The 61,947-nt window shown below is 39.2% G+C and overlaps 2 protein-coding genes and 1 long non-coding RNA gene across 5 annotated transcripts; 1 reads left to right on the top strand and 2 right to left on the bottom strand.

Moving 5' to 3' along the window:
- Positions 1 to 7,923: 7,923 nt before the first annotated feature.
- Positions 7,924 to 55,639, bottom strand: Cul2 (cullin 2). 3 transcript variants are annotated; one of them, XR_003656215.1, is made up of 19 exons: positions 55,470 to 55,638; positions 54,402 to 54,485; positions 52,536 to 52,660; positions 51,766 to 51,861; positions 50,684 to 50,777; positions 39,878 to 39,952; positions 37,601 to 37,762; positions 33,033 to 33,186; positions 30,842 to 31,011; positions 28,933 to 29,073; positions 24,079 to 24,186; positions 22,870 to 23,034; positions 21,500 to 21,574; positions 18,360 to 18,524; positions 15,505 to 15,714; positions 14,120 to 14,363; positions 12,493 to 12,605; positions 8,718 to 8,935; positions 7,924 to 8,622 (listed from the first exon to the last, which is right to left on the bottom strand). XR_003656215.1 is itself a non-coding variant. In XM_028309623.1 (19 exons), exons 2-19 carry the CDS (start codon positions 54,462 to 54,464, stop codon positions 8,774 to 8,776), a joined length of 2,322 nt encoding a protein of 773 aa, XP_028165424.1. In that variant the 5' UTR covers positions 54,465 to 54,485; positions 55,470 to 55,639; the 3' UTR covers positions 7,924 to 8,773. The 3 variants fall into 3 exon arrangements, 2 of the variants coding, with proteins under 2 accessions (XP_028165424.1, XP_028165411.1); XM_028309623.1 differs by adding an exon at positions 13,640 to 13,802 and having other exon boundaries at positions 7,924 to 8,935; positions 14,283 to 14,363; positions 55,470 to 55,639; XM_028309610.1 differs by having other exon boundaries at positions 7,924 to 8,935.
- Positions 24,792 to 26,936, top strand: LOC114356443 (uncharacterized). Its single transcript, XR_003656216.1, has 2 exons — positions 24,792 to 25,382; positions 25,669 to 26,936. It is a non-coding gene; the product is annotated as an uncharacterized LOC114356443 (long non-coding RNA).
- A 703-nt stretch (positions 55,640 to 56,342) lies between the features above and the next one.
- LOC114356465 (extensin-like) lies at positions 56,343 to 57,284 on the bottom strand. Its single transcript, XM_028309679.1, has 2 exons — positions 57,243 to 57,284; positions 56,343 to 56,903 (listed from the first exon to the last, which is right to left on the bottom strand). The coding sequence occupies exons 1-2, from the start codon at positions 57,282 to 57,284 to the stop codon at positions 56,343 to 56,345; spliced, it is 603 nt and encodes a 200-aa protein (XP_028165480.1).
- Between the last annotated feature and the right edge of the window lie 4,663 nt (positions 57,285 to 61,947).

Genomic DNA, 61,947 nt, shown 5'->3' with positions numbered 1-61,947 from the left:
TGTGTGCGGGTGAAGGTAGCATTCGGATCAAGACGACCGCGACGCGGCGTCTTTCCATTCTATACATAGCCAGAACGCAAGGGTGTGAAACTAATCGAGTATAGTTTGGATATGACTTTTTTTACTAAGCTCCTCCAAACTATACACGACCAGTACGCATACGCTGCGTACTGCTCGCGTATACTTTGTAGTGACTTAGGTCAATTATCTTCCTCCAAAATATACATCGCCAGTACGTATACGGACTAATCATGTATGTATTGTAATAAGTGCGTGATTACAATTTATACGCGAGTAGCTGCATGCTAGTCATTTTGACTTATTGACCTCTCTTTCTATTACATACTAGCTTTCCGCCCGCGGCTTCGCTCGCGTGGAATTTTGTCTGTTACAGAAAAACAATATCGCGCGCGTATTTGCTCACCGTTTAGACCTACCCTGGACTAGACCGCGACCGGCGACCGCGACCCACTGCTTTATATGAATTAATAGGAAGTGCTGACGGATGCAAGCGACCGAGTCGCGCGACGTGTGGGCGTGGCCTGCCGGCTACTTGCGTCGCGCGACTCGGTCGCTCACAAGGCAGTGCCGTGGCGCGACAGATGCAAAATGGCCGTGTTTTCTTCGCACGAAGACGAAATTTTAATAGAATTAGTAAGTAAAAACGCACCTGTATTCGATACGAGACTTCAAGCTTATAAAGATAATACTGTGAGAGACAATATTTGGGAAAAAATTGGAAAAGCATTAAATAAAACAAGTAAGTTCAAATGATACATATTTTTATTAGAAAAGGTACTTATTTTTATTGTTTACAGATAGGTACTATTTTACTTTAACTGCAAACATACTGAGTTTCGTATGGGTCGCACGACTCGTGTCGCGAAGATTCGTAAGTAGCTGTCGCCCTGCGACCTGCGACCGGTCGCCGGTCGCGGTCTCGGGTCGCGGTCTCTCGTCGCGGTCGTCTTGATCCGAATGCTATCTTTAGTGGGAGGGAGAGTCGTATTCCAACGAGGTGAGCAGATAGCTCGATCGGCTTGACTCGATTAAGCTGGTTAACGCCAGACCTATGTAATTTTATAAAAGCTGAAAGTTTGTCAGCGTATGCTCCCAATATAGGTTAGAATGTTGGTGGATCATTAGGTTTGGGTCATCGTGGCTTTGGCAGCTATCCTAAAAAAACTGTCTGGCAAGGAGTTGGAACTGTCAAATCGTTGCCAAAGCCACGATGATGACCCAAACTTCATGATTCACCAACATTCTCTCCTATATTGGCTCGTGGTGAAAGTTATTCTTGTGCAATGAAGACGTAAATTTCAATTTTATTCTGTGAAAAGGGCGAATGATATTATTACTGTTTTTCTCTATTTTGAGATGAATACGTTTGCCACGAGAATTTTCCTTCACGCCATGCTGCAAGTCTATTGAACAGTGGACGTCCTATACATGTAAAAAAAGCTGGAATTTGTTTACAAGAAGTAATGCCACAGTTTGGAGCTCATGAATACTGGAGTGGTTTTATGATATTTACAACAATGGAAGTTAAAATCCAAAGTTTGTTTTTCATGCATAACAAGGCAGGTATTTGACCGCAATCGCACCTGGTGTTAAGTGAGATGCTGTCTAGGATGTTACATATCTGCCCTGTAAGTGCTTATTCACTCTCGCCTTGAAGTTTTGTACAAAATTTTACAATTGTATTTGACGTTTTAACCGTCGTTGCCGCTATAAGGTTTAATACGTTTTTTTGTGAAAAATAGTCGCAAACAATTTTAGTAAAACCTATGGTTTCTATGAAATTAATAAACCAGTAGTAAAATACTCAATTTAGTCAATCAACTGCCTCATTATTAGATTATTATATTACCGTGTGTTGTTGTAATTCATGAAACTGCTTTAGTCACCGTATCAAATGCAGATCACACGAACAAGCCATGTTCAAATTAAAATAATATTTTTAATAGAAAGATATTTTACCTGCGAGTCTCTGACATTGCATTTAGGAAATGAAATAAGTTTTTATAACATTAAATTGTCAGACAATAGTATAGTAATAAATTAAATTAAAAAGTCAACTTACGGCCTTTTACATCTAGACACGCGGTAGCGTGTCAAGCCAAGTTCAAGTAACAGAACTGGCGAGCATTAGTCTACGAATCCAAAGTACACTGGTTTTTCAACCTTCCAAAAAAAATTCTCCAATGAATATTTAAGCCTTATGTCTAAAAGAATAAAGTTTAAAGTTCACTGATGAATTATTTGTATTTTAGAATGGTTGATGTTCTGCCATAATGAATCTTGTTTATGTGATCTGTCGTAGAATCTCAGTGCAAAATCAGAATCAGTTTAGTCAAAGTAGTCAAATCTAGTCACTACAAAAGTTAGGTCCCCTTCTTTAAAAGAAATAGCGACTTTATCACCCAGTGGTAAGGTGCTACTTGCTATGCACAGAAATGTTTACTATGCATATGCGTGTGAATTTGAACTGTATTGCGGCGCGTTAGAGTTGCCTTTACTCTGCGCGTGCGACTTTTTAGCTAAGAAGTGGACTCACAAATAGCTGTAAGCAAAAAACTGTGGTATTTTTTTCATAGCAACAAATCCCAGTGTTTTTTAATTAATTTGTAATTCAGAATTAATATTATGGATTTGAAATCTTGTTATTTGTAGTTGTTCAAAATGTTACATATTTTTAACTTGCTTTTATTATTCTTTATCTCTTTAGAATAAGTTTGTTTCAAATATCAAAATGAATTGTTAATTTAGTTTAATAATAGCTGAGCGGTTTAAAATTAACGGCTTGTTCTGACATGTGATCTGTCATTGTCAGTGTCACTGCAGTTGACAGTTAGAATGTGTGTTGCCATTGTGAAGCAACAAAAATTAATAGAAACTGAAAAATAACAAGCTGTCAATTTTGTCCCGCGAATACAATTTAAAGTTCTGTTCTAAGATTATAATAGACCGTTTTCACTGTCCGAGAGAACAAGAAATGCAAGTGGAGTTCTTAGAATCGTTTTTTAGTTCTGAATGAAGTGATAAGTTAAAAGAATGATGCATAATGAAATTAGTTACTTAAAGTATAAGTGTACCAGAATCTCATGGCAAACAAAAATATTGGAAAAGTGTGTTTTTCATATGGCCATTGTCTATGGCTCTATTGTCATCTGTCAAAGTAAATCAAGAGATCTGTCAGTAGTAAATGAATTGGGAACTCTAGCACAAGCAGTTAGTTAGTTAGTTAGTTTTGCAGGGCAATCGATTACCGCACTTAGCCTCATGATAGGGCCATTGTGCGCGATTTGAGGTTTNTTGTTCTATGGCTTGTTGACTATAATCCTAGACTAACAGCGCGCGCACAAAGTTGCCCGTTCAGAAGTTATGAGGTTCCGAAAAATGAAAAGTAAAGTAAGTAAAATTGACTTTTCTTTAGATAAGACGACAAGAGAAAGGTTAATTACATTACTAAAGTATATAATTTTCATGTTTTAGTTGAATCTTTAAAGATTTATACCCAAAAAAAGATACTTTTACTTACTTTAATTTTCATTTTTTGGAACCTCATAACTTCTGAACGGGCATCTTTGGGCGCGCGCTGTTAGTGCAGGATTATAGTCAACAAGCCATAGAACAAGGCTCAATGTGACTCGCCCAGTTCAATTTGTGGTCAAAGGTGATGCCCAGATACTTCACTTGTGTTGAGAGGGAGAGTTTTGTTTTAAAGAGTTCTGGTAGCTGGAGCTCTGGTAGTTTCCTTTTGTTAGTGAAAAGGATTAGTTCAGTTTTGTTTGGGTTTACTGACAACTGGTGGTCGCTGCACCAGTTTTCAACAATGTTCAGGGCTGAACGCATTATTTCACATAGCACGTTTTCAGCCCCTCCGTTTAACAGTACGGTGATGTCATCTGCATATCCAATGGCCGTGTACCCTCTGTCATTTAGTTTCCTTAACAGACTGTCCACTACCATGTTCCATAGTAGTGGNAATCTATTCGTGCAAAAATCTTATAAATTAACATAGCCGTTTTGGAGGAGTAGGGAATTTAAGTAAAAAATCGATGTCCCGTATTTATTTTTTTAATCCAAAACAAAGAGACGTAGCGAAAATTCAAACGTCACAAATATAGTCCTTGAACTGTTGTATAACATATATTTTTTTCAACTATTTCTGTCCAGCAGTAAAAGAGGAGTAGGCTTTACAAAATGCCCATTTGGCGCGGATTGAGGACACTAATCGCCTTAAAGAAAGATTCTTTTTTGTGAGCGGAAAACATTAGCTTATAATTTGTATAATATACCGCAGTTACCTCAGAAGTAGACACGGTCCATTATAGTCGAAAAACCAAACAAAATTATGTATTTACAGTCAGTTGCACATTTGTGTTCAATATTGAACTTTATCAATTTGTAAAGTACGGTCGCCGAGCACGTAGAATTTCCTCCAATGACCCTCGCGACTATGCTGCAGTTAGAGTGCGAGCGCGACAGCAATATAATTACGCGCGAGCGATAACGATGTGTAGCTTGGGGGTCATTGGACGAAATTCTACGCGCTCGGCGACCGGACTTTAATAAAGATCACCTTGTCATATTCCTGTACACCTGACTGTACTAGTTTCGAATGTGTACCTTTCTTCTTTTATTTTTATCAGTCGGTGTTTTAATTTCAATTCAAATTTTTTAATTGAACTGCAAACAATAACTTAAAATGTTGCCATCGTAAAATAAATGTACACTGTGTACAATTTGGAATAAAATACCGACTTGACACTATTATTTGCTGATTATTGTATTGTATTTTATTTTATTAATTGATTTCGTCGTTAGGGTTGTGGGGACGGACCGCGGTGTTGCCTGTTTTTGTAATTTTAAAAACAGATGTCAACAGCGCGCGATGTCAACATTTACGTTAAGAATTTAAACTGTTTTAAATTCTGTAACCAAAGTTTTTTAATTATTAAATGATTGTATTATTATAATGTTTTTAAATTGTAAAAAACAGTCGAAAGACTAATGCCCGATTTTACCATCAATCCCTAATTTTTAATTAACCCCTCTGAGAACAAAATTCCTGTTGTATGTTACCTTAAGGATCACTTAAAAATGGGGAAAACGAGCATACATGACCTAATGATGACTATGTTAGGACTACAGTTAAAGTATGAAATAAAACAACAATAAACGGCGTCCGTACAATGTTTAATAATAATTAAATTACTTTATATTATGTATAAGTAATATTAGTTCTCGAACAGTCGGTCCAGGTAGAGTCTAAACCTAAACTTTTCCCTTTAGAATAAAAGGTACACGCAATTTGAACGCTAGTTTAAAGTGACGATTAGTAAATAAAAAATAAATATCCAAGACATTTTCTGTGCCATCTAGTTTCTAAACTACAGCAAGAGTGTTTTGCTATACACAATAAACAAAAACATTTCAACATTCAACAAAATTGCCTTCAAAAATGTTGAATGTTGATAATTGTTTTTGTTGATTGTATAGGGCAAACTGGAGACCCAGCTTATGTCAAACATTTATTATGAGTTTTCGGTACTAAACGTACTTTTTGAACTTTTTTTAAATACATAATATAGGATAATACCTCTGCCATATACACACTAATATTTGTATTGTCCGGGAATCGAATCCACGACCTAGTTTAGTATGAAAATGTCATTTAAAACTAGTGTTCAACACTCGTTTAACTTTTATTATAAAGAATAATCTACAATATACAACAGTATCCTTGTGTCGCGTACAAACTAAATACATAAAAACATAATTCATAAAAAATATTGCTACTTTCACTGCGCTCCGGGTTTCTACTATTCGTCGTTTATTTTCAAAGCTGGCAACACTATGGCTTGCTTGAAATTACATACAAAACTCAACGAATATTTTTAAAATATGGTACTTATTAGCACATGTAAAGATATATAAAACCTATTTATGCATTTCTAAAGCCTGTGGTTTTTAGATAGGCTCGCGTGACGTCACATCATGGTTGGCCTGCCATACAAATCTCATACAAAAATGTACATTTCATTGAAATACTAATCTCATTCGTTTGGGCCTGTCTCTAATAAAGATCGTTTCATCCACGAAGAATCGCCCCACCATTCTCCCGCTAATGTGTGAGTGTTATCGGTACACGCTAAATGCTCCATGAGTGCACACGCACACTACAGTAATGCCTTACGGATTGCTCGGACCACACTCCCCGCACCCCGCGCGACCGAGACCTAACATTGCTGGGGCGCGGCCGAGTGGATGAAACGATTTATAATAATAATTATACATTATAAATACTGTATATGATCTACCTATTATTACAAAGGTACTGACTGCATTCCAAGATAGACAATTTGATACCTTATTTCGTTGCGGTAGGTATTACTGTGCAACAAAAATGTATACTTTGTATTGACTGTTCGTAGTTCGCAATACACGTTATCGATTCTGTCTCGTCGTGTCATGAATGATCAGTGAAAGAGACAAAATGATGTAAAACAATATTGTTTTTATTTTATTATCAAAGGGAAGTTACACGTCACTAGCTAGTAAAAGGAAGACAACAAAATAGGGATGCACAAAAACAATACAAACTACTTATACTATCTATGCGATCTACACACAAAATTCCACCCTGTATAACTCACTGTCTCGCTCACACTTAAATGACTTTGACAAAGTTCAAATGAAAAAGAAACCAGCCCCCCTAGACAAAACGCACTTTTTGATCGAATCGAAAATCGAATCCGTCAAAACTCTATACAAAAAAGGGGCTTTTCGACCACTTTTCGACTGGTTTGCGATTATAATTTGCACTTTGTCTAGACCCACAGAGCGATTTAAAAACGCACAACGCCATCTATTGACAGAATCAGAAAGCTTTATGCAAGTAAAAAAAAGCATTTGGCTATTTGACAGTTGTGAAAATAGCAAGAAAGAGGAAGAAAAACAATTTATTTGAAAATATACAATTAAATGTTTAAGATAAAATTTATAACCTACAATGTTTTTATAAAATATTATTGGTAAAACCATTCGCGATTTCTTATCTGCGATTCACAAAAAAAAATACACAGGCGGCCATCATAGATCAGTGTGACGTCACATTAAAATAGACACGCAATACACAAGAACTATCGCTGTATCATTCTTTAATAGCATATTTTCAAGATTAGTGAAATGAGGGTTTTCGCGATTGAAAAATGCGCCAGATGGCAATACGTAGACGCGAGGTCCAAATGCTGCATGATTGGTTATTTTTGACATGACATTGACAGATATGTCAAAATCCACCAATCATGCAGCATTTGGACCTCCCGTCTACGTATTGCCATCTGGCGGATTTTTCAATCGCGAAAACCCTCATTACGTAGTGATTTTAGCTATATCTAGCTATATTTGTATTTTTATTTTACCGGAGCGTAGTCCCCTCTTTCATATGAGGATGATTTCCTCACGCAAGTGTGCCATCCCCAGATCGCAAACGTGTGTGTGTCGCCACCATCAATCCCTAATTTTTAAGTGACCCCTATGGTAACACATATCAGGAATTTAGTTTTTTTTTATGCATAACAAGGCAGGTATTTGACCACAATGTTAAGTGGGATGCAGTCTAGGATGGTTTTCATAGGGGTCACTTAAAAATTAGGGATTGATGGTGAAAACGAGCGTAAATGACATAGCCCTGTGTGTGAGTTCTTGTGCCAGGTAAGTATATATCAAGGGTGACAAAATCGAACCCTGGACACACCCTTACGTTGTCTAATGCCCGTTTTCACTATCAATCCCTAACTTTTAAGTGACCCCTATGAAAACTAAATTCCTGTTGTGTTAATAGGGGGTTAGAAATTAGGGATTGATGTGAAAACGGGCGTAAATGACATAGCTTTGTGTGTGATCTTGCGCTAGGTAAGTATGTGTCTTTCTAAGGGAAGCTATGCCCTTATATGCACAGGTGAGGTCATAAAGGTCATGCCCACAACTAGCTGGCGTGAGTGGCCACGCCCACTTTGATATAAAGTGGCGCTTTCGACAAGGTCACGAACGTAACAGATAGATGATGTAACAGTAAGATGGTTTAGGCTAGTTTCCTAAAATATTTTTTTAGTCCGACAATTTTAATATAAAAAATATTGGACACGTTAATTGTCAATCAAACAAATAATTAAAAAGTCATGGTGCGGTGAAGTTCCGCGCGACGTCACAAAGTGCTGCTCTTTTAAGCACTCATTGACGTCACTGGTCTCTTCTGCATATAAATTTATTTGATTTGATTTCTATTGAACTTTGCCGGGCTTTTTTTTCATTAGTCTAAAAAAGTGAAAAATACGTGTCCAGTATTTTTTGATAAGTTAACTGACGGTCTAATTAAAACTTGCTTTTTTACCCAGGAAACATCCCTATTGTGGGAATGACCAAACTAGAGTCAGCGCTATGAGGGCGTATCAACATTAAGAGGATGTCACACTTACGCTAAGGCAAAGTGGGAGTTCTAGACAGTGTGTTTGGCCACACCCACGTCAGCTGGTCATGATCATGGCCACCCTCACAGCACAGATCATATGCACTCACGCGAGGTACGAGTAAGCGTGGCCACATCCACGCCAGTTGGTCATGGTCATGGCCACCCTCACAGCACATAGATCATAATATGTGCTCACACTCACCCAAAGAAAGACTAAGCGTGGCCACACCCACGCCAACTGGTCATGGTCATGGTCATGGCCACGCTCACAGCACTGGCCATAAGCGACTCCACTCACGCGAGGTACGAGTACGTGTCCAGCGCTCCAGGCGCCCGCTCGAGGTACTGCTTGTCGATGAGCGCCTCGATGCACTTCTTGATCATGCCGACAGATGGCGCGAACGACCCGCGCGCTTGGGAAACCACTTCTTGGATCAGTTCTGTGTGTCGGAGGACCTGGAAATGTAAAATTGATTTGACATTTATAAAACTCATATCCTGATACACCGAGCAGTCTAAAGATGTGTCGTTATGGGTTTTTGAAATAACTAAACGCGACGGTTTTCGAATCACGAATAACGTTTTCAAAACTAGTTTTTTTTAAACGAAGTTATTTCCACAACTCTCAAGCAAGCGTGATAATTATAACGTTAGGTGTTTGGTTAGCTGCAAGGCATTTAGGAACTTATGGCCTTCAAAATAAGACTCAAATTCAATTGAATATCTAACGTACGACGAACATTATACCTATTTCATCCACACTTATGTTAACGTCCTATGGCTTTCTCACTCGCACACGCACTCGTTTCGTTACGATCCTTATTAATTGGACACCATACATTACTCGCTTTACTCCTTTAGGTTACAAAAAATATGTTTAATAATCGTCAATGTACGACTTTGTCATCAAATCTGTCATAACGAAGCGGGAAACACGTTATTTTTTATGTCAACCAAATATCTACCTTATGTTGTTTGCTTAAGAGTGAATTCAGTTTAGCTTTAGAGCGTTGTGGAAACAATCGTGTTGAATAACGAAGAGATTCTAACGTTGTATGACGTTAAGAAAAAAACTAGTTTAGGCGTTTCCGTAGTAACTGTCCTGATTAATTTTAATTATCATTATTTTGACTGGTTCTGTAATGTTGACCGTTTGTTTTATGTATGTATGTGTATTCATGTGGCAGCAAAATAAACGTTATTCTATTCTATTCTATTTTAACAGTGTTTGGATAGTTGGCAGTTGGCACCAATAACTTTTTTAATTTATGCTATCACATTAGGTTATTGACCTGTAAAGATAGTTTAAGTTGGTGAAAATAAATAAATAAATATTAGAAAAAAAACTTTAAAGGATGATTTCTGTAAAACTGTTAAAACTCCTTTATTTGTGCGAGTAGGCTTTCAAAAAGCACTTCGGAGGAGATGAAGCTTATCGCGACTTTCATTAGGTCGTCGGTCCACCGAGTTAATAGCAATGTTGCAAATCTTGAGAATATAAACTGCGGTATATCTTTAAGCGAACCTTCTTACAAGCTCTTAATAATTTCAACATCGCCCAATATCGCCCGCAACATTGCCCAATATCAGAGTAAATACAAATGAGGTGGTCATCTTCATAGAAACGCACCGAGCGCGGTTTATATGTGAGCGCGCCAACACGTATGCGGCGCGCACGCATACACTGAGAAAATGTATTTTTTTTTCTTTATTAGGAAAACATACAGCTTATATTATGATACATGATATGTAGCGGGGATTAGCGGGGAGTTGCGCCAAATTTTGTCAGTGTGTGCGTGCGCGCCGCATACGTATTGTCGCGCGCTCACATACATACAAACCGCGCTCACATTATAGGGTTATCTTCTTTTTATCGTGTCGACAACAAACCTACACAGTGTCAGCCCAAAACGTGCCAGAACTCCGCTACAAGAGTGGCGTTAGGATTATAATGCCCGTTTTCAAATCAATCCCTATTTTTAAGTGACCCCTATGGTACCACATAATAAGAATTTTGTTTATTTGAAGGTCACTTAAAAATTAGGCATTGATGGTGAAAACGGGCATAAGGGTCATATCTACTAGGGTTTTTTCAGGAAGTTTAGATTTTCTTTATGCGCATGTAAGGGGGCATGAAATTTTTTTGGTTCGGGAAGGTTCGGTAAAATAAAAGCTGGGAGACCCCTGCTATATAAGATCACCTCCAAAAGACAGACGATATTTTAATAGGACATCTAATTATATTAGAAAAATTGGACCCTAGCATTAAAAAAAAAATAGGCTAGTTTTTGTTTTTACTTTTCCTAACAAACTAAATGTAATATTTTTATTTTTAAACCCTCTGTCGTTTTCACATTATTTACATAAGCTGCTGGACGTGACGTCCTTGTACAGTCGCGGAATGAAAAGGTTCGTCACCTTAGTGTCGGTTTTCGCTTGCACTAGGTACTGTAAGAGTCAAACCTGCCAACATAACCGTGCAAGAAACAGTGCTGCTAACATTGAAATAAATATGACGTTTGCTAACGAATAAGGTTTTGCATGTTTATTTTTCTATCACATCAGTAGGTACAATGTTCAAAATGTAGTTTTTTTTATTTAATAGATAATGGCAGGTTAAACCAACAAGAAGGTTTTAGTTTATCAATCATAATAATCTTCTTGACAACTTACACTTTGATCTGAATAATTTTGAACTTTACTGACGAACAGTTAAAGATTATTTTCTCTAACTCGAGATTATTCTGTAACATAGTTTCAAAAGGTATTATGTGCTCGCGATTCGTTGAAGGAATCAATTTGAAAACTGACGAACCTTTTCATTCCGTGACTGTACACGGATGCACTGTCTGTCACGATCGATGCCATGCCTCCGGACCGCACTGAGCACTTCGGGTTCACTCGACATAACATCAAAAAATCTCGAAAACTAGCATTCTAAAAATATGGTTGTATTATCTAAAACTAATTAGTTTAAGATGTTTTATTTGTCCCTTAAATATCGTCTGTCTTTTGGAGGTGACCTTCATCAACAGCCCTTTACAGTCCACTGCTGGACTATGAGCCTCCTCCACTATAGTGGAGGGTTTTGCCATAATCCCCACGCTTGGCAGGCGGGTTGGAGATCGCAGTTTAAAAGATTGATGTTTTTCAGAGAGCGCTGCTGCCCGTTCTCTGTTTGATGTGTAGTCCCTAAGTCGCCTCTTACGACACCCGCGGGAAGAGTAGGGGTTGGTGACAAATGTACCATCAAAAACAATACTTGTCAAAAAAACCAAGTCTCGCAACTCAGTTGTTCTTCGCACTAAATAATTTAATTTACACGTGTTTTCATGCGATGGCCAAGTCAATATATTTATGTAAAACGTTAAAGATTTCCTGGCCTGGACTTGGTATTACATGGATCTCACAACTTTTTACCGTAGAACAACTGAGTTGCGAGACTTGGTTTTTTTGACAAGTATTGTTTTTGATGGGATCTCATTTCTTTTTGTATTTTGTAGACAGCAGTTATGTATCTAGAAAACTGGACCGAAATTGAAAAATTTTACTCGACTTGGCGGTTGCACTACCGTGCCCCCAAATATTTTAGTTTTTCCTTGATTCATACACCAAACACTACTTATATTCCAAATTTGAAGCTTCTAGGTCTGCTAGAAGTGCCTTAGAGTTTTGATGATCGGTGAGTCAGTGAGTCGGTCAGTGAGTCAGTCAGTGAGTGACAAAATTAAGTAACTTTGACCCGTTATAATTCTTAAACTACTGGTTCAAATTGAATGAAATTTTAAATATACCGTGTCTTTACAATGCCTGCATAGCTAATGAAAATTCAGCCTTCTAGTTTTATCCACAACGAAGTTACAGGCGGTCGAAAATGGCCTGAATTGCTTCGAGAAAAGGATGGTACGGCTGTGCCGCTTTTTAGCTCGACTTGGTGGGGGCACTACCGTGCCCCCAGATTCTACTCTGCCGTCACCACACGGCTTTTAGACTAATAAAAGAATGAAACCTACCTTCCTCTGCTTCATGATGCGCACGAGGGCAGCTTGTAGATACATCTTGCGGTCGTCGTCGCAGTGCGCCGCTTCCGTCGCTTCGGCCGCGCCAGTCGCCGCCGGCAGACCGCCTGGGAGGATTGAGCTTTATTGTATTGTGTTAAGGTTTATAATTGGCTGCAGAGTGTGGTCAACGGGATTGTCTTGTCTTAAGGCCTATTCAGACCTAAGCGGTATTCGCTACCGTCTGCGGCAGAGAAAACCCAGTGGGTATGCGGTAATAATACTGTTCAGACCTAAGCGGTATTAGGTACAGCGGCAGCGAATATCGCTCAGGTTTGAATAGGCCTTAAAGGTGTAAAGTAATTGTTTTGAATTGGGCTTAATTGGATATTTTATGATAGGGAAATAAACGATTTTATTTTAAGTTCGTTACATAAAATGAACTTCGAACAAGATAGCGCCTTCTATGAGTGCAAATTGAAACTAACTTTCAACATAATGATTAGGCAAGTTAGCTGCTGTAAATCTGACTAGTTAATTTAGCACCATCTTTGAGTGAAAATTGGAACTAACTTGTAGCACTATGTTTTGTTAGTTAGGCGCGTTTAGCGCCATCTATGAGAGAACTTTAGAACTTACTGTAGCACATAAAATAAGTGAAAATTGAAACTTACCTTGATGATTAGGCGCATTGGCAGCTGTAAGTCTGACTTTCGTCCTTTTGCAAGAGAAGTTTAGATTCAAACTGAGGGTAGCAGATTCATCGTCAGCTTCAATATCCCCTGATGACGTCAGCAGGCCAGCATCTAATACTGGCCTCACGTGTCTGGCCCACGCCTCGCTGGCCAGTTGGTCTAACCTAACTAACTGTACTGTATCTGGATGTTAGGCTTTAATTCGTTTTACGCCACCTATGAGCGCAAATTGGAACTAATTTCTAGCGCTGTACCTTGTTGGTGTACTGCAATGAGTCTGTAGCGCCATCTATGAGTGTCCATTGAAACTATCTACTAGCGCTGTGCCTTGCTAGTTGGGCGCGTTCAACGCCATCTATGAGCGAAAATTTGAACTAACTTATAACACCCTACCTTGATGGTTGGCTGCTATGGGCCTGACTGCTCCATTTAGCGCCATCTATGACCGAGAATCGAAACTTTCTTACCTTGATGATTAGGCGCATTGGCAGCTGTCAGCCTGACTTTCGTCCTTTTGCACGAGAAATTCAAATTTAGACTGAGGGTAGCAGATTCATCATCAGCTTCGATATCCCCTGATGACGTCAGCAGGCCAGCATCTAATACAGGCCTCACGTGTCTGGCCCACGCCTCGCCGGCCAGTTGGTCTAACCTAACTAACTGTACTGTATCTGGATGTTAGGCTTTAATTCGTTTTACGCCACCTATGAGCGAAAATTGGAACTAACTTCTAGCGCTGTACCTTGTTAGTGTGCTGCAATGAGTTTGTAGCGCCGTCTATGAGTGTCCATTGAAACTATTTTCTAACACCGTACTTTGCTGGATAGGTGCGTTCAGCGCCATCTATGAGCGCAAACTTAAACTAACTTCTAGCACTCTACTTTGCTGTTTAAGGGCGTTTAGCGCCATCTATGATGGAAAATTTGAACTAACTTCTAACACCTTACCTTGATGATTAGGCGCATTGGCAGCCGTAAGTCTGACTTTCGTCCTTTTGCAAGAGAAGTTTAGATTCAAACTGAGGGTAGCAGATTCATCGTCAGCCTCTATATCCCCTGATGACGTCAGCAGACCAGCGTCCAGTACCGGCCTCACGTGTCTGGCCCACGCCTCGCCTTCTAATTGTAGGGACTCGCGTAGTTCACGAGCGGATAACGTGTCTGCTGTTTCGAAGGAGAGTAATAGCGCGCACTGTGGACAAACATAGCTTTGTTAATGTCGTTGAAAAATGAGTAATTTTTGATATTTTAATATCCTAAATAAATCAATATCCTTGGACATCTTACACTGCGCCGCTAGCCCCAAACTAAGCAAAACTTGTGCTATGAGTACTAGACAACTGATATAAACATACTTAAATACTTTTTTTTTGTAAACACATACATGAAATTATACATAGACTTAATATACACAGAAAACACTTGGACCCGTCACAGAAATTAATATTCAACATTTCAATTTCTGCCCGGCCGGGAATCGAACCCGGGACCTCTCGGCATAGTAGTACGTCCTGAACAAACACACCAAACGGCCGACTGTGGATAAACATAGCCTTGTTAATGTCGTAGAAAAATTAGTGATTTTTGATATTTAGACACGTGTCAAGATTTGTACAAGTTTGTAAAGAATTATGACAGGGCCGCGAGGTATTTTGGATCGGAGCCGCTGGTTTATATGAGACGGAGCCGCTAGTTAATATGAGACGAAGTCGAGTTCAATGTGTAAAATGCTTTATGAGACGGAGCCGCGAGTTATTATGAGACGGAGCAACGTGTTCTCACCTGAGGTGTAGTAGCGCTGACGTGGTACACCCTTTGCGTGTATCGTGTCCTCAGTTCACCAGTACACAGGTGGTGTAGCCAGGCTAGACGGCGGCCGCTGAAGGACGCTCTGTAGAAGGCTTCGAAGAGTCTCGCCGGCTTCTTCAGTGTTAAACTTTCTTATTCAGGGACGGAGCGAGTTATTCGACGGAGCCGCGAGTTATTATACGGAGCCGCAAGTTATTATGAGACGGAGCCGCGAGTTATTATGAGACGGAGCCGCGAGTTATAAGACGTAGCTTCGAGTTATTAGATGGAGCCGCGAGTTATTATGAGACGGAGCCGCGAGTTATTTTGAAACGGAGCCGCGATGTTAGACGGAGCCGCGAGTTATTATGAGACGGAGCCGCGAGTTATTCTGAAACGGAGCCGCGATGTTAGACGGAGCCGCGAGTTATTAAGAGACGGAGCCGCGAGTTATTAAACGGAGCCGCGAATTATTAAACGGAACCGCGAGTTATTATGAGACGGAGCCACCAAAATTTGAGACGGAGCCGCATGTCTTTTCTCACCTGTGGCGTAGTAGCGCTGACATGGTACACTCTTTGCGTGTATCGTGTCCTCAGTTCACCAGTGCACAGGTGGTGTAGCCAGGCGAGGCGGCGGCCGCTGAAGGAGGCTCTGTAGAAGGCTTCGAAGAGTCTCGCCGGTTTCTCCAGTTGAGCCGGCGGCGCTAGCGGCGCCATAGCACCGCCTAACGGCCATGCGCCGGCTTGCAGTACCTGGGAACAAGTAAATTAAAATTCATAAAAAGAACTATTTTTATCGACATAACTTTAAAAAAAAAACCGACTTCAAATGCGTGAACACAAATAATACCTATTCAACAAAAAAATAATCGTTCAAATTGGTTCATAATCGGCGGAGATATTGCGTATAAAAAAGTTCATCCCTAATTTTCCACCCTTGGGGGTTGTTTTTTTTATTATTAAAGAAGAACGGTCATCTGTGACCCAGGCCCGACAGAAACGAGACATACCTCAGTTTTTTTGTCATGTCTTAATTAGTTAAATTATATATTTTTTATATTCGAAATCTATGTATAACACCAAATTATTACCCTTTGTTTTTGTTCAGGCGTCATACAAAAACTAATACTAAATGCCTATTTATCACCAAAATTGGTAAATGTATGATAGCTGCTATGGAATGTATCAATCAAGGTGACCTGGAGATACAGCCGGATTATACAGTGTGGAAACGAGAAGTTACAAAATCCAAAAATTCAATGTTACCAGTTTCCATAATCTGTAACCTATTTATTGGTACCATTTGAAAGAGCTCGTGAAGCACTTTCAGAATCAGTAACTTGTTTTTCGATATCTTGTATAGTTTAGAAATAATCGAGTGAGATCACTTATCGTTCCATATGTATAACCACCCTGTATAATCCGGCTGTATCTCCAGGTCACCTAGATACATTCCATAGCAGCTGTAATAGACATTTAGGTACATAACATTTACCAATTTGTATTAGTTTTTGTATAACGCCTGAACAAAAACAAAGGGTAATATTTTGGTGTTATACATAGATTTCGAATATAAAAAATATATAATTTAACTAATTAAGACGTAACAAAAAAACTGAGGTATGTCTCGTTTCTGTCGGGTCTGGGTTTTTTTTGTATGGGGCGTGACCGTTCTTCTTTAAATGGGACCACCCTTGAGGTATTACCTATACGCCGAAAAAAGATTTTTTCAAATCGGTTCATAATTGGCGGAGTTATCGCGTAACAAACATAGAAAAAAAAAAACGCGTCGAATTGAGAACCTCCTCCTTTTTTTGAAGTCGGTTGAAAAAAGAGGTACTACACTAATGCAGCAGCATTAATCAACTGCTGAAAGAAAAGGAAACAGCGCTATCTATCGACCGCTATCAGAACTAACTTGAACAGCTACATCTGTTAGTTGAGATCTGAACTAGAAGGTACAATCGGCTGTAAGAACCCTATTTGTTTAAAGAAGTAGTACTAAACTAATGGCCAGTTTTCTGTCTATCAGAAACTGCTAGAAATTGGTTGAAACTTAATGATAGCGCCATCTATTGGCCACTTTTGGAACTATGAAACAGCGCCATCTGTTGGTTGTTGTAGGAACTAAATAAGACAACGCCATCTATCAACCGCATTCTAAACTAAATAAAACTGCGCCATCTATTGGCCGTCTTCGGAACTAGCTGCTAAAAGAATCTCACCTGTATGAAGAAACCGGTGTTTGTAGAAAGGTTGTGGCAGAGACCACACACACACACTTTTGGAACTATGAGACAGCGCCATCTGTTGGTCTTGGTCGCTACATTCAGAACTAAATAAGATAGCGCCATCTATTGGCAGCTTTTGGAACTATGAGAGAGCGCTCCATGTGTTGGTTGCTGTAAGAACTAAATGATACAACGCCATCTATCAGCTGTTTTCTAAACTAAATGAGACAGCGCGATCTGTAGGCCGTTTATGGAACTAAATAAGATCACGCCATCTGCTGCAGTCAGAATTAAGTCTTTATGGGGAGTTAGCGCCATCTATTAGCCACTTTCAGAACTAGCTGTTATAAGAATTTGACCTGTATGAAGAAGCCGGTGCTCGTGGATAGATACAGCTTGTTGGTGAACTCGGTATCACTAGTTAGCGTCATCTATTGGTAGAGCTCGAAACTGAATGTCATAAACAAAGTGCCATCTATTGGCCGCCTTCAGAACTAGCTGCGTAATAAGCTCACCTGTATGTAGAAAGAAAGAAGCCGGTGCTAGTCGATATATGCAGCTTGTTGGTGAACTTTGTATCACTGGTTAGCGCCATCTAATAGCATAACTTGATACTAAACGAAACAACGCCATCTATTGGCAGCTTTTGAAACTAAGTGGATCAGCGACATCTATTGACCACTTTTGGAACTATGAAATAGCGCCATCTGTCGGCCACTTTCAGAACTTACTTGTATGAAGAAGCCGGTGTTAGTAGATAAGTTGTGGTCTCTCAGATGCTGCTGGAACTTGGCATTCAAGTCTGCTGAGACCGCGACGTCGGTGAACATGCGGTGCAGCTTGTTTGTAAACTATATCACTAGTTAGCGCCATCTATTGACAAAGTTTGAAACTAAACGACACAGCGCCATCTATTGGTCACCTTCAGAACTAGCTGCGTAAGAAACTCACCTGTATGTAGAAAGAAAGAAGCCGGTGCTAGTGGACAGATGCAGCTTGTTGGTGAACTTTGTATCACTGGTTAGCGCCATCTAATGGCATAGCTCGAAACTAAACGAAACAACGCCATCTATTGGCCGCTTTTGAAACTAAGTGGATCAGCGCCATCTATTGACCACTTTTGGAACTATGAAATAGCGCCATCTGTCGGTCACTTTCAGAACTAACCTGTATGAAGAAGCCGGTGTTTGTAGAAAGGTTGTGGTCTCTAAGATGCTGCTGGAACTTGGCATTCAAGTCTGCTGAAACCGCGACGTCGGTGAACATGCGGTGAAGCTTGTTTGTGAACTCGTAACCGCACGCAGCCTTCAGACGGTTGATCATGGCCTCCTCCTGTGAAGGGTTACCAGTTTGGTAAATATTGCTCCCTTTAAACCTTATTGAATGAGGTTTTTCGCGAATGAAAAATCCGCCAGATGGCAATACGTATACGCGAGGTCCAAATGCTGCATGATTGGTTATTTTTGACATGACATTGACAGATATGTCAAAATCCACCAATCACGCAGCAGTCAGACCCCACATTCACGTCCCGCCATCTAGCGGATCTTTCATTCACGAAAACCCTCATTGTGATAAGGTCGGAAACTAATGGGCATTTTAGTGCAGGCTCATAAAAATGAGCAAAGATGTAGTATTACAAAATAGCCATCAAATTATTTCAAGAAGTCCGCGCGATGACACATTTACCTCTTTACTTAAACTGGAGGAAAATATCATTATGTTGATGACAGTCACCATTTCAGCCACAGGACGTCCACTGCTGAACATAGGCCTCCTCCAATGATTTCCATGTTGGCCAGTTGGTAGCGGCCTGCATCCAGCGTCTTTTTACTACTTTTATGACTCACTCATCACGAAATCTCAGAAACTACAAGTGCTAGGAGTCTAAAATTTTGCATGGGGGTTCCTTTTAGAACGTAGGTGCTCACTAAGACGGGATTTTACATAATTAACTTTTTTTTAAAATAAAACCGACTTCAAATGCGTGAACACATTATAAAAAAAAATAAAACCGACTCCAAAAAACCTACATTAAAAAGTAGAAAAATAATTACTAATAACCTACTTATTTATTAGGACGAATTAATATTTATGTAGGTATGGTATTGATACTTTTGGAGTCGGTGCAGGCAAACTTTACATGTTTCATAATCTTGGCACCGACTCCAGAAGTATCAATCATGGTATACCTACATAAATATTAATTCGTCCTAATAAATAAGTAGGTTATTAGTAATTATTTTTCTACTTTTTAATGTAGGTTTTTTGGAGTCGGTTTTATTTTTTTTTATAAAATTTTACTTATTTCTTGCTTTTTAGTTAACTAATTATTACCTTGATGTTACCACTGAAGGTAGGCAGTACATTGAGACCATACTCTTCATGTCTAGTGTAAAATAATATTCCCTACAAAATACAGGTTACCATATAGGAAACCTAAAAAGACCTTAAACCGTCAGCCCACCTTAAAAACATGAAAGAATACAACTGTTGGTCTATTTGTACTTATAATATTTAAAGAATTATCCTCCAACTCCTAAGCATTAAGGAGTTTTACCTTCTATCATCAGCTCATCAATATGAGATGATGATTTCCAGGAGCAAATATATGAATAACTTAAGAAAAAGTTTGAAAAACGATATACGTGCCTATAAAATTTGAGGGTTGCTCTCGATTTCCCTAGGATCCCATCATCAGATCCTGACTTGGTGACAATGGGACCACCTCAGAAGTGTACCCTATCAAACAAAAAAAGAATTTTGAAAATCGGTTCATAATTGGCGGAGTTATCGCGTAACAAACATAGAAAAAAAAAAAAAAAAAAACATACGGGTCGAATTGAGAACCTCCTCCTTTTTTTGAAGTCGGTTGAAAAAAAAACTAAATATTAAAAATATTGCGTATAAAAAAGTTCATCCCCAATTTTCCACCCTTGGGGGTGAAATATTTTCTTCAAATTCGCATGAAACCACCCTTTTGATAATACCTATTCAACAAAAAAATAATCGTCCAAATTGGTTTATAATCGGCGGAGATATTGCGTATAAAAAAGTTCATCCCCAATTTTCCACCCTTGGGGGTTGTTTTTTTTATTATTAAATTTAAATGGGACCACCCTTGAGGTATTACCTATACGCCGAAAAAAGATTTGTTCAAATCGGTTCATAATTGGCGGAGTTATCGCGTAACAAACATAGGGAAAAAAAAACATACGGGTTGAATTGAGAACCTCCTCCTTTTTTTGAAGTCGGTTGAAAATTCAACCCCTAAGGGGGTAAAACGGGATCCACGCGTATCAATAGTTTTTTACCTGTTCCATAGACGCCGACAGCTGGTGTATGAGCCTTCTGGCCAGAGCTCGCGCGTAGTATTTTTGGAAGACATCCTGAAAATTGATAACATATTATGTTAGAAATTTTATATTTCGTTACAAATTGTTTAGTTTTCCCAATTTGATGGTTTTCAGCTTTTTTTAATGGTTTCTAAATAAGAATCTCTGAATTTTAATGAATAATTAAAAAATCAATTACATTTTTGGATTCCTTTAAATAGGTTAGTTTAGTATGGATATTACCGAAGTGTGGATAGCAAGAAAGTTTGTTCAGTGTGGAAGTATGAATAAAAATGGATAGGGATTCATATAATAATTAAAATAAATAAATAAATAAATAAATTATAGCTTCATGAAAACCCATAAAAATTAGGATAGCTTTAAAGTATGGATAGTTCAGTTAGTATGAAGTAGATATTACGGAACTATGGATACATTGTCTTCAGAGGGCCTAGTGTGAGTTCACATCAAACGCGCTCACAAATAATTAACTTTTTAAAAAAATAAAACCGACTTCAAATGCGTGAACACAAAAAAAAAAACTAAAAATTAAAAATATTGCGTATAAAAAAGTTCAACTCCAATTTTCCACCCTTGGGGGTGAAATATTTTCTTCAAATTCGCATGAAACCACCCTTTTGATAATACCTATTCAACAAAAAAATAATCGTTCAAATTGATTTATAATCGGCGGAGATATTGCGTATAAAAAAGTTCATCCCCAATTTTCCACCCTTGGGGGTTGTTTTTTTTATTATTAAATTTAAATGGGACCACCCTTGAGGTATTACCTATACGCCGAAAAAAGATTTGTTCAAATCGGTTCATAATTGGCGGAGTTATCGCGTAACAAACATAGGGAAAAAAAAACATACGGGTTGAATTGAGAACCTCCTCCTTTTTTTGAAGTCGGTTGAAAATTCAACCCCTAAGGGGGTAAAACGGGATCCACGCGTATCAATAGTTTTTTACCTGTTCCATAGACGCCGACAGCTGGTGTATGAGCCTTCTGGCCAGAGCTCGCGCGTAGTATTTTTGGAAGACATCCTGAAAATTGATAACATATTATGTTAGAAATTTTATATTTCGTTACAAATTGTTTAGTTTTCCCAATTTGATGGTTTTCAGCTTTTTTTAATGGTTTCTAAATAAGAATCTCTGAATTTTAATGAATAATTAAAAAATCAATTACATTTTTGGATTCCTTTAAATAGGTTAGTTTAGTATGGATATTACCGAAGTGTGGATAGCAAGAAAGTTTGTTCAGTGTGGAAGTATGAATAAAAATGGATAGGGATTCATATAATAATTAAAATAAATAAATAAATAAATAAATTATAGCTTCATGAAAACCCATAAAAATTAGGATAGCTTTAAAGTATGGATAGTTCAGTTAGTATGAAGTAGATATTACGGAACTATGGATACATTGTCTTCAGAGGGCCTAGTGTGAGTTCACATCAAACGCGCTCACAAATAATTAACTTTTTAAAAAAATAAAACCGACTTCAAATGCGTGAACACAAAAAAAAAAACTAAAAATTAAAAATATTGCGTATAAAAAAGTTCAACTCCAATTTTCCACCCTTGGGGGTGAAATATTTTCTTCAAATTCGCATGAAACCACCCTTTTGATAATACCTATTCAACAAAAAAATAATCGTTCAAATTGATTTATAATCGGCGGAGATATTGCGTATAAAAAGTTCATCCCCAATTTTCCACCCTTGGGGGTTGTTTTTTCTATTATTAAATTTAAATGGGACCACCCTTGAGGTATTACCTATACGCCAAAAAAAGATTTGTTTAAATCGGTTCATAATTGGCGGAGTTATCGCGTAACAAACATAGAAAAAAAAAAAAACATACGGGTCGAATTGATAACCTCCTCCTTTTTTGAAGTCGGTTGAAAATTACATTAAATGTATGACGTAATGTATGACAAATGTGTGGGGTCCCATTGCGATGGACATCGCTGTGCGACTGGGTGGCACTGTTTAGTTTATTCATTCATTCATTGTATGTTTTATGTCACCTCTGTCTTATTTGCTTTTTTTTTCATTTTACCTCTTTTGTCTTTTGTGATGTCCATGGCAATAAATGTTTCTTTCTTTCTTTCTATTGTACAGCGCCCCTGGCGGAAACGTTCAAGAACTAAAATTTTCATACATTTTTTAACGCACTCACTGGTGAGGATTTTTGATGTAAACTCACATTCGGACCACAGGCTACCACTGACCTTTTTTAATTATGAATAACTTGAAAAAATCGAACTGCCTAAGGCGACTTGAGAGACTTGAAGAGACTCTTAACGCTAAAAATTAAATAACTATACCACTGACCTTATCATCGACGTACTTGAACACCACAATGGCGGCTGCCAGCCGGTCGTCGGCGTCGTCGGCTCCGCGGCGCCGCAGCAGGCAGTCGCAGTACCGCGCCAGCAGCTCGGGAGCGCGCGCCGCTTGCTCCGGGCCCGAGCGAGCGTTCACCACTGCGCTGCACGCCTGGCGAATGCACGCGCGATTAGTCGGAGCGACTTGCGATTAGTCGCATCAACTATCCAACAGTTGTACCAAATTCGGATATGTCGCATCGACTTGCGACTAGTCGCAACGGATAACGATTAGTCGCATCAACTATCCAATAGTCATGCCACATTGCGATTTGTCGCATTGGCTTGCGATTAGTCGCATTCACTTGCGATTAGTCGTACTGCCTTGCGATTAGTCGCATCTACTATGAAATAGTAGCACTAAGAATCATCGTACGGGCTTTCAAATAGTCAGTAGTCGCACCAGATTGCGATTGGTCGCACCGACTTCGACTTGCTATTTCGCATTGACTTGATTAGTCACATCAAATTTTTTATACTAACACTACGTACGAGAGTACGGAAGAGGTTATGTGAGCAGGCCTCCCACTAGGTGGACAGACGATCTGGTGAAAATGCGAGGGGCAGGGCCGGTCTTTGTGGAAATCCTTGGAGGAGGCCTTTGTCCAGCAGTGGACGTCTTTCGGCTGAAGCGAACGAACACTACATAACCGGGCCAGATGGCGACTAGTCATATCGCATTGAATTCAGAAAAGTGGGAATATAATTCCCAAGTACCTTTAATCTTATTCTACTGTCTTAGGGACCCAAACAATGACAAAATGTTACCTTGCTATACAGGATGTCCTAAAAAGTAGTGTCAAGCCGAAGCCCAGAAGGTAACCCAAATCACCGTGACTTGATAGTTTTCGAGTTATGATTTTTTTTTACAACGTACAAGATTTTAGTTTACATCCGTTTTATGGATGTAAATACTTCTGAATCAGCTAGGCCTAGTATTCATCTAATAATAATTAAAAAATCAGGCATGTAACTTGACTATTCGCACCACAGTGACCAAAAAAGTGCCTAAGCACAGAAATATAAAACAATCATAACTCGAAAACTATCAAAAATCGCGGAAAATCGGGGTGATTTAGCCCTAGTGATGCTCAATCTCTGAGCTTCGGCTTGACACTACTTTTTGGGACGCCCTGTATAATCGTTTAAGCCTTACCTTATCTAAAGCACCGACGAAGGCTTGTGCTCCACCGAACACGTCTGCGAATAGCGAGCTGTATCTGCCGTGTAGCTCCAGCATCGCGTTCACGAAGTGCGTGTGTGCCTGAAATAAAACATTATTATGAACAGGCGAACACATCTTTAGTCTTTACTACAACTGAAGTCTTGCTGACGTTTGACACTATGGTTGAGGATTCCGGGATTCCTTTCCATCAGGTGGGATGCAGACCAAAAACTTTCACGTTGTGGATAAAAAGTGCATACAGCAATCAACGTTATCTCCTGCGCATAAGATCTCACTTCGTCCTGATTGTGGCTTGTTCAACAACTCGTAGTCATCTACTTTTTCTGACGTCACGATAGCGACTATTGCAAGCGACTATGAACCTTGAAATCTTCTAAAGTTCATGCAACAGTCAACCCTATCTCCTGCGTAATAAGGTCTCACCTCGTCCTTATTATGGCTTGTTCTACAACTCATGACTCATGACTCTTTACACTACTGTCAATGTCATGTTAGCGATCATCACAAATCACAAGCGACTATCGCCCGTATTCACAAATGATACTTGCTTAGGTGAAGCAGCAAATCGAATGCACAGCGTTGAATAAAGCTCTGTGATTGGTGTGTCACCCTGTGTGTCCCTGTCCTGAAGTGCATGCAAGAATCAACCCTATCTCCTGCATAATAAGTAGGCCTAAGATGCGCGCATCGACAATGACATGATATGATAAGACAATTTTCGATCACGTAGATAATTTTATCATTTTCCCTAACATGGAACCATCGATAGAAAAGTCTATCGACCGCTATCGCGTGATAACCGAATTGTTGCCATATTAAGAAAAAATTGCGTTATTATGTTGGCCAACCTTGAAATATTTTAGCTCATTCGTTCAATCTCGTTCATTTCTGCTACTAATTCGGCTAAAAACACATATCTTAAAGCAGTGAGAACGTCATTAAAAAAAAGTTATGTCAATTTTGTTGACATTACATGACTGCTTGATTGTATTTGTGTGTTTTTAAAATTGTATTTTTATGTTTCCAGTCTTATTTTTAATATTTCTAAAGTACGGAAAATATCAAACGAAGAGATAACCAAGTTAATGAAAAACAATGAAGAATTCCTAATCATACCGACAGTATTAAAGAATGAAGTCTTCAAAATTAACAGAATAACCGAACTCCACTACCTACCCCATAATGCGAGGTTTACAGTAATTATTCAACTTACATGAAGCAGTCAGAAAGTTTATTGAGATTTGAGAAATAAAGTTACACTCATAAGTAGCAAAGTAAGTACCTAAAGTCTAAAATATTAGCTATACTCCGCAGATCTTGATTTTCATAAGTAACAGCACCGGAGAAAAGGAAAAATATCTTTATTCCTACAAATAAGCTTTCACCTTCTTTCCTATATTTATTTCACATAGTTCTTTCACCGTGTAATAATACTGTGATCAATATTTTGTATGTAAACTTAAAATACAAATAGGATTAAGTAAATGTTTCTATTTATGAACTGTTTATGTAATTGTAATATTTATAATTGTGTTTAAATAATATTCTTTCTTTTTTCAGACAGTGGATGAAGAAGTGTGGGATTATGAGTGATTATTTCATTCTAAAGCAGACATAATCAAGTCTTGCTCACTATCATGAAAATTTACAATAACAATCAGCAAGAAAAACTTCAAGGGTACTGGCTAGGCTAACCAATTCATGGAATTCTGTTTGTATTTGAAATTATAAATAGCTATTGTAAAACAAAAGTTTTCCAAATAAAGATTTTGTAAATAATGGTTGAATTATTTTGAAATTACACTGCAATAATGAATTTATTGCCTGCGTCCAGCGCCTTTCTGCTACCATTATGATGTCGTCGGTCCACCTTGTGGGTGGACGTCCCACGCTGCGTATTCCGGTACCCGGCCTCCACCCCAGAACCTTGCTGCCCCATCGGGCAACATGGAAAGCATTGGGGGAGGCCTAAGTTCAGCAGTGGACGTCCTATGGCTGAGATGATGATGAATTTATTATAATGGAATAAATTGTACAAGATTATCATCCTGTCACATTAAAGCCCTTAAAAAAGACCACATGGAGGAATTAGATTGATAGTAATGTGGAATGTATGTATGGTATCACCATCAAGTTATAAAATTAGTAAAATTCATTTATTCTCATTGTTATTATAGCAAGTTTGATTACACATCCCACCCAATGCTAATTTCTGACAATGACCTTGCCACTGTTTGATGTAGACACAAGAAGCTCGGTCACCACATTCCGCCCCATTTTCAATAATTTTACAAGATTATGTACAGATGACAGTAGGTACTTAAATCAAGCTAAACACTGTGGGGTATCTCACGACATTTGCAACTTAATATGTATTGTCTGATGTACTGTTGACTGCCTACCTAAGTAGGTAAGTAATGGTTATTTTACAAGGTAGGTAATGTAATAATTAATATGTGGGTGGGACTGTGGGAGCACTAAGATTTTGCAGCTAGCGATTATAAACTGTCGCAAGATTCGCCTCACACTGATAAACTCTTGAACTAGAACTCAATCTCCACCTAGAAGTAAAAGTATCACAAAGGTGCTAGATTCCTTTCTTTGATTTTACTAGCCTCAAATTAGTCGTAAAATGTCATTTACCATTATAAATGATAAATAAATAGAGTTAAAGTAGCTTGCAAAAAAGTTAATCTCCTATCGTCTTGCTATCGTGGGCAAGGATCGAGGACGATAAAAACACCACATCCTATCCTATCGTGATGTCAAAATATGATATAGTTAGCGCTTCATGTTAGGGCTTGCCAGGTTTATCACAAAAAAAAAAACAAATCTATCACTATCACATTTTGACAGATGACATGATAATTTTCGGGGTGCCATGTTAGCGCCGGTAGATAAAACGATATAGTGACGTCAAAATCGATATAACGCCGCGATAGCAGTTTATCACGGCGCGCATCTTAGCCCTGAAGGTCTCACCTCGTCCTTGTTATGGCTGGCTTCTAACAGCGCGTGTCCGTCTCTGTACACTTCTGCTAACGTCAAGACTATTGCATTTGATTATGAACCTTATTTTCCTCTTGTGGACAAGCAATTATAAACTCTATCCCCTTAGACATAAGGTCTCACCTCATCCTTATTATGACTGGCCTCCAACAGCGCGTGTCCATCGCGCGTGACTTGAGCCAGCGCCGCGTCCACGAGCGGTCTTAACGTGCGACATGACGGCTTGAATGCAAGCGACTATGAGCCCTATCTCCTTAGACATAAGGTTTCACCTCGTCCTTATTATGACTGGCTTCCAACAGCGCGTGTCCATCCCTGTACACTTCTGCTAACGTCAAGACTATTGCATTTGATTATGAACCTTATTTTCCTCCTATGGATAAGCAATTATACACTCTATCCTCTTAGACATAAGGGGTCATCCATAAAGTACGTCACACGTAAAGAGGGGGGGAGGGGGTTGACAAAGTGTGACATGGTGTGACAAGGGGTGGGAGGGGTCCTAAGTTTTGTGACATCACATTTCAATTGTTTCAAATATTTGATATAATGTTGATTTCATTAAAAAAAAAGTACTTAATTTAAATTAAAATAAAACTAATTTCGGAACTGCTGTTAATTTAATAATTTTTCGATGTGAAATTGCAAAACATGTGACGTCACACTAGGGAGGGGGGGGGTCTCAGAAATGTGACCACCTGTGACAAGGACGGAGGGGGGGTAAAAAAATCATGAAATTCGTGTGACGTACTTTATGGATGGCCCCTAAGGTCTCACCTCATCCTTGTTATGACTGGCCTCTAGTAACGCGTGTCTATCGCGCGTGACGTTGGCGCCAAGCGATATGACGGCTTGAATGCAAGCGATTATGAGCTTTATACCGTTGATATAAGGTCTCACCTCATCCTTATTGTGACTGGTTAACAGCTGACGGTCGTCTAAAGCCTGGTCCGTGAGCACGTAGAATCCCGTCCAATGACCCCAAGCTACCCATCCTTACAACATAGCAACATAATTACGTGCGAGCGACAAGGATGGGCAGCTTGGGGTCATTGGACGGGATTCTACGTGCTCACGGACCAGGCTTTACACTTTTGCTAACCTTGAAATTTTCTGAAACGCATGCAACAATCAACCCTATCTCCTACGTAATAAGGTCTTACCTCATCTTTATTATGATTGGCTTCTAACAGCGCGTGTCCATCACGAGTGACTTGAGCCAGCGCCGCGTCCACAAGCGGTCTTAATTACTCTGAATGCAAGCGAATATGAGCCCTATCTCCTGCGTAATAAGGTCTGACCTCATCCTTATTGTGGCTTGTTCTATAGCTCTTCGTTTCTACACTTTTGCTGATGTCACGATAGCAACCATCTTGAAATCTCCTAAAGTTCATGCAAGAATCAACCCTATCTCCTGCGTAATAAGGTCTCACCTCGTCTTTATTGTGGCTAGAGCGTCCTCAACCGTGCACAAGATACAATGACCCTTAAGTCTTCAAAGTTCATGAAGCAATCAACGTTATTTCTTGCACGTAAGGTCCCAACTCTTCATCAACACTTTTCTGTGGCGGCTCTAAAGCGACCATTGCAAGCGACTATGAACCTTTTTCTCCTATGGACAAGCAATTTTAAACTCGATCCTCTAAGATATAAGGTCTCACCTCGTTCTGATTGTGTCTTGTACAACAAATCGTAGTCGTCTACACTTTTGTTGAAGTCACGATACCAACCATCGCCATTTAAGCGACTATGAACCTTGAAATTTCCTAAAGTTCATGCAAGAATCAACCCTATACCATTGACATAAGGTCTCACCTCATCTTTATTATGACTGGCTTCCAGTAACGCGTGTCCGTCGCGCGTGACTTGAGCCAGCGCCGCGTCCACGAGCGGCCTTAACGCGTTGGCGCCGAGCGGACGGATGAGTGCGTACATACGCTTGAGGTCGAGGCATCTCTGCAAGAAGAATATAACGTTCAGATTCTATTCGGAATTATTGTTGTTATGGGGTTTAATTAATAAAGCGCCATGATTATCTTCATCTTGATTGTTTATTGCAATCTTACACATGCACAATATAATTATTACAACGGAGCACATCAAAACAAAACTTTTCAGTCGGCCATTTTTCCACAGAGAGACCATAGACATCGAGCTAGCTTTTTTTAAACTCTAAACCATAAATAAATGTCTAGTATTGTCATTACTCAACAGGAATAAATGTTCAGTAATAAAAAATGTACGAAATCCGGCTCGAAGGACCATAACCGGAGTAAAAAGTAGAGTAAATAAAGTGAGATTTTTTCCCCGGTAGACTGGTGTTTAGTTTTGTCCATTAATGTCTATGTCTGTATACCCCAGTGCGTTATTATCGCGCCAACCTCCTGCTCGAATGACTATAACATTATTATTATCGTAACGTAAGTGCTTAGATCAGGACTTCCCAACCGAGGGGGTAGAGAAATATCAGGGCGGGCGTAATAGGTACGTTTGCATTTCCGAAAAAAAAAAAACTATTTAACGCGTAGGTAAATTACCTGTTCCAAATAGCTATTCAATCGCAAATTCGCAACACGTTATTATTCTTGAAATTTAAAGGGGCGTTTTTCGATTAGCCCGCATCCGCATTATATGCGCATTAGTAGGGCATAAAATATTTATTTTTGGTTCGGGGAGGCTCGGCGAAATAAAGGTTGGGAAACCCTGATTTGGATGCAAGTCGCACGAGCCTAGTGTCCGAGTAAGACAAGCCTAGTGTCCGAGTAAAACAAGCCTTGTGTCCGAGTAAGAAAGAGGCTAGTGTCCGAGTAAGAAAGAGGCTAATGTCCGAGTAAGAGACTAGTGTCCGAGTAAGAAAGAACCTAGTGTTCGAGTGGGAACAAGCCTAGTGTCCGAGTGAGAACAAGCCTAGCGTCCATTAGTGTACTCGTCCATTAGTGTCCTTGTCCGTTAGTGTCGCCAGCCTCGCACTGTATCCAGCCATCCTGTTTGTGGAACACGTAGGGCGTGTGACGTCACCTGTGCGCGTGTGGGCGCGTCCTGGCAGGCAAGTGCGCGGCGACCGCACAGCGCTCGTAGCAGCCGCGCACTGCGTCGGCTGACGACGAGTGTGGCTCGGAGCGATCCGGTCAGTGTCCGAGTGATAACGAGGCAAGTGTCCGAGTAAGAAAGAGACTAGTGTCCGAGTAAGGAAGAGACTAGTGTCCGAGTAAGAACCTAGTGTCCGAGCAAGAAAGATACTAGTGTCCGAGCAAGAAAGATACTAGTGTCCGAGTAAGAGAGGCTAGTGTCCGAGTAAGAAAGAGGCTAGTGTCCGAGTAAGAAAGAGCCTAGTGTCCGAGTGAGAACAAGCGTAGTGTCCGAGTAAGAGCCTAGTTTCCGAATGAGAGAGCCTAGTGTCCGAGTAAGAAAGAGGCTAGTGTCCGAGTAAGAGCCTAGTGTCCGAGTAAGACAAGCCTAGTGTCCGAGTAAGAACAAGTCTGATGTCCGAGTAAGAAAGAGCCTAGTGTCCGAGTAAGGAAGAGACTAGTGTCCGAGTAAGAGCCTAGTGTCCGAGTAAGACAAGTCTAGTGCCCGCGGTCGGTCACAAGTCTAGTGGCCGCGGTCACAAGCCTAGTGTCTGAGTAAAAACAAGCCTAGCGTCCATTAGTGTCCTTGTCCGTTAGTGTATCCGGTCATCCTGTTTGTGTAAGACATAGGGCCTCTTCGGCCCGCGTGACGTCACCTGTGCGCGTGTGGGCGCGTCCTGGCAGGCCTCCCTCAGCAGCCGTTCGGTGTGAGCATGTAAAGCCGGTAAGTGCGCGGCGACCGCACAGCGCTCGTAGCAGCCGCGCACTGCTTCGGCCGACGACGAGTGCAGGAAGCGGCTGCCTAACTCCACTTCGCGCTCCAGACCTGCAAGAGATGGTAATCATTAGGGGACATCAAAACCAAAAAAATCTAATCAAAAATCCAAAATATTTCATTCAATTTAGACCACTGGTGGCACTTATGAACGTCAAAATATCCCAACTAATCCCAACTAATATTATAAATGCGAAAGTAACTCTGTCTGTCTGTCTGTCTGTCTGTCTGTCTGTCTGTCTGTCTGTCTGTCTGTCTGTTACGCTTTCCCGCTTAAACCTCGCAACCGATTTTGATGAAATTTGGCATAGAGATAGTTTGAGTCCCGGGAAAGAACATAGGATAGTTTTTATCCCGGTTTTTGAAACAGGGACGCGCGCGATAAAGTTTTTCTGTGACAGACAAAATTCCACGCGGGCGAAGCCGCGGGCGGAAAGCTAGTAGTAAATAAAAAAAAGGTAGCCCTTATGGGGCACTTTACATGTCTCCTTATCTTTTGGGCCCTACCAGCGCTTCGAGACAAACATATGGCAAGTGCTGAGAAGAAACGCCAGAACAAACTCAGTCACTACTAGTTGCCAGTAATTATCTACATCCATTTATCACGTGAGACGGTTAAAGGGGGGAGGGGATCGAATAAAATCACACAAAATGTCATCAAAAGGGGAGGATTGAAAATTGCCAAAATTGTCTCACGTAAATGGATGTCCCCTTAGCGATTATGACGACGAAACGTACATCGGAAACAGCCTTCTTTATCTAATCAATTCGTGTGCAAATTAGCTTCAAGGCCTGTCCAATAAAGTTTAGGTACTTATGTTATGATCAGTGTCCAATCCTATCCAGTGTCTAATGGAGAAGTTTCGTGATGTTGAAAAATTATATTTCACTGAATGGGATGAAAATATAGACAACTAAAAATACGGTGAAGTTTTTTTAAATCTGTCAAGAAATGGCTCAAATTCAAATAATTTATTTGTGAAACACAGGTAAGGAGTATGATGTACAAACAAAAGATGAACCGTGCGTGATTATCAGCCTTGTCACTTGTATTGCCTTGGATGAGAAATTAATTATTTAAATTACCTACATATTTTCACGTGGAACTCAAACAGGCGAAACCGTGACTCGTTCTAGTTTCAACCACAATGCTTACCACCCCTGGCGCGTTGTCGAGAAACTTTATGTCAGTCTTCTTCTTTTTGCATATGGCCAGGTCTGGGATATGTCAAAAAAAGGTAACAAAATTTTACTAAAAATTTCACAGTTAAAAGTCATAAACATGTGTTCACAAACGTCAGTTTCTTAAGTGCTATGCGAAGTCGAACGCACAGCGTTGAAGAGAGCTCTGTGATGATGTGAGAGTTTGTGTGTTCTTCGCCACTCAAGTATTGTCTATGAATGAATCGGTATTTGTATTTTGTGCGTCTACGGCCTACGCGCACTGTGTGTTAACCGCGTGTCCATTGGTGGCAGCAACGCGTGCAAGCTGAGAGTCTAATAGTGTCCGCTAGCGTCCGCTCCCGTCTAGCAGTGTCCGCTTACCTTTTAACACGCGCTGCATGTAGTGCGAGATGTCGTGTAGTGTCCAGTCCCGTCCAGTAGTGTCCGCTCACCTTCAAACATACGCTGCATATAGTGCGAGATGTCGTGGTCGTGTAGTAACTTGGCGGCGGCGCGCGCGAGCTTGGTCCAGTAGTGTCCGGTCCCGTCCAGTAGCGTCCGCTCACCTTCAAACATACGCTGCATGTAGTATGAGGTATCGTGGTCGTGTAGTAGCTCAACGGCGGGGCGCGTGAGCTCGGTCCAGTAGTGTCCGCTCCCGTCCAGTAGTGTCCGCTCACCTTCAAGCACGCGCTGCATGTAGTTCGAGATGTCGTGGTCGTGTAGTAACTCGGCGGCGGCGCGCGCGAGCTCGGTCCAGTAGTGTCCGCTCCCGTCCGGTAGTGTCCGCTCACCTTCAAGCACGCGCTGCATGTAGTGCGAGATGTCGTGGTCGTGTAGTAGCTCGGCGGCGGCGCGCGCGAACTCGGTCCAGTAGTGTCCGGTCCCGTCCGGTAGTGTCCGCTCACCTTCAAGCACGCGCTGCATGTAGTGCGAGATGTCGTGGTCGTGTAGTAGCTCGGCGGCGGCGCGCGCGTGCTGTGCGCCCGCGGCGGCCAAGTACGGCTCTAGTACTAGAGCTTGGTAAAGGGCTAGAGGTGCACGCAGGCGGAAGGATTGCACCTGGAAAGATACAGAAATATAAGTGAGAAAACTCATTAAAAACTCATTTATTTCTGTAAATAGGCTTAAAAAAGCACTTTTACACGTCCCAGTATTAACCCTACCACTGCTTCAGGACAATAAATGGGCCAGTGCTGAGAAGCAGCGCAAGAAACTCAGTCACTATTGTCAGCCTCTTTTTCAAAGGTCAAAATGTCGAAAAACATCAAAATGCAGGCGGGTAAATAGAGCTTGGGAGAAGGTTTAAAAGTTCAGGCAAATCAATACAATGGCGTGTTCGACGTCATGCAGCAACGTCCGACGAAAAAAACTGACTCGCCGAAGCCAGACTTGTTCCCCTACTCCTCACTAAGCCAGAAGCTAGGTATGACTTGCCCCCCAAGTTAAACGCTAGGTATGACTTGCCCTCCTTAGACCAGAAGTTAGGTATGACTAGCCTGTGTATGACTAGCATCCTCCTAGGCCAGCGGTTCCCAAACTTATTTTCACTTTGAGAATAAATTCTTTTTAGCGCCCCCATTTTGTAGTCGAGTGTCGAGTGCTCAGTTGGTATCTAAGAGTCCTTCTAGTAAATGACGCCAACCAAGCCGCTACACAACGTCCCGATTTTTTTTCTGGGTCTCTTACCGCCCCCCTTTAAGCCTGCAGCGCCCACAAGGGGGCGTTATCGCCCACTTTGGGAAAGACTGTCCTAGGCCATAATCTGAGTATGGCTTATCCCCCCCCACCTGGTCAGAAGATATGCAAAACATCCTGTTTTTTTGTCCGTCTGTTCTTGTCGCTCTCAAATTCGGATTTAACGCCATCTATGAGTGAAAATCAAAACTAAAATTACACTTTTTGGTGCCAAATAGCAAATACTTACGTGTACGGTAGACAGTATCGCCTGCCTTAATACGTCAGCATGTCAGATATGCAAAACATCTTGGTTTTGTGTCCGTCTCAAGTTCGGATAATACGCCATCTATAAGTGAAAATTGGAACTAAAATTACGCTTTTTGGTGCCAAATAACAAATACTCACGTGTACGGTAGACAATATTGCCTGCCTTAGCACGTCAGCGTGTCAGATATGCAAAACATCTTGGTTTTGTGTCCGTCTTAAGTTCGTATAACACGCCATCTATGAGTGAAAATTGGAACTAAAATTACGCTTTTTGGTGCCAAATAGCAAATACTTACGTGTACGGTGGACAGTATCGCCTGCCTTAGCACGTCAGCGTGTCAGATATGCAAAACATCTTGGTTTTGTGTCCGTCTCAAATTCGGATAACACGCCATCTATGAGTGAAATCTGGAACTAACTTTAACCAGGCACGGCAGTGCTTTGAACAGTAACTACTCACATGTACGGTAGACAGTATCGCCTGTCGTAATACGTCAGCGTGTCGCGGGTCGGGCGTGCGTTCACGCGCGTCATTGAGTGCCGACACGATGCGTGACGTCAGCGCGCCGCGTAGAGGCTGGACCAGCACGCGCTCCCACGTCACTAGGCCTAGCTCGCCCACCAAATACGTGAACGGTAGCTTACTCGGTTCGAAAGAACTAAGTCAAACGATCTGACCTAACAAACCTGACTTGCTACCCAAGGCGAGACGCTGGGTATGACTGCCCCCCCCCCCAAGCTACAAGCTTGACTTGCTCCTCCCCCCCTAGGCCAAAAGCTATGTATGACGTGCCCCCTCCCTAGGCTAGAAGCTGGGTATGACTTGCCCCCTCCCTAGACTAGAAGCTGGGTATGACCTGTCCCTCTCCCTAAGATTCTCTGAAGCCAGGAAAAAAACATGGGAACAAGTACGGATATAACGCCATCTATGAGTGAAGTCTGGAACCACAGAATAAGTAATAGTACAGGTACAGAAGGATTATACCTTGATTTTTTAGAATCCAGCAGAGATGTAAACAAACACTTTCATACACAATTACACCATAATCACTTACGTGTTCATAATATCATACACATTATTTAACAAGCCCATGAAACCAACTTTATTTTCACGTTTATACAAGTTTGAAATCAATCTTTGAAACAAATTATTTTAGCAAAAGGTAGTGTTTATACTGAGCTCTTTGCTTTTTGCATCGCTGCGGCACACATCACTCTGACGCAGGGAACTATTTGAAACGCTAGTCATCTTTATCTTATGTTGTTTTGTCACTTTTGTTATGTTGCAACTGTTGAAATTATTAATAACCTGTGTAACAAAATACCAGTGGTGTCACCTAGTGTGTTTCTTGACTAACTAAGTTTCTTTCGATATTGAATTGAATTTCAATATCAACTATACATAATGTGTGTGTTAAAAGCATTAAAAAAAGTGTGTGTTACAACAAATAAACAATTTATCTATCTATCTCACGCCTCTTCCTGATTGGTAGGGAGAGGTCATTTCCAACCGCCGCTCGTTCGCTTAGGCTGGGCACTGTCGGAGCGTGTCAGTCTGCTGCGGTGACTCACGTGCCAAGACTGCAGTGTTAACTGACAACCATCTACAGGCTCTCGGCCTATACGGTGGAGGAATGGCCCGAAGAACCATTGGCCCGGTAGAACCTGGGTCGCCCTATGTGTGAGGCGATCATGCCGTCTCCCACTCACTCCTCTAATACAGGTAGAACTGCCTCTATGGTGCGACGTAAAATTTGGCTGACGGCCACGCGTACCCTTCAGCACTCTAGGGCCTAGAACCTAGATCCTCAAGCCTCTACCTTTTGGTTTCCACCTCTCGTGGTGCACGTACACGTACATTTCCCCTTGGGACCACTAATGGTATGGTCACCACTATGGTCACCTCGCAACTGGCGTCTATTCTCGGTTGTCGACACTAGCTTTGTCGCCACTGAGGATAAATGGCATAAATAATATCGATTGTCACCAGTGGCGACACATACTTTCCCAGTTGTAGCTACAGGCTTTCTCACAACTTATGACAAATTTGTTATTGTTATTTTGATGTTTTATTAAATAAAATGCATATATTTAATTCTTTGTGATTTATTTTGTACCACTAAGAATATTCACGTTTATTCCATTTCCAGATAGTTCAAATTCATAGATATAATTTTGATCAAGATTAAAAATCAAACAAATAAAAGGCGATTAGATTTCTATAGAAAATATTCTCGATTCTAAAAAATATCGATTAGGTTTATAAGGAGCGCCGCACTAAATAGAACTGTCATAATCACCATCTTACGATGAATGGACTATAGTAGGTTAGGTTCCTATACTATCCTAAGAATTATTGATTACCTACATGGCCAACATACCTTTCAGCATCTTTGGGAAGCGAAAAAAAAAGATAAATCCGGTAGATTACTGTTCGAATTTAAACACCCGAACGCCGCACAATATTTCTTTCTCTTTATGTCCATTTTTAAATAATACTTCGATCATAGAATTATAATCATACTACAACGCACGCCAGCGTCCTGACGAGCGCGCGCGTGACACTCGACTGATATAATACCCGCCGGCGGGGCGCTTCTCTGTAGGTAATTATCGGATGTACCGCGCGGAGTGAGCCAGGCCTGCTGGAACTAACATCAACAAGACGAGGCAGTGCTTAATTTAAACACTAAATACNCGACTGATATAATACCCGCCGGCGGGGCGCTTCTCTGTAGGTAATTATCGGATGTACCGCGCGGAGTGAGCCAGGCCTGCTGGAACTAACATCAACAAGACGAGGCAGTGCTTAATTTAAACACTAAATACTCACATGTACGGTAGACAGCATGGTATCATCTTTTTTCCCGTCTCAAGCATAAATAATAACGCCATCTATGAGTGAAAATTGAAACTAAAATTACGCTTTTTGGTGCCAAATAGCAAATACTTACATGTACGGTAGACAATATCGCCTGTCGTAATACGTCAGCGTGTCGCGGGTCGGGCGTACGTTCACGCGCGTCATTCAGCGCCGACACGATGCGTGACGTCACCAGGCATGGGCTTACCCAGGGGAGGGGGCAGGAACTAATAATCTGACCCCCTACTAGGCCAGTAGCTAGATACGGCCTGTCTGAACACCTAGGTAGGTAGTAGCCTAAAGCCCGTATTCGCAAACGATGCTTGCTTAAGTGAAGCATCAAAACGCACGCATAGCGTTGAATAGAGCTCTGTGATTGGTTTGTGTGTTATTGGTTCACCCTGTGCGTCCACGCGCACTGTGAGACCTCATAGTAGTGTTCGTGAATACGGGCGTAAGAATCTGACTTACCTCAATATCTGGGGCAGAAGCTGGGTACACTAGCTCTGAACCTATAGACTTTTAACTCATAATAAACCATCTCGTTTTTTCTATTTATATATAAAAAAACATGGAAACAAGTAAGGATATAACGCCATCTATGAGTGAAATCTGGAACTAACAAGGCGTGGCAGTGCTTTAATGCTTTAAACAGCAAATACTCACGTGTACGGTAGACAGTATCGCCTGTCGCAATACGTCAGCGTGTCGCGGGTCGGGCGTACGTTCACGCGCGTCATTGAGTGCCGACACGATGCGTGACGTCAGCGCGCCGCGTAGAGGCTGGACCAGCACGCGCTCCCACGTCACTAGGCCCAATTCGCCCACCTGTGGGCAAGGATTTTTTATTTGACAGGGCAAACGGATCACCTGATGGTAAATTGAGTTGAAGAAGTAGTAAAACAGAATCTAATATTATATTAGATTCTGTTTTACTTCTTAATTTGTAACCGTATTCTGGTAAATAAATGATTTATTACTATAATAATAATAAATCATTTATTTGCCAGAATACGGTTACAAATGGTTATAAAAAGAGAAGTTTCTAACATATTCTATCGTACATACGATGTGCAAATATTACAAAAAATACGGTTATGTTTTTAATTAATATTAAAAAGTAGTATCATTATTAATTGAATATCATGCAAATGTCAGAAAATGATTATCTATCAATGAGGGCTATCGTTTTTATATTAACAGTTGGCACCCCTGGCGATTGACAGGACCTTACTCTACAGTGGCGCCATCTTGATGAGTACAAATGCGATAGTCCTCCTACCACTTTAGCGCTCACAAGTTGGCGCCATTGTCTTCGCTACTAGCAAGTGACAGGACCTCACTCTACAGTGGCGCTATCTGGTGAGCGCTAAAACGATAGCCCTCATTGGTATAATGATGAATCCAAATGCGACTCGAATTCGTCGTTCGGATCTAGAAAGCTAAGAGAAATCAGATGATGAATATTAGATCTAATGCGTAAACTATCGTACAAATAACTCTAGGACTATTTCCAGACAATATTCATTCACCGATTCTGATCGAATGCATGGACCCATTTTATGGAATTACTAACTTTTGCCCGCGGCTTCACCCGCGTGCAATGTTTGTCACAGATCGTCATAAATTGTAGCCTAATGTTATTCTGGGTTATAAACAATAATACTGTAAAGTTTAATCAAAATCCGTTCAGTAGTTTTTGCGTGAAAGAGTAACGACATCCACACAAACTTTCGCATTTATAATATTAGTAGGATTCTTCTGACAAATGTAATTATTTTCGCGATTTTCACCACTTCTATCGTCTCCTATACAGGGCGATTCTTAATTTTACAGCTCTTTAATGTAAAATATTTTTAACAGTATGTTAGTGTGCCTACAATAAAGCCACGATAGCCGATGCCGAACGGTGAATCGGCAAATGACTCGTGATCCGGGGAACGCGGGTTCGGTCGACTATTTGTGGTGAGCTCACTCGTGACACAAGCATATTTAGCTTAGTACGAAGGGCTAACGGGAGTATTAGTAATTTGAGAAATAACAAATCTATACAGGGTGTTAGGTAAATGGGTATATGAGCCGACACTAGCCCATGTTAACATGGTCATATAAATGGTATGGTGAAGTCAGAAATTTGATATTATCATTTTATTTTTATAATTTTCGTATAAAATAAATTTTATTAAATCCGATTTGTATGAAAATTAAAATAATTAAAATGAAGATATCAATTTTCTAACTTTACCATACCATTTATATGACCATATTAACATGGGCTAGTGTCGGCTCATATACCCATTTACCTAACACCCTGTATAAATAAAAATGAATTGATGTTCGTTAGTCTGATTAAAACTCGAGAACGGCTGGGCCGATTGAGCTTATTTTGGTTTCAAAATGTTTGTCGTAGTCCAGGGTAGGTCTAAACGGTGAGCAAATACGCGCGCGATATTGTTTTTCTGTGACAGACAAAATTCCACGCGGGCGAAGCCGCGGGCGGAAAGCTAGTTATTTAATAAATTACCACAAACTGTTGTAGAACTACCCATTCATAAATTCAAAGCACATAGTAAAAGTAGTAATGAAAAAGGGCTACTATAAAGTCGATGATTATTTAAAAGATAAAATTGTTTGGGATGCGTAACTGCATCATCATCATCATCTCAGCCATAGGACGTGGATATGGACCTTGTGGGTGAACGTCCCACGCTGCGTTTTCCGGTGCGCGGCCTCCACTCCAGAACCTTGCTGCCCCATCGGCCGTCAGTTCTGCGTACTGTGCCCTGCCCATTGCCACTTCAGCTCGCTAATCCGTCGGGCTATGTCAGCGACTTTCGTTCGTTTACGGATTTCCTAATTTCTGATTCGATCTCGTAAAGAAACACCGAGCATGGCCCATTGATAGGTGTTAAACTCCCTTATAAAACTGCATCAGTCGCTTACCTCGAGCTGCCTTGAGTCGTGCTCCGGGCAGCTGACCGTGGCTGCCGAGCCGTATATTATCTCCGCATCTGATACCTGAAAACAATAAATAATTTATTGTTTTAAACTTTAATGTTCACTAACATAATAATTATTATTCACGGGATTGCTACCATGTACCATCGGCAACAGTGTTAACTATCCATTGTCTGTCATGTCGTCTCGTTCTATCGCAAAGAATCACCATTTGATGAGAGCGAGAGCAAAAACGGAAACGGATAGTTAACAGTGAGGCCGTGTGTACCTTAATTAGGCTTGTGTACAGTGGCGGCGTAAGGCGTAGGCGACGTGGGCCACCGCCTACGGCCTCGCGGTACAAGGGGCCTCGCGCATCAAAAATTTTGAAACATTGACTATTAAATATAAATTATTGATAGATAGCTAAACAATGAAGATAATTTTTATTCCAAACAAATTCAGCCATAATCAGACACAAAATTAAGCAACAACACGTTTTTAAGTGACAAACATTATTCTTTGGCGCAAAATTCCTTTAAAAATAATCACTGAATCAAGAAATCAGAAACTGTCAATGAATAGACCATTGACCGTTTTTTTTATTATTTCATAAAATCCGTCTTCAGGTCGCCACTGAACAAGGCCTCGCGAAATCTGTCTTGCCCACATCAAATTTAGGTCTTGCCCCGCCACTGCTTGTGTAGTACATGTACTATGTACTAATAGGAAGCAATTCCTTTAAGTGAACGAGAACGAACTATTCCTTTTTGGTCGTTCAAATCGGTCTTTTAGTTCACTTTAGTACAGCCGATCACTAATGAATAGGTGTGATCGAGACGTGAAATTGATGACAAGCGCGCGCGAGCGAGATGGATTCGGCTCTGTGGGAGTGTTGCGAGTATTTTGCGACATTGTACTATAAGGTGATAGTAATAAAGACGTTTTTCGTCCGATCTTATTAAAAAATCGATGTAATAAAATGAACTAATAGTGCAAGAATGACACGTGAGATTAGTGACATGTGACACAAAATATAACAGAAGGTAAACTCCATACTAAGCGCGCTCGAGCCACGCACACATAGACACCGCTCACGTACGCGTTATCAAGACTGTCTCGGACGAATGCGAGGCGTGACTGCGTTCGCTTGAGTGACGCTGCTCTCATGCGTTTGTTAGAATTAATGGGTATTTATCAAAAACTGAAGGAACTAAATCTATTATGTTAAGGATGGAAAAAACTCAGTAAATTAAAAGGATCGTTTATTAAAACTCATACCAATTGATATTACATTTATATTACAAAAATAAACTTTTACTACTACCTTGTATTTATCGATTCAACAACCAAGTAATTAAATTTAAAATAATTAGGTACCTCATAAACAAAATACAATTTCTTTATTAAGCTATTAGTCTTATGTTCTACTTTTAATGTAAGTAAATAAATACTCTTATAACCTGATGTATATAACCCACATTATTTTATTATGTACATTGTCTCACAATAATGGGATATTGTTAGGTATAAATATTATGTTCATATGTACCAATATACATATTACTCAAGATCTAGAATTGGTTAATACTAAGGTTTAGGACCGTGACGTATAACCCATAATTATAGGCATTTGCCTCTCTTTTATAGTTTAGTCAACAAACTACCGACCCGACCCCGTGGCATGTCACCATCAGGTTTAGTCAGGTGTCAACACAATAGGATCATAATACAATAGCACAATAGCACAATAGCACAAAATACAATACAATAGCACAATCAGCATAGTAATAGTAAATAAAGTATGTATACTTAACTTGGCTCAGCACCTCCACAAATATCCGCTTTAGACTGCCCATCAATGAGAAATTCCATCTATTTATACCCAAATTCTCCCTCCTTTTTTACTCAACTTCGATTGGTCGGCTTAAACGACCAATCAGAACAGTCTACCAATCAGAGCACAGGATTTTATAAATATTTTTATTCGGAAGCGGAAGTTGGAGTTTCTCATTTTACAATATATCAAAAACAGGGTTTTAATACTTCTTATATTTAGAATCACATATCTAAATTAAATTCTGAATTATTAAGAAACAACAAAACTTTCAATAAATTCTAATTTGCTAAATGGAAATCTGAATTCTAATCTGACAGTTAATATGGAGGCGGTGCAAATGTTCGGTGTCTGTAGTGTTTAACAAGTGAAATAGTGTATCAATTATGTTTACTATGGAATATTAATATAAATCAGGTATGTACATTATATATATTCTAACACNGTTTTGTGTGTGTAGTGTTTAACAAGTTAAAAAGTGTACCAATTATACATATTTACCATGGAATATTAATATAAATCAGGTATGTAGATATATATATTCTAACACGGCCATACTGACATGTACTTCGTTCTCGAAGTACTTTTCGATTTTATAAAAACAATACAGTGTTTACCTTTTAATTATTCAAATGTGAATTAGCTTGATGTATAACTACAGGAATAGCCACAGGCATTAAGCCACAAATATTTAGTCATAGTTACTTAGCCACAGGCATAGTCATAAATAAGTATTAAGCCAGTTATTTAGCCACAGGCACAGCCACCAGGCACAGCCACAGCCACAGTCATAAGTATTTAGCCACAGGCACAGACACAGGCACAAGTATTTAGCCACAGGCATAAGTATTTAGCCATCAGGCACAAGTATTTAGCCACAGGCACAAGTATTTAGCCACAGGCACAAGTATTTAGCCNTCTAACACGGCCATACTGACATGTACTTCGTTCTCGAAGTACTTTTTCGATTTTATAAGAACAATACAATGTTTACATTATAATTATTCAAATGTAAATTAACCTGATGTATAACTACTGGAATAGCCACAGTTTAGTCATTAGTATTTAGCCACAGGCACAGCCACAGCCACAGGCACAGCCACAGCCACAAGTATTTAGCCACAGACACAGGCACAGTCATAAGTATTTAGCCACAGCCACAGGCACAAGTATTTAGCCATCAGGCACATGTATTTAGCCACAGGCACAAGTATTTAGCCACAGGCACAAGTATTTAGCCAAAGGCACAATCATAAGTATTTAGCCACAGGCATAGTCAAGTATTTAGCCACAGGCACAGCCATAGGCACAGCCATAGGCACAGCCACAGGCAATACAATTATTATACGTTCTAAATAATTTGAAAATTAAATAGCATCATCAACAGCAGCGTCATTATTATTTAGTTCTCCAGGCCAATATCGTAATTTATCTTTAGAAATGATAAGGTTTCTTTGTCCTCTGCCACGCAAAGCAAAACGATCATTATCCATAACCTCAACAATTTCGTACGGTCCTCTGAATTTCGGTCGCAGTTTTTCATGACGTCTATGATCTTGATAAACGTAAACAATATCTCCTACATGGTAAATTCTTTTATTACGTCGTAAAGAGTCAAAACGTTCTTTAAATTTTTGAGCAACTCGACTAAGACGATTATGAGCCAATTCGCGATCGGCCTGAATATCAAAATCCTGCTGCGCATTATGACTGCCGAAAATTTCGTTGAGGCGAGCCTGAACACTAGGTATATTTGCGTTACTGCCAATTAGTAATCTAATAGGAGAGAAACCGGTGGACTTTTGGATAGTAGTGTTTATAGACTGTTGTACTTTCCATATTTCGTTCGGCCAATCTGACGTATTGTTACATCGAGTAATTAACATGTTGGTCACGGTCGAGACGTATCGCTCGGCTTGACCGTTTCCCCGAGGTGTTCCAGTGGCTATCATATGGTGTTCTACTTCTAAATCTCGAAACAGCTCACGAACTTGGTTGGAACTAAAGTTGGTACCACGGTCAGTGATTATCAATGACGGAGTACCAAATAGGGTTATTGTGTCTCGAATTATAGGTACTAACTCGGCAGCGCCTAGGGTTTTCAGCTTTTTCAACATGCAGAATTTTGTAAAACCATCGATAACCAGTAAAATATATTTGTATCCTTCTGGAGATTGTGGGAAAGGTCCCGTACAATCCATGTGAATGGTGTGAAAAGGCACAGCTGATTTATATATTGGATGTAACAAACCGTCTTTTGGACCTGAACAACCTTTACGTTCTACACAAATTCGGCAGTGATATAAATATTTTTTAACGAATGTTGTCATAGCCGGAAACCAGAAATTCTCTTTTATTTTATCAATAGTTTTAAAAAAACCTACATGGCAGTTATCGTCGTGAAATAGCCTTAAAATGTCAAACCTGCTATTTTTTGGAACAAATAATTTTGGAGTCGTATTTGGGTCGTACTTATAATACAACAAATTATTTGATACCATGTATTGATTTGCATCTAAATCTCCTTCTTCGACCCGTTGAATTAGGTTTAACGTTTCTGGGTCGTTTTGTTGTGCTATCTCTAACCATGACCGGGAATCATTTGAAATCAAATTAATTGTTGCATCTACTATCTTTGGCTGTTTTGTTGGAATAGTTGCCTCAATAGGGTTACGACTAAGGAAATCCACGTGACTGATAAATTTACCCTTTCTATAAACTATCTCAAAGTCGAAATCCTGAAGGTATGTCCACCAACGTGCCACTCGCGGGGACAAATCTTTTTTATTTGACGTAGACTTAATAGCATTACAATCAGTTATGATTTTAAATTTAATTCCTAATAAGTAAACTCGAAATTGTCTTAAAGAATTGTAAATAGCCAATGTTTCAAGATCATATGAACTGTATCTAGATTCAATTGGTGTGGTGCGTTTACTAAAATAAGCAACTACTTTATTTACATTGTTATGATCTTTTTGTATTAGTATAGCACCATAGCCAAGCGAACTAGCGTCCGTATGTAGCTCTGTCGGTAAATCGGGATTATAAATTGCCAATAACGGTTTTGAAGTTAAACATTGTATAACATAATCACGGGCAGTCTCTTGTTCAGAGCACCATTCCCATGTTTGATTTTTGCTTGTTAACTTAGTAATACAAGCCGTTCGTGGAGCGAATTCGGGTATAAATTTCCTAAAATAACTAGCGAGACCCATAAATTGACGGACTTGTTTAACTGTTTTTGGTATAGGTGATTTTACTAAGGCTGAAATTTTATCATCGCTAGGTCTAACTCCTTCCTGAGATATATGACGGCCCAAATACTGAATTTCGTTTACAAAAAACTTACATTTATTCAAATTTATGATGAACCCGGCTTCAGAAAGAGCCTTGATGGTAAGTTCTAGATGTGAAAGGCCCTCTTCAATAGTAGTGAATGGGATTAACAAATCATCAATGTAAGTAAGTAAAAAATTTAAGTGTTGTACAGCTTTTGTGATTGCCCGCTGAAAAACAGCTGGACCATTACAGATACCGAATGGCATTTTTACAAACTCATAGTGTCCGTCGGGTGTAATGAATGCCGTAAGTTTTGCTGAATCAGGGGCTACAGGTATTTGATAAAACCCGTTTTTCATGTCTATTGATATGAAGTATTTAGCATTACCCAAGCGATCAATTTGATCATCAATTAAGGGTAATGGGTATCTGTCCTTTTCTATAATTTTATTTAGGGCTCTATAATCGATACATAATCTGTCATCACCCCCCTTTTTTTTTACTAATAAAACTGGGCTTGCAAATGGGGAGTGACTTTCGCGAATGATTTTTTTGTCAAGCAAGTCCTTAATTATTGTATTTACTTTTTGTCGTTCAATTGGGGCTAATCTATAGGGTCTGTAATTAACTACATCGTCTTTTTTCAATCTTAAATTTAACTGTCCCGTTTTAACATTACCAATGTTGTTAGAAGTAGGCAAAACGTTGGGATATTTCTCAAATATCTTAACAATTTTATCTTGTAGATTGGTATCTAAATTCTGTATACAAGATTTTAATTCATCTAAAGCGTCATGCGAGTCATGAGCAAAATTTATAATTTCGTCTGGCATAGAAAGTTTCTTCCATGTTAGCTTACATCCATCAGAATCTACTAAAAGTTGAATATCGCGATGACTAACCGCGTTCCTACCAATAAGAAGGTCGTATGAAAAATCCTTATCATGTACTACATACAAATCTAATTCTATACAAACATCCTCAAATTTAACAGGTGTTGTAATAATGGCAAAAGTTGTTATTTTCCCGTTACCTATCCCATTTATGTTCATAAAACAAGGCGAAAAATTACAATTTAACCGTTTAGCAATGGATTCACGTATGATGCTACAACTGGCTCCAGTATCGACGAGAGAATCAATTGAGGTATTATGTATTGTGACCTTAGTAGGTTTAAATTTAGTCAGATTACAAGTATTTACATGAATATCTAGTCATTGTTTATTCTCGGTATTTGGTTGTTGATCCGAGTTAATACGCTTAAAGAAGCAAGTAGTTGAATCATGTCCTATTTTTTTACAAATTGTACATGTTTTTATATTACTATTCCGAAGTAATGAGGAGTCTTTAGTTTTGGTAGTACAGAAAGAGCGAAAATGACCCTTTTCACCACAGGTGAAACATTTTTTGTCATATTGTGGTTTCTCTTCTTGTTTAAGTGTTGGTTTAAAGCGTTTAGTACTGCTAGGACCGTGTACATTTTCAGATGATTGATCTAAGGGTCGCTTTTTAGTTTTTATGTAAGCAGAGAACAAAGTTATTAACTCTGATGTTGTTTTAGCGTTACTGTTAAATGATGCCATTTTTACATTATGATCTCTAATGCCACCGCATACTAGTTCAATTAGTTGAGACTCAGAAAATAAAATTTTCGTATCTTTTAACAATCTGATTTTCTCCCTCGCATATTCGCAATAAGAGTCAGCATAATCTGAACAATAAGTAACCGCTTTATACAAACGCTCAGAAAGATTTTTCTTTTCTGGGTACAATGATTTTAACTCATTTGAGAAATTTTCCCATGTCCTACCTTCCTGAGGCTGCCATGATTCAAACCAGAGTAAAGCAGAGCCCTTGAGGGCCTTACCTGCCTTAGCAACTTTAGTTATTCCGCTCCATCCGAACTCGTCTCCCAGCTCGCTGATGGCTGCACACCACTCTGCCGCACCACCGTTGCTGGTAGCTGGGTCGAAAACCGGGAGCGCCACGTCATCTTGCCGATGATTGCTGGACAGTGCTTCTTTAATAGCGGTGAGTAGTCCTTGCAGAACAGTTTGCTCCATCTCGTTAACCTCCTAGAAATAAGATTACATTAATTTGGTGTACAGTAATATCCCACTTCTGATGTTAGGATTAATGGGTATTTATCAAAAACTGAAGGAACTAAATCTATTATGTTAAGGATGGAAAAAACTCAGTAAATTAAAAGGATCGTTTATTAAAACTCATACCAATTGATATTACATTTATATTACAAAAATAAACTTTTACTACTACCTTGTATTTATCGATTCAACAACCAAGTAATTAAATTTAAAATAATTAGGTACCTCATAAACAAAATACAATTTCTTTATTAAGCTATTAGTCTTATGTTCTACTTTTAATGTAAGTAAATAAATACTCTTATAACCTGATGTATATAACCCACATTATTTTATTATGTACATTGTCTCACAATAATGGATATTGTTAGGTATAAATATTATGTTCATATGTACCAATATACATATTACTCAAGATCTAGAATTGGTTAATACTAAGGTTTAGGACCGTGACGTATAACCCATAATTATAGGTGTTTGCCTCTCTTTTATAGTTTAGTCTCACAATAATGGATATTGTTAGGTATAAATATTATGTTCATATGTACCAATATACATATTACTCAAGATCTAGAATTGGTTAATACTAAGGTTTAGGACCGTGACGTATAACCCATAATTATAGGTGTTTGCCTCTCTTTTATAGTTTAGTCTCACAATAATGGATATTGTTAGGTATAAATATTATGTTCATATGTACCAATATACATATTACTCAAGATCTAGAATTGGTTAATACTAAGGTTTAGGACCGTGACGTATAACCCATAATTATAGGTGTTTGCCTCTCTTTTATAGTTTAGTCTCACAATAATGGATATTGTTAGGTATAAATATTATGTTCATATGTACCAATATACATATTACTCAAGATCTAGAATTGGTTAATACTAAGGTTTAGGACCGTGACGTATAACCCATAATTATAGGTGTTTGCCTCTCTTTTATAGTTTAGTCTCACAATAATGGATATTGTTAGGTATAAATATTATGTTCATATGTACCAATATACATATTACTCAAGATCTAGAATTGGTTAATACTAAGGTTTAGGACCGTGACGTATAACCCATAATTATAGGTGTTTGCCTCTCTTTTATAGTTTAGTCTCACAATAATGGATATTGTTAGGTATAAATATTATGTTCATATGTACCAATATACATATTACTCAAGATCTAGAATTGGTTAATACTAAGGTTTAGGACCGTGACGTATAACCCATAATTATAGGCATTTGCCTCTCTTTTATAGTTTAGTCAACAAACTACCGACCCGACCCCGTGGCATGTCACCATCAGGTTTAGTCAGGTGTCAACACAATAGGATCATAATACAATAGCACAATAGCACAATAGCACAAAATACAATACAATAGCACAATCAGCATAGTAATAGTAAATAAAGTATGTATACTTAACTTGGCTCAGCACCTCCACAAATATCCGCTTTAGACTGCCCATCAATGAGAAATTCCATCTATTTATACCCAAATTCTCCCTCCTTTTTTACTCAACTTCGATTGGTCGGCTTAAACGACCAATCAGAACAGTCTACCAATCAGAGCACAGGATTTTATAAATATTTTTATTCGGAAGCGGAAGTTGGAGTTTCTCATTTTACAATATATCAAAAACAGGGTTTTAATACTTCTTATATTTAGAATCACATATCTAAATTAAATTCTGAATTATTAAGAAACAACAAAACTTTCAATAAATTCTAATTTGCTAAATGGAAATCTGAATTCTAATCTGACAGTTAATATGGAGGCGGTGCAAATGTTCGGTGTCTGTAGTGTTTAACAAGTGAAATAGTGTATCAATTATGTTTACTATGGAATATTAATATAAATCAGGTATGTACATTATATATATTCTAACACGTTCGTAAAATTATTTTGTTTGTGCGAAAATTAGTGAACAACAAAAAAGGGGTATTATAACATTTGTTAAGTAGACGGTTGCTTACACTCAACATTAAAAACTAAATTTTAGTTTTTGAAACTAACAGTTGATTCCGGGAGTATGTATGGTATTTATTTGTATTTCAATAGTTCGTTTAACGTTGACAAATTGAAATCCAACTCAATTATTAGGAATTGTTTTAGAGAGGTTTTTGGAATTATTAGATAAAAGTGTCAACCACTCAACTAAATACTACTTCCTTCTCGTGTATTTGTTTGCAAACTATTACTATAATAACGTACTAAATATAACTGCATAAGTATACGTGGATATCTGTTATTGTCTTTCTTCCATAGTATTAAGAGTAACATTTTTCTATCATAACGAAACAAACGCAACACATGACAAGACAACCCTAGCGCGACGGCCGAGCGTGCGAGCGAGAGAGGTATGCAAAGCGAGGTACATACATGAGTTTACCTTCTGTTATATTTTGTGCATGTGAGCTCGAGTGAGATGGGTACGGCTCTGTAACTCTGTTGCGAATATTTTTCGATATTGGGCCATAACTACGTAGGAATAAAGACTTTTTTCGTTCGATCTACCTAATACAATCAGTGTACTGAAATGAACTAATAGTACTAGAAGGTTCGGTTTAGAAAAAAAGTATTTTAGAAACCTCGATATCATTTTGTAAGACCTATCCATAGATACCCCACCCACACGCATGTGTTTGATGAAAAAAAAATTTTTGAGTTTCAGTTCTAAGTATGGGGAGCCCTGAATATTTATTATTATTATTTTTATTTTTGCATCAAAATCTTAATGCAGTTCACAGAATACATTTACCTACCAAGTTTCAACAGCATAGCTCTTATAGTTTCGGAAAAAAATATACAGGGTGGAAACGTTAAGTGATCTCACTCGATTATTTCTAAACTATACAAGATATCGAAAAACTGATTACTGATTCTGAAAGTGCCTCACAAGCTCTTTCAAATGGTACCAATAATTGGTTACACAATAAACTGGATCTATCCGAAAATTCAATGTTTCCAGCTTCCATACATTTAGTAAATCCACATAATTTTAAAAACTATACAAGATATTCAAAAACTTGTTACTGATCCTGAAAGTGCTTCACGAGCTCTATCTAACGATACCAATAATAGGTTACAAAATAAACTGGATCCATCCGAAAATTCAATATTTCCAGCTTCCATACATTTAGTACAGCCACAGTCATGGTACTCATGTCTTGATAAAATTATAGCAAGTAAAGCTTAAAACCAATGTTTTCTATGAATAATTTTAAATAAGAATGCAATTTACAAGTTAATTTTAAATGGTTGTTATTTAATAAAAATAAAAAATACCTCTAATATTGTTTGGCTGGCATGCATTTAGTATGGAGGCTGAAAACATTTAATTTTCGGATAGATCCAGTAAATTCTGTAACATATTATTGGTTTCGTTGGATAGAGCTTGTGAAGCAATTTCAGGATTAGTAACCAGTTTTTCGATACCTTGTATAGTTTAGGAATAATCGAGTGAGAACACTTATCGTTTCCACCCTGTATACGGACGGATAGACGGACAGAATGACGAATCTATAAGGGTTCCGTTTTTTGCCATTTGGCTACGGAACCCTAAAAAAAACTCATAAACAATAACAACTCGCCTTCTGCCGCTTGACGTGCTGCAGGTTGAGGTACGAATAGAGGCTGTTGAGGTACGCCACGCCCTGGCTGTACTCGCCCCACGCCTCCACGTATCTGGATAAGATAAGATAACATAAGGTAAGATAACATTTATTTACAAGAATATGCTACAGTGGTTATGTACTCGGCGTCAAATAAATCGTACCTCCCGCGACAAGCACTTTCAAACGTATACATCCCACTAATACTGGTTTTGGTACCATTAGAAAGCCTTAAGTCCAGTTACCGAGCACATAGAATTTCGTCCAATGACCCCAAGCTTTATCGCAACCATCTTTATCGCTCGCGTGTTATTATATTGCTGTCGCGCTCGCACACTCACTGCGGGCGCCCGTCGCACAGTCGCGACAGCAATATAATTACGCGCGAGTGATAAGGATGGGTAGCTTGGGGTCATTGGACGAAATTGTATCTACTTGGCGACCGGACTTTAGTCACTCTCGCCTTGAATATCAATGATTAATGAAAAGGTGACTGAGTTTCTTCCGCCACTTCTTCTCAGCACCAGCCCATATGTTGTCCCGAAGTGGTGGTAGGGTAAGCTATATTTGGGACGTGTATAAGTGCCCTAGTAAGAGCCTATGTACTGAATAGTGATGCAACGAATACTACTTTTACGAATACGAATATTAAATCTACTATTCGGCGAATACGAATATCTCTACATAGTCATGAAATACTCATAAATTTAACTCTTTACAAATGGCATTTTTTTTTGTTATTTTATCACTTTACTTTGTAACTAATCACAAAACAAAATAATACTTGTACAATCGACCTGCTATTGACTGTCTTCCGGAAGAGAACTTACTTACTACTTTGTTACATACTGACTGGGGTTTTCCCGTCGTGTCGTTGTGTCTATAGTGTTCGGAGACACACACGTCGTGCGTGACAAAATAAAAAAAAAGTAGGTATTCGTAATTATCATTTCACCGAATACGAATATTCGGTAAATGTCTACTATTCGGCGAATACGAATATTCGTATTCATTGCATCACTAGTACTGAATAAACTATTTGAATTTGAATGGTCACTGACCTGTCGAGCAGTCCATCGGTGTGGTCAGTAGAGTCCAGCGGCGCATTCCCTCGCACGCGTTGTAAGAGACCCGCTACATGCTCCTCTAGAAAATTCCTGCAACACACACAGTTCAATTTGACAGATTTTGATTAATGACATGGATGCGTGGTCAGTTCAGTCTGCACATATTTGATGTCCTTGAATTTGGCTACCCTCACTTTATTTTGATTTTAGAAATGACTGAGTTTGTTCCGGCGTTTTTTCCTAGCACTTGCTATATGCTTGTAGGGTCCAAAAGATAAGAATTTTATCACAGCGCGCATTCTAGCCTAGCAAGTGTGGTGTGACACGCCTGGCGCGTCATGCTACACTACCGTGATCCGCCTGGCCCGTCACACAACCATGGCCCGTCATGTCACACAACCATGACCCGCCTGGCGCGCCATGACACACTATTGTGACCCGCCTGGCGCGCATGACACACTATTGTGACCCGCCTGGCGCGTCACGCCACACAACCGTGACCCGCCTTTTTTTTTCGTCAGGAAATGCATGAAATTGCATACCCACTGGCCCGGGGGAACCAGTGGGTTATGTGAGGCTCTCCCTGCCAGATGGGCAGGGCCTACTCACTAAAACCTGACGGTGTCCTCCCGAAGTCTTTGGGACGGAGCTGCGAGTTATTGTCCGAGCTAGACGGCCTAGACATTCTTTCGCGGCTCAACCGTGACCCGCCTGGCGCGTCATGCCACACTACCGTGACCCGCCCGGCGCGCCACGCTACTCACTTGGTCTCGTCGTACAGGCGGTCGGCCAGCGGCTCGGGATGTGCGACGCACAGCGCGTAGACATCCGAGAAGCGAGTGTTCCATACGGCTCGCTCGACTGCTCGCAATCCCACTACGCCTGCCACCTGTAAAATCAAATCAAAATTATCTTTATTTGTTTAGACCAGTGTTTTTCAACCTTTTTCATGACGCGACCCCCCTAGTATTTAAAAATATTTCGCGACCCCCCGACCGTTCGCTTTTTTTTCATGCATTTTATAATGTTACAAAGATGTTGTAGGAATCGAATATTTAAATCTATACAACATATTTTATGCATTTGCATAATTAGATCTTTATTACTTTACTGTTTTGGTTACTGAGGTAGTTTTTACGACCTCTCGCGACCCCCCTATAGAGGCTTGGCGACCCCCTGGGGTCGCGACCCACAGGTTGAAAAACACTGGTTTAGACTAATTAAATTAGTTCTTGCAAATCGTCAAATGCTCTTAAGGAGCCTATACATGTCTCATTCTTTTTTATTACAAGCTTTATATTGACTTCACTTGTTAGTAATTAGTATGTGTAGGACAAATCTTGCAACTGAATTTAAGACCAGTTCTCCTCCACCGATTGAGCTGAAATTTGGTATACGTATGTAAGTACGATGACAATGCAATATTATGGTACCATTGAGCTGGTCTGATGATGGAGTCAGGAGGTGGCCATAGGAACTCCTAAACGAAACGGCGGAAACTTATCGAGTTTAGGTTCGTTGGATTCGACTTCCCGAGCACTTTTATGCTAAATGATGACCAGGCCCAGATATTGAGATAGTTACAACTAAAAAGTGTAAAATAAAATTATAATAAAAAAAAACTTTTTTAAAAACAAGCTTTATCCTGAAATGCAGTTGTACTAAAACTTCTGTTTGCGCTACAAGCTTTTGAATTTCTTTGAACCTAGCATACAATTATTTTTTTCGTTTTAGTACAACTGCATTTCAGGATAAAGCTTGTTTTTAAAAAAGTTTTTTTTTATTATAATTTTTTGCCCTACCAGCCACTACTACCAGAGTGTAATACCACACGTGGTCGTTAATATTCCCACTTCTCACCGTTTAAAAAAATGAATGTAAAAGTAATGACCAGAAAACTTAGGAAATAGCTGACCACTTCCTGCTTTTACAGTGTTCAGGAATATCTGGACAAAAAATTTGCATGTTAATGTATTTTAGCAGAATAGAGCACTTTGTATACTATCTGTAACAACCTTTTAACGGACGAACGAACCTTTATAACGGAGCTATTCCCACTGCAACGCTTCATATTGGGGCTATTTCCACCTCTCTTTCGCTTTGTAAAGCATTAGAATGGAACTATTCCTACCACACTTACCAGATGGAACTCCATGGGCGTAAGAAAATTACTAAAACCACCTCTTACTACCACACTTCTTTTCTGAAGATGTTCTGAATTATGCTGAACAATAGATTCAAGTCAAATAAGTTTAAAGTATGGCCAACGAGAAGCGATACCAAATGTAAACAAAGTCAATGTCATGGTCATTTGGAATAGCAGGGGTTTGACTTTGACATATTTTGGCGGAAGAACGAGACATTACGACAAATACCTACACATTCAGACACAGTATAGATTGTCAGTTTGACGCTGCTAGTTGGCCGTACTTTAAGTTGTCATTACACAGTCAAGAAACACATAAAACTCATTTATTTTTGTAACAGGCTTATAAAAAGCACTTTTACAAGTCCCAATATTAGCCCTGCCACTGCTTCAGGACAATAAATGGGCCAGTGCTGAGAAGAAGCAGCGCAAGAAACTCAGTCACTATTAATTAGTTAAATCAACATAAAAGAAGAATGCGTACCGTTTCTTTGAGGTTGGCCCACGTCTCCTGGAAGTCCACGTTTCTTGGCTTTAGAGACATCATCGGAAGGCCTAGTTCATGTATCTGGAAAAATTTGCACTTCAATTAAGTACTTAACAAATAAAAATAAGATTAAGAATAATTTTGTAGACTCAAAAAACAGATTAAAATTTCATAAGCCCCTGCCTCCTACACTAGGACAGATCCTGTATCTTAATAAATAATAATAATAAAAAGCTTTTATTTCCACAAGTTTACAATTTTATAAATTAAGTTAGAAGCATCTGTCTTCACTCTTGTGGCACCCCTGTATGGGCAAAAACCTCCTCCATTCCGCTCCTGTATCTTAGGAAGCAGTTATTCCTCCAAAAAATAAATACCACAATGTAATAAATACCAGGGACTATTCCCACCGCTGCAACTCCTGTGTAGCCAGGATCTACAGCTTGATCACCAATAAAAACCCAACTAATGAAGGTCAAGTTCTAAAATTAGTATCCTCAACGCGAGTCAACTATTTTCTATGAATCTTTGTACTTAATGTAAGTATTTTCAGAACAAAGAACTTGTTTTGAGTTACTCTAGCATACTCACCAGGGCTTCAACTGATTCTTTTCAAATAAAACTTTTTCAAAGTTAAGGACAACTTAAATTCAGGGCCATAACAATTTCCAAGCCAATAAATTTTGAGCTTAATGTATTTTTTACAGCTGAGTAAACTTGTCACAAATGCTTGTTGTTGTAAACAAATTTCTGCAAGTCACTAAAGTTCCAATCTGGAGCAGTATTAGGTCAACAGAATCACAACAAATAAGTGCCCCGATTATGGGTGGTATTTTCTAGGGTTATAAAACACCATTCAATTGGCTTTCTGTGAGCAGTAACGCGTTAAATACTATCAACCGTTGGCAGAATTCATTTGGCACCGTGACAAAGAGCCAGACGTAGTGATCCCGATGCAAACCACTGAAAATTACTCAGCGTAAATGGCCTAAACAAAAATAATACCACCTGAAACTCGGACTACTTGTGCGAATTTCAACGAAATTAATAACGTTGTGTACTCACATGCGTCCCAAAAGTTGTGATTGTTGTCCCGGCAGTTAATTGACTAGATATTGTCGATTCTATGTAATATTAATCACGATAAAATGAACTTAATCCTATGAAAAATAATCCGTAATTCGCAAGAAAAATGACTTTTTCATTTGATTTGACGTTTCACAAAAATGTTGCCATTCTGAAAAAATGCGTTTTGTTTCAACTTACTACTTGGGGCACAGATAACATAGCACGGCTCGTGGCGAGGTAAGGGAGCAAAGTTTCTTCTTCTTTTTTGATGATGTTGGCAATACACTTCGGGAGCAAAGTTTAATATTGGTCTAAAATAAATTAATAAGGCTTATTTCTGCTCATTCATTTCTACATTTAATTATAGACAGGTTTGATGAAGCTTTTTAGGTAGGTAGGTCATTTATTTTACAAAGGAGAGTCATTAAAACGAAATACTTTGGCGTTGGAAATATTGCAGGAAATTGATCGAGACAATAAAGTGTAAACATCACTCGGTTAGTTTTGTCGTACTTCGGTGTGCATGCTCGCGCTTCGTCTCGGTCAATTTCCTGCATAGTGTAATTGAGCCAGCAGATTTTCGCCCATATTCACAAACATTACTATGAGGTCTCACAGTGCGCGTGGACGCACAGGTGACACACGAACCAATCACAGAGCTCTATTCAACGCTGTGCGTTCGATTTGCTGCTTCACTTAAGCAAGCATCGTTTGTGAATACGGGCGTTTGTCATACAAGTAACTTACTGCCACTTCTTCAGAACAGTATACCTACCTACATTTCACTTTTGCAGGTACTTTAAACGTTTTATAATAATGTGGGTAATTAAAACAACAAAGTGTTCTCAAAAATCTTTATTCATCAACAATTTACAAATAGTAAATGTTCGGGGTGGCATCGTAGATCGGGGTAGGAGCGTAGGTCAAGGTAGGCTCGTACTCTATGGCCGGAGTGTAGGACACAGTGGGCTCCCATTCCAAGTTAGGCTGGTAGGAGATGGTAGGTTCGTAGGCATAGGCTGGGGCACAGGGGGCTGGTTGAGGCGGGTAGTACACCGGTGCGGGGGCAGGTGGGGTGTATACAGGGGCAGGTGGGGTGTATACAGGGGTAGGTGGGGTGTATACAGGGGTAGGTGGGGTGTATACAGGTGCAGGTGGGGTGTATACAGGAGCGGGAAGGATGACAGGAGCGGGCGCGGGAGCGGGTGGTGCGCAAACAGGGGTAGGGGGAATGTATACAGGGGCCGGAGTGGGTGTATACACGGGGGGAGGAGAATACACTGGAGCGGGGGCTGGGGTGTATACAGGAGCGGGGGCCGGGGCATAAACGGGAGGTGGAGAATAAACGGGAGCCGGGGCATAGACGGGAGCGGGCGCCGGGGAGTACACGGGCGCAGGAGCCGGTGGGGATTTGAAAAATGCTGCTGATAGCTGTAACAAATGATGTAGATATTAGGTAATCATTCGTAGTTTCTATAAACTATTAATGTGTAACGTCTCTTATCTATGTTGCTTAGGTTTTTTTTGTAATATTATTAATTTCAATAAATAAAACTAAACAAATTGAACACAAACTTGACGCACCTGTAGTTAAAAGATAAAGTTCTTTATTGCTTCTACCACTTACTTAGGTAGTTAATGAATCTCATTTGATCCCTAATTTCTTTGTCTGTTTTGTGCGGTTTTGTTTGTAGTACTGGTTGTACGTACTTAGTGTAAAAAGTCGATTATTTAGACTTATCAGTAAGTAATTTACAAATGAAATCTTACCTGCAACACAGCCACGAAACAAAACACTGCTGCTGCCTTCATGATGCGACGACTTCGAACCGATGGTGAGGACACTCCCGTTCGCGTTGCTTTATTGGAGTCCTTATCAACAATTTCACCATTGTAAAGTACACCTATCATTTATTTCTACAAAGACCTCTATTTTAATCCAATAGAGTTGAATTTCGATAATCATAGTGCAATTTTTTCGCTTTGCAATATGGTACCTACCTATTTAAAGCTAAAGTGTGCAATCTATGTATTTCAGTATGTTAATTTTGCAAGTATTTAGCTATTGTCAAGAGAATGCTACTGGCCATTGAATACCCACCACAATATTGTAATGTAATATTTAACCGCCTCTGTGGTCTAGTGGTAAGACCACCTTCTTCAGACGCAGAGGTCCCGGGTTCGATTCCCAGTGGGGGCAGATTTTTCTGTTCGGTTTGGTTGGTGGTAGGGCTTGTTCTAAGTCCGCCTGGCTTAGCTACCACCATCTTATCTAAGTCTGTCGCCATAACGACAATGTTAACAGAATTGTTGTGTTCCGGCAGTTACTTAGAGGTAAGATAGCCAGTTCCTCTGTGGTTAAGGATTCCGGGTGAAGCTCGCTTTCACCTTCGGCCTGATCGTCACTTACCATCAGGTGATACAGGCCAAGAGCTTCCTCGTTGTGGATAAAAAAAATAGACGAAGAGATTTTTATGAGCCTAAAAAAATATTATTCCGCCTCTCGTTCCCACCGCTGCAACTCATGTGTAGCCAGGATCTACAGCTAAAATACCCAGGGGCGTAGCTACACCCGTATCTGCTATATCAATGATACGGGGCCCCTGGAATACAGAAGCCCCAGTGCCAGACTTTTTGGAAGACAGAGTAAGCAAGCATATCGTCGGCCGTTTGGTGTAGTGGTTCAGAACGGACTACTATGCCGAGAGGTCCCGGGTTCGATTCCCGGCCGGGCAGAAATTGAAATGAATTAATTATAATTTCTGTGACGGGTCTGGGTGTTACTATGTATAATAATGTATGTATTTAAAAAAAAAAGTATTTAAGTATGTTAATTATATCCGTTGTCTAGTACCCACAGTACAAGCTTTGCTTAGTTTGGGACTAGAAGCGTAGTGTAAAATGTCCAAGGATATTTATTTATTTATATAATTTTGCAAGGAACTCTTTAGATAGGGGTCCCCCCAATAAATTTATTTCGATACAGGGCCCGTCTTTGTATGCTCTTTGAGCGGAACATAGTGATACTACCTAATGTAACATGTCACCATTTTACCTATGATTCACAATAAATGATTTTGTATTTGTATTTGTCTAAGGAAGGCACGCCATTGTAAATACCCAACTAATGAAGGTCAAGTTTGTCCTTAGTTATGATTTGTCCCAAAGGTAAACTGGATGAGAATGCCTTATGGCATTAAGTTCGCCTAGTGTTAATATTTTTGGCATTGAAGTATAAATAAATAAATAATTAGGAGACTGGAGAGTTTTTAGCACGCAGGTGTAGGAAGGTAATAATAAAACACATTAAAACTAATTTATTTTTGCATTGGATTAAAATAGAATGCAAAAAGGCTTTTAAAAAGCACTTTTACACGTCCCAGTGTTAACCCTACCACTGCTTCTCGGGACAATAAATGGGCCAGTGCTGAGAAGAAGCAGCGCAAGAAACTCAGTCACTACTTTTAATAATAACCCTCCTTCTGGCGCTGTCGGGTTTAAAGATGAAGAATCTTCACTGATTACAATCGCCAGACTCCCAGGTTACATAGGACTCTGGAATACCTTATACTTACCCTACTTACTTACCTCAAATTCTGGCGATAATCTGGCCTGGGGGTCTTTGCTTTACATCGAGTGCAATTTCAACGCTATCTACTTACTTGCTTATTGATATTTTTTTGTTTTGAGTACTGTAAAGTTAGGTTTTCGATTTCTAAGATTTTTTAGGGTGGGCACTAAGCCATTCTGGGGTGGGCACGGGCCTTGCGCTAATAACTCAAAACCTAAAAAGGCACATTTTCTTGGAAAATCATTTCATATTTAAATATTGCGTGGAAACTGTGCGGCGCATTTCTTCACACATCGATAGAGTTAGTTTTATCGTGTCTACGTGCCTACTGCCCGTTTTAGTAACCCACTTAAATTGTATAAAGAAATCAAGTAATTGACTATGAGATTGATTTACGACATCAACGCCTACCTAGTAGGTATATCTGCGACAATAGACTTCAGCAATACTTATTGGTTAGGCAAATATAATAATTAGGCAAAACTATGCTATAGTGCATAAACTTATGATGGTTTTACAAATCAGCTAGGCGCTTTAAAGTGGTTTGATTGGACAATACAAGCTTCGATCGTTTTAGGCGTGTTTAGGAACATAAATAAAGATGTTAAACGTAGTTTCGGTCTGCTTCTAAAAGTGGCCCAAGTCACTGGAAGACTCCTGTATCCAGTGATTTTTCCCACTTTTAGTTTGGTCCACGGGCCAAATAGCTTGATTGAATTTTTAAATGTTTGTTCTTCCAGTAAGGCCCACCTTCAATGTTTTTAGTAATACATTATACACCAAATCAACAAAAATCTGCTCTACTTAGTGGGCCCAGTTGCTGGACGAAAAAATATTTGAAAATTCAATCCAGCTATTTGGCCCGTGGACCAAGCTAATAATGGGCCAAGTCACTGGAAGACTCAAAGAATACCTGCAAAAAATGTATTACTTTGGCCTGACATCCTCAGATCCAAAATATCGTTCCAAATGAAATGTACAGTGGAAAAAAACTACCGAATAAGTGTGTAATAAAAATATTTTATTCAAAAATATGACATCTAAAACGTACTACTAACTACACGTACATAAGCTATACAAATTAATTTATTTATATTAAGTAGGTATACAAATTAATAGAAACTTACAGAAAAACAAGTAGGTATAATTGTATAAATTATTTGATTGATTGATTGATTGGTATAGGCTAAGCACGTACCTAGTTAGGTAGGTACTTACTTAATTGGTTTACCTACTTCCATAAAAATCTACATTAAAATTTATAAATTAAACATAGTACTGGAGCTTAATAAGTAGCGGATTATATTATTCGAAGGATTCTTTTTTTCATTTAACAACTAAAAAAGACAAATTATATTTAGATAGTTTTGAAAAACCACTAGGGTTTGATATTAATTTAAGCTAACGAGTTCACAGTAGTGACAGTAGGTACATTCACATACAAAATGTTAGTAGAGGTTGAGGTACGTAGTACTTATTATTATTCTGTGGTATGAGTTAAGGCATACAAGTTTCTTTTACATTTTTCACCGATCTGACAAATTGAAAAATTAAAAATATTTTTATTTCCGGTTTAAGTTTCGTTTGAAGGTGTTGCCATCCTCCATTCGTCATCTTACCAGGCAAAACTGAGTGGGCAAGTAACACAGATTGCAAGTAACCTTGTAAATTGATGTGAAAAATCAAAAGATCATACTTAGTGAACGTAAAAAAATAAAAAAACCTAACTTAAGGGGTTCTTTGAGTCGACTTTAGCAAATGCTAGGAAACAAACTCGTTCGTCAACTATCCGCTAGATAAAATAGAAACAAGACAAAAATAGGCATTAAAATAAAGTAGACAGTTGAAAATACCTTTTATGGACGGTTGACTGATTAAAAGATGCGCATCTTTCAGTAATTAGAAGTTATGTATATTCTAGAACGTTCTGTTACATAGTTTTCAACATTATGTTAAATCTATAAGATTAGAAACTTACTAGCGACCACGTTTCAGATCCATATACCATCACTGGCAACACACACTGGTCAAAGACTTTTGACTTGAGACACTGCGGTTTAATTATTGTTTACTGTTCTGAATAAATAAAAATATAATTTTATTACGAAATGGGTTTCAACTGTTACTACTAAGTTCAACTATTTAAGACCAACATTAAACACGGTAAAAAAATACTAATAACATGAATTTGATAAAGTAAGTTAAACATTATGTTAAATCTATAAGATTAGAAACTTACTAGCGACCACGTTTCAGATCCATATACCATCACTGGCAACACACACTGGTCAAAGACTTTTGACTTGAGACACTGCGGTATAATTATTGTTTACTGTTCTGAATAAATAAAAATATAATTTTATTACGAAATGGGTTTCAACTGTTACTACTAAGTTCAATTATTTAAGACCAACATTAAACACGGTAAAAAAATACTAATAACATGAATTTGATAAAGTAAGTTAAGCTTTAAAACTTATTTGACTTTAAAAACACAAAAATAGTTATTAAAAGGAATAGTTAATAGCGAAAAAAAAAACAAATTAAACTTATCTATTTACATTAACATCTTACAAATCCCAACAACAACTTAAACAAATAAATTATTTAACAAAAAAATATGATAAAAAGGCATAAAGAAAAAATGAGTTTTAAGATTAAATTAAATAAAACCTTGAGCATATCTAGTCCAGTTTTGGCTGTAAAAACATTTTTACATGTTCAAGTTGACATTGGTTTATAAATATTAAAATTAAATAGCTAATAAAAAAAATATAAAAACGCATAAAAAAGAAAAAAATTTAAAAATTAATGAAAAAAAACCTTGAGCCTATCTAACCCAGTTTTGAATATAAAAAAGTTATTTCATGTCCAGATTGACATTGGCGGCGATTGCGGCGCTCC

Source organism: Ostrinia furnacalis, unplaced genomic scaffold (genome assembly GCF_004193835.3).
Source record: "Ostrinia furnacalis isolate ACB-3 unplaced genomic scaffold, ASM419383v2 OfSCF0213, whole genome shotgun sequence".
NCBI lineage: Eukaryota > Metazoa > Arthropoda > Insecta > Lepidoptera > Crambidae > Ostrinia > Ostrinia furnacalis.
This window is presented reverse-complemented; position numbering and strand designations above follow the sequence as displayed.

Excerpts from the sequence above, each read along its gene's own strand:
- LOC114356465 (XM_028309679.1), bottom strand. The coding sequence starts at position 57,284 with ATGAAGGCAGCAGCAGTGTTTTGTTTCGTGGCTGTGTTGCAG. Across the intron at positions 56,904-57,242 it reads GTTTCGTGGCTGTGTTGCAG|CTATCAGCAGCATTTTTCAA; the intron begins GTAAGATTTCAT and ends CATTTGTTACAG.
- Cul2 (XM_028309623.1), bottom strand. The coding sequence starts at position 54,464 with ATGATGTCTCTAAAGCCAAGAAACGTGGACTTCCAGGAGACGTGGGCC. Across the intron at positions 39,953-50,683 it reads AGCACGTCAAGCGGCAGAAG|GTATCAGATGCGGAGATAAT; the intron begins GCGAGTTGTTAT and ends TATTGTTTTCAG. Across the intron at positions 37,763-39,877 it reads ACGACTCAAGGCAGCTCGAG|GTGGGCGAATTGGGCCTAGT; the intron begins GTAAGCGACTGA and ends CCTTGCCCACAG.